The 69,989-nt window shown below is 33.4% G+C and overlaps 16 protein-coding genes across 16 annotated transcripts in view; 7 read left to right on the top strand and 9 right to left on the bottom strand.

Annotated features, from left to right (window-relative positions):
* Positions 1-7,857: 7,857 nt before the first annotated feature.
* Positions 7,858-8,190, bottom strand: MONOS_8439 (uncharacterized protein; the record flags this gene model as incomplete). The annotated part of the gene is made up of 1 exon (XM_067878850.1): positions 7,858-8,190. One exon carries the CDS (start codon positions 8,188-8,190, stop codon positions 7,858-7,860), a length of 333 nt encoding a protein of 110 aa, XP_067727209.1.
* A 1,490-nt stretch (positions 8,191-9,680) lies between these two features.
* On the bottom strand, positions 9,681-12,949 carry MONOS_8438 (uncharacterized protein; the record flags this gene model as incomplete). Its single annotated transcript, XM_067878849.1, has 3 exons — positions 9,681-11,627; positions 12,078-12,344; positions 12,725-12,949. The coding sequence occupies 3 exons, from the start codon at positions 12,947-12,949 to the stop codon at positions 9,681-9,683; spliced, it is 2,439 nt and encodes an 812-aa protein (XP_067727208.1).
* Positions 12,950-14,597: 1,648 nt separating this feature from the next.
* Positions 14,598-15,072, bottom strand: MONOS_8437 (uncharacterized protein; the record flags this gene model as incomplete). Its single annotated transcript, XM_067878848.1, has 1 exon — positions 14,598-15,072. The coding sequence occupies one exon, from the start codon at positions 15,070-15,072 to the stop codon at positions 14,632-14,634; it is 441 nt and encodes a 146-aa protein (XP_067727207.1). The 3' UTR covers positions 14,598-14,631.
* Positions 15,073-18,160: 3,088 nt separating this feature from the next.
* MONOS_13398 (putative Ubiquitin carboxyl-terminal hydrolase) lies at positions 18,161-21,084 on the bottom strand (the record flags this gene model as incomplete). Its single annotated transcript, XM_067866094.1, has 4 exons — positions 18,161-18,215; positions 18,305-20,594; positions 20,645-20,875; positions 20,979-21,084. 4 exons carry the CDS (start codon positions 21,082-21,084, stop codon positions 18,161-18,163), a joined length of 2,682 nt encoding a protein of 893 aa, XP_067727206.1.
* Positions 21,085-22,383: 1,299 nt separating this feature from the next.
* On the bottom strand, positions 22,384-22,719 carry MONOS_13397 (uncharacterized protein; the record flags this gene model as incomplete). The annotated part of the gene is made up of 1 exon (XM_067866093.1): positions 22,384-22,719. The coding sequence occupies one exon, from the start codon at positions 22,717-22,719 to the stop codon at positions 22,384-22,386; it is 336 nt and encodes a 111-aa protein (XP_067727205.1).
* Positions 22,720-22,807: 88 nt separating this feature from the next.
* Positions 22,808-24,352, top strand: MONOS_13396 (uncharacterized protein; the record flags this gene model as incomplete). Its single annotated transcript, XM_067866092.1, has 1 exon — positions 22,808-24,352. The coding sequence occupies one exon, from the start codon at positions 22,808-22,810 to the stop codon at positions 24,350-24,352; it is 1,545 nt and encodes a 514-aa protein (XP_067727204.1).
* A 160-nt stretch (positions 24,353-24,512) lies between these two features.
* Positions 24,513-26,195, top strand: MONOS_13395 (uncharacterized protein; the record flags this gene model as incomplete). The annotated part of the gene is made up of 3 exons (XM_067866091.1): positions 24,513-24,530; positions 24,601-24,985; positions 25,480-26,195. The coding sequence occupies 3 exons, from the start codon at positions 24,513-24,515 to the stop codon at positions 26,193-26,195; spliced, it is 1,119 nt and encodes a 372-aa protein (XP_067727203.1).
* An 841-nt stretch (positions 26,196-27,036) lies between these two features.
* On the top strand, positions 27,037-30,047 carry MONOS_13394 (uncharacterized protein; the record flags this gene model as incomplete). Its single annotated transcript, XM_067866090.1, has 2 exons — positions 27,037-29,993; positions 30,044-30,047. The coding sequence occupies 2 exons, from the start codon at positions 27,037-27,039 to the stop codon at positions 30,045-30,047; spliced, it is 2,961 nt and encodes a 986-aa protein (XP_067727202.1).
* Positions 30,048-32,138: 2,091 nt separating this feature from the next.
* Positions 32,139-33,700, top strand: MONOS_13393 (putative DDE superfamily endonuclease; the record flags this gene model as incomplete). Its single annotated transcript, XM_067866089.1, has 2 exons — positions 32,139-33,243; positions 33,333-33,700. The coding sequence occupies 2 exons, from the start codon at positions 32,139-32,141 to the stop codon at positions 33,698-33,700; spliced, it is 1,473 nt and encodes a 490-aa protein (XP_067727201.1).
* Positions 33,701-36,279: 2,579 nt separating this feature from the next.
* On the bottom strand, positions 36,280-41,831 carry MONOS_13392 (uncharacterized protein; the record flags this gene model as incomplete). The annotated part of the gene is made up of 6 exons (XM_067866088.1): positions 36,280-38,503; positions 38,621-38,749; positions 38,899-39,746; positions 39,804-39,834; positions 39,887-40,187; positions 40,459-41,831. 6 exons carry the CDS (start codon positions 41,829-41,831, stop codon positions 36,698-36,700), a joined length of 4,488 nt encoding a protein of 1,495 aa, XP_067727200.1. The 3' UTR covers positions 36,280-36,697.
* Positions 41,832-53,516: 11,685 nt separating this feature from the next.
* Positions 53,517-54,250, bottom strand: MONOS_4205 (uncharacterized protein; the record flags this gene model as incomplete). Its single annotated transcript, XM_067874261.1, has 2 exons — positions 53,517-53,992; positions 54,046-54,250. 2 exons carry the CDS (start codon positions 54,248-54,250, stop codon positions 53,517-53,519), a joined length of 681 nt encoding a protein of 226 aa, XP_067727199.1.
* Positions 54,251-56,376: 2,126 nt separating this feature from the next.
* MONOS_4204 (uncharacterized protein) lies at positions 56,377-57,033 on the top strand (the record flags this gene model as incomplete). The annotated part of the gene is made up of 1 exon (XM_067874260.1): positions 56,377-57,033. The coding sequence occupies one exon, from the start codon at positions 56,377-56,379 to the stop codon at positions 57,031-57,033; it is 657 nt and encodes a 218-aa protein (XP_067727198.1).
* A 1,385-nt stretch (positions 57,034-58,418) lies between these two features.
* Positions 58,419-61,041, top strand: MONOS_4203 (uncharacterized protein). Its single transcript, XM_067874259.1, has one exon. The coding sequence runs from the start codon at positions 58,474-58,476 to the stop codon at positions 60,844-60,846; it is 2,373 nt and encodes a 790-aa protein (XP_067727197.1). The 5' UTR covers positions 58,419-58,473; the 3' UTR covers positions 60,847-61,041.
* Positions 61,042-61,444: 403 nt separating this feature from the next.
* On the bottom strand, positions 61,445-64,425 carry MONOS_4202 (uncharacterized protein; the record flags this gene model as incomplete). The annotated part of the gene is made up of 3 exons (XM_067874258.1): positions 61,445-62,387; positions 62,613-64,284; positions 64,341-64,425. 3 exons carry the CDS (start codon positions 64,423-64,425, stop codon positions 61,976-61,978), a joined length of 2,169 nt encoding a protein of 722 aa, XP_067727196.1. The 3' UTR covers positions 61,445-61,975.
* A 429-nt stretch (positions 64,426-64,854) lies between these two features.
* MONOS_4201 (uncharacterized protein) lies at positions 64,855-68,283 on the bottom strand (the record flags this gene model as incomplete). The annotated part of the gene is made up of 2 exons (XM_067874257.1): positions 64,855-65,323; positions 65,516-68,283. The coding sequence occupies 2 exons, from the start codon at positions 68,281-68,283 to the stop codon at positions 64,855-64,857; spliced, it is 3,237 nt and encodes a 1,078-aa protein (XP_067727195.1).
* Positions 68,284-69,012: 729 nt separating this feature from the next.
* Positions 69,013-69,989, top strand: part of MONOS_4200 (uncharacterized protein) — a gene marked incomplete at its 5' end in the record, with an annotated part of 7,333 nt that continues 6,356 nt past the window's right edge. Inside the window, 4 exons of the mRNA XM_067874256.1 lie at positions 69,013-69,032; positions 69,092-69,135; positions 69,194-69,288; positions 69,358-69,896. Coding sequence (XP_067727194.1) covers positions 69,013-69,032; positions 69,092-69,135; positions 69,194-69,288; positions 69,358-69,896 — 698 coding nt within the window. The remainder of the gene's footprint in view (positions 69,033-69,091; positions 69,136-69,193; positions 69,289-69,357; positions 69,897-69,989) is intronic.

Here is a 69,989-nt window from a genome sequence, read left to right as displayed (position 1 = left end):
TCTTGAAAGCATTGAAAAAGATAATTATTTTTATAAAATTGAAAAGGATAAGTATATCTTGAATAAAATAACAGATCAATTAATAACGAAACATTTTTCTTTTTTTCAATGAACTGGTTAAACAAATATTTTTTCTACAATCGCAAATTAATAGTCAACTTTTCGAAAGTCTATTAAAATCATTAAATGGAGTATCTTTTTAAAACAATGATTTATTTTTGTTATTTCTATTATTGCTATATTTTTAAAAAATATTCTTTTTCTACAATATATATATATATATATATATATATATTGCAATATGAAAACCCACTGAAACGAACTATCAAAGAGTTGAGCCATATTTTTAATAGCCTCTCCTATGAATTACAAAGTGAAATGCTGTTGATTCAGACAAAAGAATTCTCTCAGCAGACACTAAACCAAGAGTTTGGGTTTAAAATTAAACAAGCGCCTTTTCGAGCATCCTTTTTCGATCAAAAGAAAGAAATTTCAACAGACAGAACACCGCCAATGAAAAGGAAACAACGTTCTTCTCAACGTGATTCTTCCAAATAGTATTTTGGATATCTTGGAGCTGAAAATGAAAAAATTGAAACAATTGAAATGGATATGGAAGATTCAGAAGATTGCATTTCACTCAACGACACTCCAAATTCATCTTCATTATCATCATCAACTTCAACACAAAATATTGAATAAACATAAATGAAAAAAAAAACAATTCACTTTCTGTTTCATGTTTACGAAAAGAAAAAGCAAATATTGTTTCGAGGAATAAAAATACTTATAAATATATATATATATTTTTTTTGAATATTATTATATATACATCGCATCATTAAAATAATGAAGAAGATTTTATAAATATGTCTTAATTTAAATATCAAAACTCTTTTTCATTGGGAAAAGATTTTGAATTCAAATCATCTAATTATCACATCTGTTATTTAAAAACAAAAACTGAAGCACAAACAATGAAGAGGATCTCCTTATTGAGCCTCTTCACTTTTCAGTTGTCAATAATTTATTTATTGGTGATATTTTTTAAACAGAGAATTTTGAATGAAAAAATATGATTTCAAAAATAATCACTCATTCAGCTTATTTAAAAGTTGATAATTCCAGTTTGGAAATTGGTTCACAGCATTTCGATTTATGTGATGGATGGTGATGTTGGTTCAAGATCTTGTGCCTTCAAATGCAAAATTTCGAAAAGAGGATTGAGGAATCTGGGAAAGACTTGTTCATTCAGTTCATTATGTCAATGTTTTGCATCTCTGGATTTGGGAAGGAGCTTTTCAAGCAAAAAGAACTAAACAGATCAACAATCGCTTCAATTGGTCCTGCATTGTTTGAGTGGATGTGATTTTCAGAAATTCTTTTGGGGAACGAAGAGAATGATTCAGATGCATGAGAATAATTTTGGACCATTGATGGAACCTAAAGGTTCTCTTTCAACATATGAAAAATTTCTGGAGTTATTGTTGGAGGAGGATGATGGTGTTATTAAAAAGTTTCAACTTCATAGTCACAAGTTTATGAAATGTCAGTCTTGTAATCAATTGACTTCAAAGCCAAGGGGAATAATGTTGGAGGTGCCAATATCAAACGCTGACATTGTTGAAGGTTTAAATTCTTATTTTTCTGTTGTCAAAGAGGAGGAGGATCAACAGAAACAAATGTGTGGAAAATGTTCAACTGGAAGAATTGAATTGAAATGGATCAGGCTTGATGCTTTTCCAAGTGTTTTGTGTGTGTTTCATAACAATCTGACACATTCATCTGTCATTTCCCCTCCAACTCAACTGTTTGTTGCTGAAAAAGGAAATGGCCCTTTTGATATCTGCTATTTTGATCCTGTGAAAGCGAAAACTGCACTGAAATTCTTCTCTGACAATGATATGATATCAGTTAAATAACAGCTTTGTGGAACTGTGATTCATTCAACATCAAAATTCAAAGATGAACATTTCATTGCAATTGTGAAGGATAAAAAGCATTTAATTGACGAAAAAAGCATTTTCTTTGAATGTGACGATTAGGTTGTGTAACTGCTAGCATTCGATAAATAAAATCAGTATTGGAAATCCTTTTTAATAAAAGGATGGAAATCAGGATTAACACTTTATAAACTTATTAAATAAATTTATCTTTTATTTAAATTCATTTTAATTTATCAATGGAACATTTTGGAAAATTTTCAACAAATTCGAAATAATAAACAACGAATTGCAAAATGAAAAAGACATGGTTTGTAATTAAAATAGAACAATACCTTTTTATCAAAAGGATTGAGCTAATAATAAATGTGTAAACAAATTTTTCGAAAAATGAATTTATTATTAGAACTTTGAAAAGTTTGTAATTTGCATCAAGAAAAAATTTGCTTTTCATCATATCCAGTTCAATTTCAAAATGCAAATTCCACTTTCTGCAAAAACTTAACCATCCACACTGAATTTCACCTCAAATCCCACACTATTTTCATCACAATCATCAATTACCACAAAAACTTTACAAATCACACACAATTCCCCCTCAAATCCCACAAAATTTTTATTTCAACCAATGATTTCATCTCAAGTTGATGTAATTTCTCAACAAAATTCATTCACACATACTTATTCATTGTCTCAGTTAACAACATCGGATAGAGTCAAACTACCTTTTATAACATTGAATTTGAAAATTCTGATATTAAAACTTCTGTTGCATCAAATAACAGTTTTATTCAATCTTCAAATGCATCAAACACTTCACAATCAGAATCTTCAAGATCATTAACTTCTTCTGATTCTTCTCATATATTTGCCTATGCACAGGAAAATTTCAATTTCAGACAGAAATTCTTATTCGAATGCAGAAACAAATATTTAACTTTTCAAAATAAATCTTCTGTCTTCAACACTCTTCAACATTCGAAATCATTCGATGCAGAAGACGATGATATGGAATCATCAAAAACATATGTTTAAAGTGTTATTCATTCAAATAGAAAATTGGAAAATGGAGGAAGTGTTTGTTGTTTTTCTTTCATCTGTCAATGTCTTTCATGTTTGAATGTCACGAAAGAAGGGGCGACAAAAATTAATCGGATGCAAAATTCACTTTTCACATTTTTTTTCGACTAAGAATGGAGGAGGATAACAGTTCAATAAAGAAAAGAACAACTAATAAACTACTTTTCTGATATTTATCTTTGAGGAATAAAATGAGGCGAAAGCATTTTCAGTTGTTTTTGATACTTTGATCACTTTTCTTTCGAATGGAAATACTGTTATCTTCAATCAATTTTTCATTCCAAGTTTGACTGAAAGAAAATGTGTTTATTGTGGGAGAGTTCAACAAAAATAAAGAGATGAAAAGTTCTGTTTGACAATAACAGGAGGAGATGTTGTTTGCAGATTAAATCTTCTTCTTTCTTCGATAAAAACATCTTCTGATCAACGAAATAAAAAATGAAAACTTATGGAGGAGATAAAGAGTATTATTATAAAGTGAATGTTATTTCATTTCCTGACATTTTATGTTTAAAGCACAATGTCACAAATTAAACGATGGTCTCTCCTCCTCCTTTTTCTCTTCAAATAATCCTTTCAAATAAAGATTCAGATGAGTTCACTGCTATTGATCCTTCTTCTGCAAATAAAATGTTTGAAGAAGGTTCATAACATTTTGAGGATTCTCCAATTTTTGATTCGTTTGCTTGCATCATTCATTCTTCAAGATTATTTAGGCATGGTCACTTCATTGCAATCATCAAAAGAAAGCATGATGAGTGTTTTGGTTTTAATGAATTTTGCGAATGCAATGATAAAAGCATATCAATCATTGACCAAGACTAATGGTTTGAAAATTGGAATTCTCTTGCAGCCGAAGAGTGGTGTCCGACTGCCTTTTTTTACGAAAAAGTTTAAGTTTTTGTTTGAGTATTAATTGTTGATTTTGTTCATTTCAAAAAGCAACTTATTTTTCATATCAATTCGTTCATTTTTTTACAAAAGCTTTTCATCTTTTGACAAATCAAACGCATCAATAACAGAAAAATTAATATAGAAGTGAAGATTTCATTAAATCAATAACAAAATAAGAGATCTTCTAAATATGCAACAAACAATTATTTTATCATCAAAATCAAAAATTGAAATAAATAATACAGCAGTGAGTTAATGATGAAAAATTAAGATGCTATCCTCAGTGCGAAGGAAGAATGAAGATGATAAGATTGAGAGTGAGAAGAGTGAGTGGAAAGGACGATGAAATGGATTGGAAAATGGAAAAGTGAGGATGGAGATTGAATTATGAAAAGTGGAAGAACAATGATATTAATGAGATAAATTCTGAGTTTTTTTTTGTGAAGAGAAGTATTTTTAAACAGCCAAATAACAATATGAATATTATTGGGTGTTTATTTTTTTATGTTAAAATTTTTTCAGTGTAATATTTCGATTCGTTACTACTTTTTTATTGTTGATAAATCAACGCTTTTAAGTAAAAATTTCAAATAAAGACAATATTTTGATTAGTTTTATCTCAAATGCTGTCTTTGAAAACAATTTTTATGTGTTGTTCATTCTAATAAAATTATCATCTTCTAATACAAAATTCCTTTTAAAGATCAACACTTCAAAAATAGTTTTGATTTCAAAAACAATCACTCAATTCTGATTAATTTGATCAGCCTTTTTTATTTGATTTTTGAATTAATAGATAAAAATTTATTTATTTACATTTAAATAAATAAGAAAAATAAAATAAAATTAAAATAAAAAGTAAGAAAAAAAATAAAAACAAAGAAAAGAAAAATTGAAATTTAATAAAAAACTCTCCAAACTTTCCTCTCTCAAATCACCCATTTGATATTTTCTTATTATTATCAATTGTTTTATCTTTGTTATTATCGTTTTTTCTGAATGAACTTTTCATTTATTCCTCTGTTCGAAATTTTTTTAACAATTTAATTTTAATGAAACAATTGTAATTAATTTTTTTTTTTTTTTTTTTTTTTAGCGATAATTATTATATTTCGATAATCAATTATTCCATCAGAAATAATGTTTGTAAATCGTTACGTTTGATTGAATTTCTTCAGATTTTTTGTTAAGGATGGAAATAATCACATATGTGATTGATTTTTAATTAATGAATAACTAAATAACTTTTTTGATAATTTCTATTTCATTTTCCATCTATTTATTTTTTTCTGTTATTTTTTTATTCTATGAATTATTCAAAAATTTCCTATTTTTGAAAATTCCTCTTTTTTTAATTTTTTTATTGTAAAAATAACATATTTTGGTCAAATTGATTTTCACATACACCAAATTTTACAAAAATGGATGATAAGACTTGATAATGCTGTGACATTCATTCATGTGAAGTTTCTAAGATAGGAATGGAAATATGATCAAAATGAGAAATATTTAAATAATAATAAATAATAACAATACAAATTTTACAAAAAAATATCCGTCTTGAAATTGATATTGAGTTTTCACATAACTTTGAATTTATTAATTATGCATAGGACGAAAATGTGAATTCAAAAAATTTCGAAATAACATGAAGGAGAAAAATCATAGCCAGCACATTATTTATCACCATCATATGCGATGCGAATAGAATTTGCATTTTCAATTATGAAATAAAAATCTGCAATATGGGAGAAAATACAGACTTTCAAGCTTTTTATGCCGCAAGCATAGAAAATTTGTTTCACTTATTTTTTTTTTTTTTTCTTGCTCAAATTTTAAAAATAAATAAGATTTTCTTGTCTATAAAAAGGAATCGTTGATATCACAGCATTACGTTTTGAAAGTTTTATCGAATATCAAGAAATGAAGCATTTTTCTAATATATTTTCTGATCACAAAAAGCTTATAAAAAGAACATAGTTTTTCATTAAAAATGCCTGCAGTCAAATATTTTGTCACATATGTGTTGTTATTTCTTCAGTGAAGTCTTCTTCATTAATTTTCGTCCACATTAATTGATTAATCATTTCGACTAATTGAATAAAATCAACTTTAAAAACACTTTTAACGATGAAAGTTGACAGATAATCTTGTTGAAACTTATGGCGAAACCCCGATTTTGGAAAAAATGATCTCTAATGGTGCCGCATTCCTTCAACGGTATTAGAACAAGCCACTGTGATGGGATCTCTAAAGTTTCTTTTGTGTGTTACAATTTTGTGTTCAAAACCTAAATCCGGAAAAACTTTATAGGGAGCCCACTCATCACTCAAAATTGTTGATCTTTTAAAAATGCATGCTTGAATTATTGGAAGCATATGTTTTATTTTTCTCGATTTAACTATCAATATCATTTTTTCTGAACTGTTCCATCAATTTTCCTCTCAATGGCACCAAAAACCCATTGTTGTTGTAATGAACTTTCTCTTTTGCACTTTCTACTCCTTTTAATTGCTTCATCGATTTCTACAGAAAATCCAGATCCCCCTAAAATGATTGTATGTTCGGTCAAGAAATACAAACACACAAAGCGACAAATGCTGTTCAAATAACAAACTCTGTATTGTGATAAATCCAATAGATCTTTTGCAGTTTTATTTGTAATACCCATGGAGAAATACAAAATCAACTGCAGAATCTTTCCTAACCTTATTTTGTTGTGCTTGAAAACTGATGTTAAAAACAAAGATTTTTTCGATATTCATTTTTTACATTTCCAATGTGATGCATTTCGGACCTTTTTGATTCACGGAAAAAAATACTCTGTCTTTCTGGCAAAATGGATTTTTCCCTCGTAAAATGTGTTCAAAAAATTAATTCCAAGAATCGCTTTTCGAGAAAAATTGAGACCGAAGCTCAAAAACTGACATAGAAAAATATCAAAGATTTCAATAGCTACGAAAACAATGATCAAAACCAAAAGTTCGAAAGAATTTGTTTTGAATAGGGTCAATAATTTATCGGTGCCCAAAAAATAAATCGGGACCAAAATTTTCTGGCTCTCCAGAGTACTTTTCGAAAAAAAAAATAATAGAAATTTTTGAATATTTAATAATAACACCAGATCTTTTCAATAAAATATTTGTAAGTTTTAAAATTTTAGTGAAAAGATCTGGGTGATTTTTTTTGATATCATAAAAAATTACGAAGTTTGATCAAAAAACTATTTTATTAAGGGTGGGGGTGATAAATGAATTTTCAGTTGAAATTTCATGAAAATAAGGTTTAATATATTATTATTATTAATTATTTGTTGATTTTAATTTGATTTTAATTGTTTTTATTACAAAATTTGAAAAAAACATAAAAAATTATTCAAAAATATAAAGAATTCAATAAAAAGAACAAGATATCTGCCTAATCGTTAATACAACATGATAACAATAATAACTATATGAAATCAATAATTTTTTTTATAAATATTAGTTTTATGATGTTAATGCAAAGTAATTTATAAATTGACAATGAAGATCTTAAAACAATTATTGAAAACGAATAATTTTCATTAACACATATAGAGAAATATGATGGAAACACATAATATTTGTCGAATAAACTATTGTTCATTGTTAATAATTGTATTTAAATTAATAATTCTTGAAATTAGTTATTTAAATTAATTGATCAAAGCTATTGAAAAAAATTCCAAAAGAAACAACATGATATTTAAGAATTTCTCATTCAGACACTTTTTAATCTTCCACAGAACGAAAATCTTCACTTGAACTTTTTCTTTTTCCCCTCTCTCAATCCTTCATCATATTCCTCGTCTTTCATCCTTCATCCTGATACTGCCTCCTCAGTTGCTCGGCTTTTGCAGGCTGCTCTTTTTATATGCAGACTCCACAAACACCTTTTTCACATACAACTGTGGAAGCGGTTAAAGTGCGTGTGTCTTATAACAACTGCGCCCTCTCCTTTTCATGTATATTGTGTCAGTTTCTGCATCCACTTCCTCTGAACTCAAATCCCTCTCAGTCTCGTTTTCTTTGCTCACTGTCGCTGCCCTCGATGTTGTCAGCCCACCCACACTGGCCGGAAAGACTGTCTCGAGGTTGGCCGCCACAGACATAAGAAAAGTCTTCGCTTTGGACTTTGCAAACATCACCAACATCGTGCTGTCATGCAACGGGACAGTTAAAGCGGGAAAGCGGAGAGGAGATGTGCTGAAGACTGTGCTGCCGAGGCGTGAGTGTTCACCAGTTGCGCGCATTGATTTGCATCCTCATCCAGTGCATCATCACTTGCTCAACAAACAGCGACTGCCCCTTTCTCGACTGCTCCCACAAAGCTGTCGCATCTGCCAACCCCATTTCCATCCTCGCTCTCCGCTGAGCCTTGAATAACGCCTTTGCGTGCAAGTGCATCTTTCTCCAGTGCTGCAGCATCCAAGCCTATTCAACGAGTTCCTCTTTTCACTTCACTTTTTCCAACTCTCTCTCGTCACAGAAGCCTCCTTTTACGACGCCATCTCCTCCCGTCCCGGCCTCAACTTCGATGTCGATCACAATCTCATTCTCTTCTTCTTCTACTGGGCCCAACAGATATTCGTCGATAAAGCCACCAGATCATCCGCTTGCCCATTAATCCACTGCATCGATAACACTCGTCAATATCTTCTGGATCTCCTCCTTCTCTTTCGAAACCCATATCTCTCTTTCCATAATCCGATTCTGGTTTATCTCCAGAAGTCTTGATCTTGCTCATTTGAACACCATCAGTTGGCTTCCGTTGTGTTTCTCTATGGCTGCATCATCCTTTAAGCCACCTCTACTTCAATTGTTCCTTCGAATCCTCCCCTTTTTCTCCTTCCAACCAACGTGTCTGCTTCAACTCTAAGCTGCTTTGTGCCGGCAAAAACACCACTCACCTCTCCAACGCACCTGTTCATCACTTTCGCCTCTTTCCTTATGCTTCTTGTACTCTCACTGCTTACTCCCTTAATCTCTTCCACATCAACCTCTCAGTTCTCAAAGTTGCTTCAACTTTGCTTATGCTTGACGATGAATCAATAAGCATCTTCGAACATCTTTTTATAACAGTCCTCGCTAATGTTAGCAAAAGCATAGTTCTTCTTTATCTTTCTGGAATAAAAATGTCAGAAATCTCCTTCATCATGATACATTCCGCCTTCACTACCATCTCCCTTACCTAGCTCAACAGTTTTGAACGTGTTAACAGATATCTGCTCAACATCAACAGCTCAATCATACGGAATTATCCCTCCACCTTCCACAACTGCAACTGCTCTTGCTTTTGTGTACTCCTCATTGCCTAACCCTGGAAAGGCTACTGAATGCTCTTTCATTTATTAACATAGCAACTAAACGGTGGATATTCTTACCTCTGCTTCGCCTCTCAACTCCCTTCCGTGATGATTGTTGCAATGCTCCAAAGAGCAAATGAAAAAGAAGAAACGGACTGAATGATTCAGACATTCAACGAACTCTTCTTGTTCGTTGTCGCGTCCTGTAACTGTTCGTCGACATCTTCTCTTCAAACTTCTCTCCATTTCTATTTAACTTTAACATTTATCAATATCTTCATTTTTTTCTTTCAAATTTCCAATCATCATTTATAGACAAAACAAATTCTTCTTCTCTTTATCTTCATTCTCTTCATTCACTTATCATCTTTTTTTCACTTTTTTAATAAGTTGATTTCTTCATAAATTCCATTCTTTTTAATTTTTGCTATTATCCCTTATGAAGATGCAAAAAATGAAGAAATGCAATAAGAAGAAGAAGAAGAAGAAGAAGGTGAAGAAGAAGGTGAAGAAGAAAAAGAAGAAGAAGAAGAAGAAGTTGAAGTAGAAAAGCTATTTTTGGATGAATTATTCATATTTCTATTATTTTTATTGCCTTTTGAAGAAATCTGTGCAGTTTTCATAGAAACAGTTGCAGATGTCAAAAGAGGTTCAGAAATACTTTTCTGGCTTCCCTCTTCATTATTCCCCTTCAATTCAACATTTTCACAGTTTCCATCATTCGCCCTTTCACTTCCCTTGTTCCCGTCTTCCCTGCCATTTTTCCCTTTTCTTCCGTTTTTGCCTCTCTCCTTCTCTCTTGTCTGCTCATACATCCTGAACAGCTGCATCGCATTCTCTTCTCTCCTCTTCAGCTCTTCCAGCGGCGACCAGCCCTGAACAGCTGACAGAAACGCCCTTTCCATCGCGTCCTTCTGCCAATCTGCCGACGAAATCTCAGGATGAGGAGGGGGAGGAGGAGGTGGTGGAGAATGCTGTGATGATGAAGAATGATGATGTGAATGTGGATGCAGTGATTGCATTTGCGGTGTGCTTGATGACGATGCAAGATCTGAAGAAGAAGCGTAAGAAGAAGAAGAATTATAAGAAGCAGAAAACGAAGGAGCATAGAAAGATGAAGGAGTTGATGATTGCTCGTTACTAAAATATCTCCCTCCACTGCTCAGAACATGTTCTGCTGACGCATCAAATGTGTGGAATGGATGCAGAACAGCCGTCAGTGAAAGAAGTGTTTGAATAATGTTTGCATTGCCAACACTATTAACAACATCGCTTGAAGAATTATCTTCTCTTCTTCCTTCTTTTTCTCCTTTTCCTCTTTCTCTTCCTTCTCTTCCTTCTCTTCCCCACACAAACGCCAAACTTGGATCAGCCATCCGCGACGCAAGCGAAGAACACGGCACATTCCTCACGAGCAGCGGAGGGTGCGACAGGTTTATCGAAGAGAAAGGCGAAGTTGTGTAGAGTGTGTAGCTTCTTCTGTTCCAAAGTGATTCCTCGCTGCGCTGCAAGATCTGCTGTTTGCACAGACCCGCTGTGATGCGGGAGAGATGTACAAGCGGAAGCCCGTGGGAACTTTCGTGTTCGGTCATTGACTGAGAGCGGAAGAGGATGTTTGTGATGATTGAGGATATGCTGTTGGTTTTTTGCTCTCTTTCTTCTCCTCTTTCTCTTTCTCCTTCTTCTTTTCCTTTTCCTTCTTCTTCTCCCTCTTCTTTTCCATCACCTCCATCTCCCTCATCTCTTATGATTCCCCCTGTGAAGAGTGGCTGAAGATAAACATTAGACAAAAGCGTTGGCAGCAAAGGAACACACAAAAAGGCAGCGTCGGCGTGTGCTTCGATGGCAGTGCAGAAAGTGAAGAACATTTGGAAGCTGATAGACGAGATAGACACCCCTATGCTGCAGAGAGGGAAGGAGATGTGGGAGAGAAGAGAAGAAAAAGAAGAGGAGGAGGAGGAGGATGATTGTGATGCATCGTTTTGAGATAATTCTGAACGAAGGTTATTTTCATTTGTTTCTTTTGTTTGCAATGCCTTTTCATCAAATGGATTGGTTTGAATAGCTTCCTTCTTCTCCTTTCCTTCTTCTTCTCCTTCTTCTCCTTCTTTATTTTCTGCCTCATCTTCCCCCATCAACATTTTCACTGCGCCAACCATTGTACTCACCATCTCCTTCGTCTGCACAACAAGATAGATCAGCTCAGCAAGTGTTTCTGCAGTCAAAAACACATCCACTTTGAACAGATGGAGATGAGGAAGAAAAGTGCTGCCGTCAGAAGAGAGACAGCTGCAGTGTGTGGAGGAAGAAGGTGGGTGTGAAGAAGAAGAAGAAGAAGAAGAGAAAGAAGAGAAAGAAGAAAAAGAAGAAGAAGATGATGATGACTATGAATCAGATTGTTGCTGTGAAATAAGCAGAGCAAGGAGAACAGTTGCAGGTGAAGATGAAAGAGCATCCTTTAACAAATGAGAAAAAATTCGAGAAAGTTGACTTCGCATCGTCGAATTCTAAGGAATTGTTCCAGATGGCTGGGAGAAAAGAAAAAGAAGGAGATGTTCGTTTTCGAAGCTGAAGTGGAAATAGCTGAGAATTGGACAATCTTCATCCGACAGGGAAGTTCTCCTCTTCTTCCACTTGCTGTTCCTGTCGCATTCATCTCACTGCCAACAGAAGTTGTATTAGCTCCGTCAACAGCAGCGTTTGAAGATCCATTCATGTGTTTGCGCATTTGTTGTAACATTCAATACCAATGAAGTCGACTGAGGCTCAGATGTTTGCTGAACGGAAGAAAAAGCGGAAGGTGTGGCTTGTTGTTATAATGCAGTGCCAACAACCTCCAATCGCTGGATGAGAGAGGCAGAAAAGAACATTGAAGTTGAAAATGAAGGTTTCTGGGCAAGTTTTGTCTCGAGAATGGCTGATATTAAGTGGAACAGGACCTTCTTCACCATCAGCAAAAGAGTGGCGGTGACAATATCGGTGAGTGCAGTGCGCGTGGCCAGCAGACAAAGCAGCGGGAGATTGGATGACGCGGCAGAAGGGCTGAGTGACTGCGTGGAGAATGAGATGATGGCAGGTGTTGTACTGAAGGATGATGTGGACTGAGAATTATAAAAGAAGTGACACAGGAGGTAAATAGAGAAGGAATTGAGAACACGAAGATGAAGTGAAAGGAGCTGAAAGCAGCTGAGAAGGCAGAGTGCGGACGATTGAAGTGAGTGGATGAAAAAGCATGAGAGAGCACGCATTGACAAAAAGCACTTATGAAAACTTTAGAGAAGAAGGCTGAATCGAATATTGCTCTTCTTTCTGTGTCCGTTCAATGCGCAGCAGAGCAGCCTGAAATGTCGGACTTGTCAGTTTGAACAGAGTTTCTCCGATGGATGGGACGCATGCTGTTATTTAAGGAAGAACAAAAATAGCATTTTTGAAGGCAGACAGCAGAATTTGTTGGTCTTCGAAATAGACAGACGAAGCAAACAAAAGCGGGTCTGCAAATATTCGTGTCGACTGTTAATGTTTCATTGTCAATTGAATCTAAAGAGATGCCATTATCATTCTTTCTATTGATCTTATTCTGCACATCAGACACAGTGCCAAATGTTTTTCTCTCTTCACAGAACAGCTCAACTGTGCCTCTTGCCTCGTCCCCTCCTTCAACAGCTGTCCTTCCTTCTCCTCTCCACACATTCATCTCCTTTCTCATGTTCTCCACCAGTTGTGCATCTCTCACAGTATCTTCTCCTCCCAAGCTGAACAGCCTCGTTCCACACAACAGGGTAACAAACGAGTTCGCAGCATTCTCCGATATTCCCCCCCCCCCCCCCCGTTACCCGAGCGTGAGATGACGGAATCGTAATGGGCTTCAGAAGCCGAGGAGATCCAAGTTGGCTGAAAAGAAGGGACAGCGCCTCTCCGAGATAGTGAAGCAAAGCAGCGACTTCTTTTTGCCCAATCTGCTGCATCAACCGCACAAACAGTGTCTCCAGCCATGTCTTCGTTCTGTATTTTCTCCCAAACACAGAAGGAATTCCATAGTCATCCGCTCCTCCTCCTCCTCCTCCGTCATCTCCATTTGCATTGGTATAGTCAGTCTGGATAGATAAACTCGCTAATAAACAAGCCGTAGCAAACCCGTTCGCCGCAGCTGTTCTGAAGCATGTCTGCGTTGCTCTGCCGAGTGCTGCTCTGATGGCAGACAAGGCAAGATACCTTCGTGACACAGAAACAGCCACCAAGCTGTGGTCGCTGTGTCTTCTGTGCGGGTTCTGCCGGGCTTCTCTGCTGCCGTCTGAGCCAATTGCGTTCTCGTCTTCCTCTTTCTCTCCATTTTCCTTTGCGGGCTTGGCTAAAGGAGGGACAGAGGCAGATGGGTTGGACTGAGCTCTCCGCAGACGATGGTTAAGGTGTGTGAGAAAGTGACATACGACTTCTTCTGATTGCTCTTTTGGGATATCGATGAAAGCGTCTTTCGATGCTTGAGAGGGAAGTGCAGGGCAAGGAGTGTATCTGCGTCTTCTTTTCTTTCTGTTGTCTTGTCTGTTTCATCGGCATTTGATGTTTCAGCAGATCGTGTTATATCGAAATTATCTACATCATTACTATCGTCACTACAATCGCTATCTTCGCTGTCTTTGTCTTCGCTGTCTTCTTTTGCTTCTTCAGTGTCAGCTGCACCTTCTCCTCTTATTCTCCCTCTCCCATCATCATTCTGTTTCAAATAATGCACGTTCTTCCCTTTCCCTCTCGGCCACATCTTTCTTTTTAGCGTCTTTGCCTTGCATCCCTCTTTCTGAACGAGATTTGCATTAGTCTAAAATCGGTTGGATTGATTGTTGGAATGATCCTTCCTCATGTCTGCTTCAGAGCGTTCTTTTTCAACTGCGAGACTGCTTCTCTCCTCTGCCTCTCCTTCATCTTAGCTGTAATAAATATTGCTTCGTCTGAGCCGTTATCTCTCATTTTTACTGAGTTGAATGTGAATGAGGCGTCACATTCAAAAACAAATCTGCTCATTTTCTGTGTCTGCCGATTTGCCCGTGTGCTTGTCATGGATATCTTTGCACTGAGAATCCTGTCTAACTCCACGTCTTCTTCTTCTTCCTTCTCCTCCTCCTCATCAACAACTTCCTCGTCATATTCATTTCCATCAGTGTTTCTTTCACTTCTTCCACTTGTCTCACTCGTGTCAGACACAGAAGAGTCAAATGTGATGCTGCCATCTACCACATGCAGCAGCTCCAGCTCTCTCGAAAGCAGCTCACTCAGCACATCATTCGAACTCATCGTCGGACTTGTCTTTGATCGGAATGCTTTTCTTTTCAATTTTCCTTTCCCTTTCACGCTCGCTTATCCTCTCCGCTTTTCACCTTTTTGCCTGCAATGCTCCTATTCATCTGGAGGAAGCTCATCAAACACAGAAATAATTCTTTCCTTATCTTTCTCCTTTCTCCTTTTCCCCTTCTCATCTTTTTTCACTTTCTTTTTGTTTCCAAGCTTCCTCTTACTCTCCAATGCCGCAGCAGTTGACTCCAAACGCCTCGCATTCTGTACAGACACATTTGCACTTGCTCCTCCTTCGCTCTTCTGCCCCTGCTGACTCAGCCCCATCGCTGTCATCATCTTCTTCCTCCGCATCTTCGGCGGCCTTCCGTGTGGAATACTCAGCGGCACTTGCTTCATCACCACACACAACAGCTTCTTCTTCTTGCTGCTATTATTATTATTATTATTGATGTTATTTCCACTTCCTCCCATCTTGTTTGTCAGCCCCAGCACTTCTGATTTGAACTCTGGTGGAGCAATTCTTGAGCCTGTGTGTGTTTTCATACAGATTGGCCGCTTGAATGCAGCATGCGCTTTTTTTTTCCACTTCTTTTGAGTGTACTACCAAGTGCGGTTGTTGGAACACTCAACAGTAAAACAGAAGAAGAAGAGGATGATGAAGAGGAATTCTTGGTTTGATCACTTGAAATCGGGAAAGATGCAGTTGGAAAGCCAACATTTGACGATGCAGAGGTGGAAGAAGAAGCAGCAGAAGCAGAAGTTGTATTATTCTGTAGCAAATTTGCAGCTTTGAGCAACTTCGATGTGCGTGTTGTTGTTTTTGCACTGCGCGAAAGTTTGATTTGAGGCGAGAATTTATTCGGCGCGTGTGTCGAGGCAGCTGTTCTGACTGATTTTCCAGGAGATTCTGTTTTGATTGCCACAGAAGAAAAAAAAGAAGACAGAAGATTGAGTGAATTTGAGCTTCCTTCTTCCACCTTTGTGTTGGTAAGCTGTTCTTCACTGGCTTTGTTAAGATCATTTAGTGAGTTGTTTCCATAGTTATTTTCATTCCTATTTTATTTCCCTCTTTCTTCTCTTGCCTTTCTCGCTGTCAGAATGGATAAAATAAAATAACTGGCATAGCATTAACAATAAACAGCTCTCCGAAAAGACGAATATTAATTCAAGCATTTCATGATGCAAATGAAGTCTGCTACCTTTCTCATCCTCATTCCCATCACCATTCTCGCATTCAGATTCAGATTCAGAGAGAATTTCCTCTGTTTTTCGCATTCCGCTGTTTCTTCTCATTTCTTTGCCACTCAAACGCCGAGCAGCAAGGCGCATTCTTCAAGTGAAAAGAGATGTGAAATAAAAAAACTTCCCTTCTTTCCAAGCATTACAAAAAGAGCAGAAGATAAAAGATTTCAAAAAATATATAATAAAGTTAATTTTAAATAAAATGCCTTTTAGGACGAAAAACGTTAAACCTGTTTCAACACATTTAGAAACGTGAAACAGCAGAATCAAATTCCGGCTTCAATTGGGGAAGAGCGAAAAAAATGTCGAGTGAGAAAATAGAAAGAAATATTCAAAATATATAATAGAATCATTAGCAAGTCGTGCAAAAAACGAAAATAAAGAATCAAAACAAAATTTCAAACCTTTTTCTTTGTCGAAATCCCATATCAAATTTCTATTTTTTTATTGATCTGCAATTTGCAGAAATGATTTTTTGATGTATCAAGATAATATTTATATGTTGCTGAAGTGTATTATAAGGTTATTAACGATTTCTGCAAATTTCCACGTTATAAAAAAGTTTTCATGATCATTGAGATCATTTTTTATCAAAAAGTTTTTTGTTGATCTGTTAGAAAAAATTCATGATGATTATTTTTTGAGTTTGTTGGCTTTCAATATATGACATTGCAATATGGAAGAAATAAAAATAATTTCTAGCAGAAAAATGTTAGTATATTCGAATTTGAGTTTTTTTTGAAATGGAAAAAATATCAGAGAAATGAAAAAAAAACGTTAAAAAATAACAATTGTTCAACAATCAAAATGACATAAAAAACAAAAAGTACTTCATGATGTTAATCATTAAAAAAATAGAAAACAATCAGAATATTTCTAATCAGATTCAATTACATTCAAAAAAACATAATTCTATTGCATAATCATAAAAACAATCACCAAATATCAACTAAATATCAACAATTTTGAACAATGAAAAATATAAGAAGAAATAGCACTATTTCAACAAATTCGTGGTATCAAAGACAATTCCAAACAAAAAAGAAAACTCATACAAAAAGTTCAAAAACTTACTTGTCTATTTTCCCTCTGTTTTTTATCCACTCTCCCCTTTCTGATATTTCTCTCACTTTGACTCAAAAAGATCAAATCCAACAAAGAAAAAAGACAGACACAATGATAAAACAACATTTCACACTCTCAACAACTCTCTCTTCCAAAAGCCTCACCCAAAGATCTTTGAATTCCCTCACAACTCTCTCTATTAATGAATCTCGATAAATACAAATATAAGCGGGACAATAACCAAATAAATTATAGGGACATTATAAACACAATAACCACTAGAAAACAATCGGATTCTAACTATTGTGTACCTGGGAGGCTGTTCGTCGTATCCAGGTCCGGATAAAGCAGCCCGAAGGCTGCAATATCTAATACGAACAGTCATGTCCAGCACCCTTCCGATAGAGTGCCAGCTAAGCATACACAACAACTAGTTTCTTAATAGGGGACACCAAAAGAACAATTTTGAGATTCATTAAAAGAAGAAGAGTCAAGAAGAAGCTCAAATCTCCTTGAAAGAAGATCTTGAGAAGATTGAGAAAGAAGAGAAGAGTTAGATGATGTGATATCAGAGTGAAATGACTTTCTTGTACGTTGAACTTTTTCTTTCATTGTCGAAGATTCGAGGGCAACCAGAGAGCGTTGAGGAAGATATCCAACAGCTGAAGCACAGACAAATGAGCCCTTGCGCTCAAAGAATAAGTAGTCCTTCATGTGGGGAACTGACAATGACGGCCATGAGATTTGTTGTGATGGTACATATTCTTCAAAGAACCTCTCATGCTCAAAGTTATTGACAGATGTTGAAGATGGTGAAGAGTATGATGATGATGTTGAGAAAATGTTTGATTGAGAAGTTGAAGAAGCTGATGTCGAAGTATTCATATTGTTTTCGAAAAAGTTGATCAAGTCATGAAGTGTAGTGATGTGTTCAGTCGAAAGATTGTTGTCGATTGCATTTACTAACGCACCGAATTCACTATCGCAGATATTTTTTCCGTGGTGCTCAGCGAAGAAGTTGAGTTGAGTATTTTTCTTTTTCAGAAGTTTGGATTGTTTTGAGAGGATGAAGTGAAGTAGGAAGCGATTTCGGTTGTGTGGGCCCGAATCGCAGAAGAACTTAAAAGTGTGAGTGTCTGAGAAGAAGTGTCTTTTGATCACAGATTCCAGACACTCAATAACAAATCTGTGATCATTTGAGAGGCAGTCGGAGAAGAAGTTGAATGTTCTTTTTATTTGTTGATTATTTATTTTTTGAAGAGAGATGATTGTGAACTGAGAAACCTGTTGATAATTGAAGAATTCCTGTTGAAGTTGATTTTTTCTAATAGGGAGTTTCCATTTCTCTTTGAAGTCGAAGACGAAGACTGCTTCTCCGTCTTTCAGATTATCAACAGTTGATTGATAACGTTTTCGTTGCATTTCTGCAACAAGACGATGTTGTCGAAGAAGTTTAAGAGTCTGAAACTCTGCAGAAGAAAGACCATTTTTGTTTTGAGAAGATTTCAACTTATTTTCCAAATAGCTCAGCTTTTCGCACATGCCGCAGAGATCCGTTCGTCTTTTTGCTTTGGAGAAGTTGGTTGTGAGTTTATAAAAGTGAGATAATGAAACTTTGATGTTTGTTTCTTCTGTAAACTCACTCCATAATTTTGTTTTGGGCTTGAAGATTAATCTCTTTTCATTGGGAGAAAAGATGCCCGTTTTCTTTCTTTTTTCTTTCAGTGCTTCCAATCCATATGAAGATGTGATTGAAGAAGTTAATTGAGGAATGGAAGTTGTTCGATGAGGAGGTGTGATGAATGTCGATGATGATGATGATGATGATGATGATGATGATGATGATGATGATGATGATGATGATGATGATGATGATGATGATGATGATGATGATGATGATGATGATGATGATGATGATGATAAGGTGTATGAAGTGTTGATATTTGATGTTTCTGAAGAAGATGATGAACCGCCAAATTGAATAGAAGAAAACGTTGGTTTTGTTTTTTCTTTTGTGTAGAATGAAAGGGAAGAAGTGTATCCTTGAATGTGAAGATTATTCCATGATGAATTCCAACAATCACTCTCCAATTCAGTCACATCAGCATCATTGCAAATGCACCATTTGATTCCATTTCCGCTCTTTCTTTTCACAACTGCTATATAATGCCCGTTTTGTTGATCCATTCGCTTATGGAGTATCTGCCCAATAAGATGATATATGATGATTTCCTTATTGCTCTCTTGAAGATGTTGAATGTTTTCTGCTGAATACCCTTTGCAGAACGAACGCTGGTTTGCACGATCAGTTTCAATCAGAAGCGTTCTCGAAGGTGCAGAACTAGCAGAATCAGTGCATTCATGACAGAGGGCTAGCACCTCTGGAAATGCAGCCATTTCCTCCCATCGAGCAGCACAGCATTTCTCTTTGCATTCATCGCAATAAACATTGTTCTTTCCATCCAAAATTTCTGTTGCATAAAGTGAAGATAAACCTTTGTGAGGAGATGATGTGTTGATGACAATATTGCAACAAGATTCATTAAAATGATTTGAAACTTTTTGACATTTTTGACATTTGAAATGTGTAATGAGCACTGGATTGAAGGTATCCTTTTCAAATATCTTGTTATCTTGAAGAAGTTGATGAAGATTTTCAAACGCCTCAGTAACATTCTGTTGCTGTCTGCTGCTGTATCCGCAAAATGTTTCCCATTTGTTGATCAGTGATGGGACCCACGAACGCACTGATGAACCATCTTTGGCAAGTTGCTGACAAACACTCAAAACACGAAAAGACATAGTTTTTATTGCTGTTTGCTTTTTAAATAAGAATGGTTTTTGAGAGGTTATCGAAGAGAAGCATTGAAGAAGAGATGCAAGATAGCATGTGTTTCCTAAATTGATTAATCCTTTTATTGATGTTGATGAAAAAGAATTTGATGATATTATTTTTGAAGAGGTTGATGAAGAAGGAGAAGAATTTGAATGAGGAAAATCTGTTTGATTGTTATTCATCGTGATCTGCGCAGTATTTTCATGATGCGAAATAACATTCTCATCGGCTTGTGTGTTATGTTGAGACGAATAAATGTTGTTCTCTTTTGAAAATGATGAAAGAAGATTTTGAAATGCTTGTGGAGGAATAAGAGTCGGTGAAGTGGCATATTCAATTAATTGATCGCTAACACACACATCATCGTTGAAAAAGGAAGTTGAAGATTTTTCAATTGAAAAAGAATTTTTATTTTCTTTTTGTTTCTTTTTGAAAGATGTGGAGGATGAGGAAGAAGAGGAAGAAGAGGAAGAAGAGGAAAATGAGGAAGATGAGGAAGTGGATGAGGATTGTTTTGTATTGAAAAATTTGTGAATTGGAATCGGTGAAGGAGATGAATGACGTTTATGCTGTGATTTATTTGTTTTTCTTTTTGTTGAACCCCTTTCTCTCCTAATTGGAGTACTGATTGGAGCATCAACAGCTTGAGACGGAGAAAAATTTTTTGATGAAGGATTTTTTTCTGAAATGGTATCAGATTTTTTGTTTTGTTGAGATGATGTTGAAGAAGAAAAAGATTGCTTTTTCTTTGAAGAAGAGTTTTCTGTTAATATTTCTTCATCCCACGCTGCTTTATCAATAAATCTCGCATAGTCCGGCTCAGCTCGCTGTCTTTTCTTTGCTGACTGAAGCGAAGTTGAGGCTTCAGTTGAATGGGCCAACATCCAGTTGTTGCCCTTTTCCCAATCCTGTTCATTTAAGCCTTAAATAAACAGAGAAAATTATTCAAAAAAAATTCAAATTAAAACAAACCACTTTTGCAAGACGGAAGATGAGGTTTCTGAGGCGGGATGATAAAGCCTTGGTTTTTCTTCAGCGTTTGTTTTGCGTAAATAAATTTGCCTTCTGTGACATCATATCCATATTCCAGTAAATCGGATAATGATGTGTTTCGAGACAGCGCTTGCAGCATTGTTGTCTGAGTGTGCAACGGAGCGTTGTTGTACACCACAGACAGATCTTCCAGCAACTTAATGTGATATTCTGTTTCAAAAAAAATAAATAAAAAACGAATATTAATGTAAAAAAAATAATCGAGAGTCAAAATGACATTTTCTACACAATACAAAAAAATAAAAAACCAAACCATTCAAAGACTTCAATAAATCGTTAATAACAGAAGATGATTGTCTATAGTTGTAAAAGAGATATACGAGCAATGAATCAATATCGTCTCCACCAATTCGTTTCATTTCGTTCCAAATAACTTTGCATCGAGAATTAAGAGTTGATTGAGGTTTTGAAAAAGACATTTTTATTTTGAAAGTGTTTTAATAATGGTTTGATGATATAAGAGATTCATAAGCTGTTGTTTGAATTTATAATACTTATTTTTTAATTCTTTTTATGTTTTTTTGGCTTTGTGTTTATTCAAAGAAAAATTGACAAATTAAATATTCAAAGAGCTTCCAAAAATGTATTTTTATTATTCAAAATTATCCTTCTGAAAATTTCCAAAAGTTCAAAACTGACATGAATTTTATCTCCTTTTCCACATTATCAGGAAAAAAACACACTTCAAACAATAAAATAATAATTCTTTCAAAAAAAAATGATAAAAAATATTTTGTATTAAAAATTCGCATCTCTATCACAATTTAAATATTATTTCAAATGAACAATTTATATGTGAATATTAAATGACACAACAAAAGAAAAAATCGAAATTCAAAAAGCAGCAACATTAAAATTAATGATAAATTCTTTCTAACAGTTCTTTTTTCAATGGTGTCAAATAATGAACAACGAAAATTTTATATCATCCATTGAAATCAAAAAACTAATAATATTTATTAAAAAATGTTTAAAAAAAAAATTCATTCTGAAAATTGTTCAATTTGATCTTTTCGATCAATCAAAGATTTTTATTACTTGGAAATTTGCAGAAATCGTTTTAATGCTTATTAATCACTTCTTTATTACATTTTTACCATTAACAATCAAAAAATAATCATTTCTGCAAATTGCAGATCAACGAAAAATTTGAAATTTGAAATGGGTTTATGGCCAGCAAAATAAAATTTGATTATCTTATGAAAAACTTCTTTTTTTGGAAAAATCAATTTATGCATTACTCTATAATTAATTTAATTTTTCTTAATCTGTAAGATTCTACAAAAGATACACCCAATTCACTTCTCTGTCATTAAACATAAATGATGCTGTTCTCTCCTTCGCAGATACTCGTTAGAAGCAGCAGAAAGCAAATGAGGCAGTGCCTTCATTGACTGCTCAGCGGGAACACATGATTTTGAGCTGGAAATGGTTTCATTCACAGATTGCTCTGCTTTCGTTGGGACGAATCTGTTTGTTTTGTCGTCTGGGTTAAACGGGACGATTACTTCGGCACACTTGAGTTTTGACTTGACGGAATTTTTGAGCCAAATAAACGCTTTTGTTTGCAGCGACACGGAACTTACAGAGAAAAGCCTGCTTTTGTTCATTGTGCTGAGGAAAGAGACTTCTGTTTTTGTTTCTTCTTCTTCTTCTTCTCAGCTCTCAACAACTCTTTGCATTGATTCCTGCGATATAACCTCCTCTTCTTCCACTTCAAGCACAAACGGGGGTGCGTTATTAATTTCTCCTTCTGAAACAGGAGCGCTTGTTGTGAATGGCACCACGACAACATATGGATGCACATGTGAAACAGAATATGAAGGAAAATGAGGATTTTTATAACTGATTTGTCCAACAAACAACGATGATTTTGCACTGAGTGAGTTAACTTTCTTGTCAAACAATGCATTTGTGGGGAAAGACCTGTTTTTGTCGTGTGCTGACTTGACAACAAGAGTCAGCAGCACCTCATTCGCCTTCGCTTTGGACATCGACGAAGACCAAAGAGCAAATTCTCTAATTGGAATCGATCGAGCAGGATTCACAGTAAATACTGACTTGTTTATCTTAATCACTGGGATGAATCTGCATTCACTCGCAATCAACGGGGAAAGCGGGACAAACGGGATTTTCTGGGGAGACACGGTGCAGTGCCTGTCTGTTGATTATGCGCTTTCTCTGTTTGGGAGGAAAGGAGAAAGTACGGTTGTGCTGACGGGCGATTCGCCGCTGGAGGCAGAAGCGGAGATGGATCGGCGTGTGGTGAAGAGCGGGGTGGAAAAGACAGGAGGAGGAAGTGAAGGAGGAGAAGCTGTGATTGTGAAGACAGGTTTAATTCTGAATGATTCGATTTCTTCTTCCACGGGAATTGCAATAGAGACAGTTGGATCACTTAAGTTTGAGCAGATTGCATATACACTTACTGCTTTTTTTGAGAATTATGTGAATGTGCTGATCTTATCCACCACTTCTTCCAGTGAATTAACTCTTTCTCATTGCAGTTTTGCCAAGCAGACTGATTTCGGCACAGCTGTTTCTTTCTCTTTGGTTGCTTCGTCGAGTGGAAAAGTGATTGTGGATGATGTTTCCTTTTGTAACTTTGAGTTTTCTGTTTCTCTTTTTGCTTTGTCACAAACAGCTGAAGTTAGCATAAAGGAGATGATTGTGAATACAATTTCACTCGATCAGATATCCTTCTTTTCTCATCCAACAACAACAGCGTCATCATCTTTATCATCGTCAACTTCTTCTTCTTCTTCTTCTTCTTTTACAAACAATTGTCATTCACTGGCAAATCATCACAACAGATTCCCTTCTTCTTCTTCTCTTCCTCCCCTTGTATATTCTTCTTCTGCTTCTCCTGAGCAAAACCAAGATTATGCTTTTAATTATGTATCATCATCATCATCTTCTTCTTCTTCTTCTTCATTGGAAGAAAATGAAGCATATTCTAATTTTGCGCCTTCTTCATCTTCCACACGAAAACAGTCTTCTTCATTCAATGAACGAGCACTTCAACCACTCACTGAATTGACTGCTTTTTTTAATACTTCTTCCATTTCTTCTTCTTCTCCATCTTTTTCTTCTTCTTCTTCTTCTTCTCGTTTTTCTTCTTGTTTTTCTTCAATTCCGACATCTCATTCAACATCTTCTGATTCTTCTCGTGTTCCATCGTCTTCTCCTTTTTTTTCATCGTCCAACAACAAAACTCAGTTTGCTGGCAGGAAAATGGTATTCCCAACAAAACAAGTTTTATCTTCAACTTCTTCAAACACATCAATTGAAAACAAATCTAATTCTTCTTCTCCTCCTCTTCCTTTCTACTCCTCCTCCTCCTCCTCTTCTTCTTCTTCTTCTTCTTCTTCTTCTTCTCCTTTTTCTTCCACATCTTTGATAACATTGAAAACGACAAACAATTATTTTCTCAGAAAAAGCTTGACTCCATCATATATTATTTCAACAGAGAAGAATTCGATTTTTTACGATGGGAAGAGAGAAAGTGCTGAAGGATCTTCACAAGCAAACGAGGCAGATTCGCAGCAATTGCAATCTGAGCAAACAAAGACAACTTTGTTGGAGGACAAATCTGAACACTTGGTGAAGGAATTTGGAGAAGAACATTAAGCAAAGAGGAAGTGCGATGAAACCACTCAGAAGTTGGCATCTCTTTTGAACCAGTCGTCATCTTCATTATCTACATCTTCGTCTTCTTCGTCTTCAAAGAACACTGATTGTTTGAAGTGTGATGGGGAGAAAAGGGATGAAAGAGCAGATATGGAGCAAGATGGAATGCCAGCTGGAGGTTCATTTGATGATGAGGAGTTGGGCGAAGTGCAAGGGATCCAACTTTTCATTTGAATTTTGTGGAATAGCTGTTCAAAGTGCGGATGGATGAGGAAGAACACAAAGATGGTTGCACTCTGTCTCACCAGCCACAAAGCGATGGCAGCACTGAGCAGATGCGAAGCACGGAAAAATCTTCATCAAACATTACTCCATCAAACTCATCAGCTCAAGAGTCAAATCCTTCTTCAGCTGAGTCTTCGGCAGTCCAAACGTCCATCTCATCTACATCTGATTCCAAATCGCATCAACCGCACACATCTCCAACATCATTATCTGCTTATTCTGCATCATCTTCATGTCCTTCATTTCCTTCGTGTCAGCAATCTCCTTCAAAAATTGAAACAATTTTTCAACCTATAACATCTTTTCCAGCGATAGCTGCATCTTCTTCTCCTTCAGGTTGCACAGAAAGTGTGAAAAGTGCATCGGGAAAAGGATGCAGAAAAGCAAAGCCGACAAAGAAGAAAAAGCAGAAAAAGAAAAGAGGGAAAAAGAAAAGCATGATTAATGATCCAATGATTAATTCATATGCAGTTCGGCAATCATCTAAATTAATAAATGTTTTTGAATCATAGCGTTTCTTTGGTAATAGAAAAGGAAATGATAGCACACAGTCTCCGAATGCTTCAGGCAGCAGAAGTTTCCCAGGATCAGAGAGGCCATCTCCTCAGGGAATACATCAAACAGCCCCAAAAACAACTCAAACATCTCTTCATTCATCTGCGCCAACAACCCCAGCAACACCATCCACTTCGCAAACACATTCGCCAAACTCGACTTTGAGCTTGCTGCCTTTGCGACTACAAAAGAGCCAGTCGAACTCTTCCATTGACAATCTGAGAGCAACAGAAACCGCATTGCCAAAAACATTGTTTCTTCTTTTGCAAATGTCATCGCCTTTGCAGTCGGGCATGTCGTTGCAACCAAACTCCCCCTCTCGAATTATTCTCCTTCAACATCGCTTTGCAATCTTCTTTCGTCTTCGTCTTCTATTTCTTCGAATGTTTTGAGCGAAAAGCGGAGCACACAGAATTTGTGGAATGTACGGGAATCATCGCCGAACCCTTCCATGTCAGCATCTCTGCAGTTGCTGGCATGTTCTCCGTCAATCGCCATTGCGACTCCTTCCTCGCTGCACTCTCTTGCCTCAAACAAAAACTCTCCAACGAACAAAGTTTTGCATCCATCAGGAGAGGTGCATTCGCTGGAAACTCTGTTCAACAGTGATTTTAAATCATTTCCGCCTTCTCGTTTGGAGAGTGATGCCAGAGCACAGGAGTGTGGCTCAAACATTGACGACATAAATTTCTTCCCTTCAGAGTTGTCGAATATTCAGCCAACTTCTGTTGGCTTGAAGAAAGTCTGCACAAAGACAACATCGTCTCCGAATGACAAAAGATTTTCCTCTTCATTGTTGAGTTCTGTTCTTTCGTTTCCTCTGTTTCAGATAGCAGACCCAACAACTTCAACGACTGACAGCTCATCTCCTTCAGTGCCATCAATTTCGAGTGCTATTGAGCCATCTGAAAAGTCTGCTTCATCTGTGCAGTTAAGAGAGCATGAATCAATACTGTTTCCACACTCATCAGAGGAGAAGCAGTCTCCGATTGATATAGGATAGAAGGAGAATGAAAGAGATGGCAAATCTTCCTCTTGTTCCTATTTTTCTTCATCTTCTTCCTCTCTCCTTCCTCTCTTCTCTCTTTCTTTTCTCTTCTTTTTCTTTTATTTTTCTCTCCTTTTCTTCTCTTTCTCTTTTAATTCTTTCCTCTTATTCTTTTTTTATTCCTCATTCAAATTATCATTTAACTTCTCTTTCAACTTCTGAAAATCAATCAAATACTGATTTTCATTCTAAATCTCTTCTTTCTTTCATTCAACAACAAAAAGATGAAACAGATTCAATGAAACAATTAAAGAAACATTATCTTTTTTTATCATAAAAATTATTTTTCGTAAAGATCTTTTGATTTTTGTTTTTGTATTTCTTTATTTGTTTCAACATAAGTTGTTAAAATGATAACGAGTGATTGATTGAATTTTTTTTATTTTTTTGCTTTTCAGAATATTGTTTGCTTTCCATTATAATTTCATTTTCTGGAAATTTTATCTTTTTTTCATGTTTAGTACGACTAAAGAACATCGAAGCACGCGAAAAAGACTGATAAAATCGGAAGCAATATATATTGCTAACATTTTTAAAAAAATGCCTTACGAGCGCGCTGTTTTATTATTAAAAGCTTTTGTGCTTGAAGACGAATTTGGTAAACTTCTTTTCCATGATTTTATTAAATCATGTTACTGTTTGCATATTTCTTTTTGATTTTTTTTTTAATTTATTTCATTTTTATTTTCTATAATTATATATTTAAACTATTCATTTTTTTTTAAATAAAAAATGTAAACTTTATTCATATTCATTAGCTCCAGTTATCAAAATTATTTGTGAAGTGGAAAAAACAATGCAAAAGAAAAATTCAACATTAATATTTCCCTCCTCTTCTCCTAATGTCCTCTCAGCATCCTCTCATTCATTTCAATCAGCTTCTTCTTCTTCTTCTTCTTCTTCTTCTTCTTCTTCTTCTTCTTCTTCTTCTTCTTCTTCTTCTTCTTCTTCACCGTTATCATCATCACCTCCTCCGCTTCTGGTTGCCCCGTCTCCGCAATCTGTTTCATCTTCACAAAAGACACAAAATGTGCCAATTGGTTATTCAATCCGCCATCTGAATTCGTTTGAGCCTACACCTCAGCGCAAGATACCCCCCAAAACCATTTGGAACAGCGAAAAAGAGAGCGATTTAGGAAAAGAAGGGCTGAACAGCTCGAAAGCATCCAGGTTTGGAGCGATGCAGCAGGCGATTGAGATTACAGAGCATCCGAAGTTGAATTTCCGTGCACAAAGATCGTTTGTGACCTTCTCAGGAGGCGACAGATTGGATTCCAGCCAGCCACTTGTTGATTATCAGAATCATTCAACTTCTGCTTCTTTTTATCAGTCAAACGCAGTGAGCAATTCTCCAAAGATGAAAAGCCCCGATTTGCTTCCTCTCCAATTCCGACCTTTGAATCCTTCTGTTTCTCAATCACAACCCCAATTTCAACCTCAATTTCATCTTCAGACTCAGACTCAGCCCAAGCCTCAAAAGCAGGAATTCCCCTTGAAAGAGCAGCCCTTTTCACACTCGTCCATTCAGAAGGCGCCTTGTGCTGCATCTGATGTGATACAGCAAAGTCAACCGATTGTTGTCAGCCAGCCAAATAATGTGAATGCAAAGGCAGCAGATGGCTCAAACTGCACAACAGCAACAGTTCTTTCACATTCGATGGAGAATTTTGCAGGAAGCACGGTATTTCCAGAGAATGAAAGCAGGCCATTCAGTTTTGTGTCTCAGCCTCCTCCAACAGACGGAGAATTCGACGAATCTCCTCCTTCTTCCAACAAGGACGAGAATGAAAATGATAATGGCAATGTCTATGATGATGATTACGATGATGTTCCTCCTCCTCCTCCGCCAGCCGATGCAGCCCCTAAGCCTCCGAAGGTTCTGGCGTGCCTGTCCTTCCCTGTCATTCCCAACGACCAGAAGACCCCGTCGACCAAGCAGTCCACGCAGTCCCCTCCTTCTCCCGTGTGCTCTTCGCTCGTGAAGCCTCCCTCTGTCTCTCCTCCGCCTGTGCCGCAAGTTCACGCGAAGCCGGTGTCTCACTCGCTTCTGTCTCCCTCTCTCTTCAAGTATCTGAATGCGCCGAAAAGGATTGTCTTTGGACAGAATGCTGTGCATGCACAGTTGGCTTCTCCTTCTTCCTCTAATTCTTCCTCTTCCTTTTCCTCTTCTTCCTCATATTCCTCTTCTTCCTCTTCCTCTTTTTCTTCTTCTTCCTCTTCCTCTTCTTCTTTACCTTCTTCTTTACCTTCTTCTTCTTCCTCTTCTTCCTCTTCTCCTTCCACTCCTTCATCATCGTCATCTTTTTCATCTTCCAACATAAATTCATTTCCTTCTCATAATAACTCTAATATCCACAGTTCAGATGATATTTCTTCTTCTTTTCTGAGTTTGTCTCCTTCTTCTCACTCAAAACACACAAATGACAACACAAGCAGAAACAGAAATAAAAGCAAAATAAAAAGAAGCATCAAAACAACAAATTCTTCTTCTTCTTCTCCTCCTCCTTCTCCTTCTTCTTCTTCCTCTTCCTCATCCTCTTCCTCTTTCTCTTCCTCTTTCTCTTCCTCTTCCTCTTCCTCATTCTCTTCCTCTTCTTCTTCTTCTTCCTCATCACCCTCCTCTTTCTCTTCTTCTTCCTCCTATTCTTCCTCTCCCTCTACCTCTCCTTCTTCCTCTTCCACTTCCGCTTCAGCTTCTTCTGAAGATATTCCATCTTCTTCTTCTTCTTCTGAGCAACCGTCATCATTGCCATTACCTTCGCGGGCTGCTTCTGATAAACCTTCCAGTAGCTTGTCCTCATCAACAACAAACTTTCTTCAGACAGCAACAGACTTCACTTTAGTTTTGTCTGCTTCGGTTAATCCTTCAAAAACATCAGCCGCGCCAACTACTGAACATTCAGCTTCTTCTGAATTGCGTGAAATTAGCACTGACGAACCACAAAGTGCAAATATGAGTCGTGAATGCTCTTCATCTTCAAATGATGATGAGCAGTATTGCAAGCCTCAAGAAAAAACAGAAAATAATGTTTCATCAAAATCAGGAAGTGAGGGTTCCTCTATTTCTTCCTCCGCGTCTTCATCTACAGATTTGCCTTCCAAATGTGCTGCAGTCATTTCTGAATCGTCTTGTCTTGTTGAAAGTCTGCCAGAAAAGCCAATATCTAGTTCCTGTGCCAGTTCAATGGATGAATTAAAATCATCAACTTCTTCCTCTTCCTCTTCCTCTTCCTCTTCCTCTTCCTCTTTTTCTTCTTCTTCCTCTTCCTCTTCTTCTTTACCTTCTTCTTTACCTTCTTCTTCTTCCTCTTCTTCCTCTTCTCCTTCCACTCCTTCATCATCGTCATCTTTTTCATCTTCCAACATAAATTCATTTCCTTCTCATAATAACTCTAATATCCACAGTTCAGATGATATTTCTTCTTCTTTTCTGAGTTTGTCTCCTTCTTCTCCCTCAAAACACACAAATGACAACACAAGCAGAAACAGAAATAAAAGCAAAATAAAAAGAAGCATCAAAACAACAAATTCTTCTTCTTCTTCTTCTTCTTCTTCTCTTCGCCCTCACTCCGCATCACACACACGCACACGAAATATCTTCTCTTTCCCCAAAAATAATTCTTCTTCTTCTTCTTCTCCTTCTTCTCCTTCCACTCCTTCTTCTTCTCCTTCTTCTTCTTCTTCTTCTTCTTCTTCTTATTCCTCTTCTTTTTCAAACTTCACAAACATCAAAACAGAAAAGGATGAAAAAATGTCATCCACAAATTCACTTCATTTCGATAATTTTTGTATTTCTTTTAAAGCTAATTCTTCATTTCACATAAATAAAAAAAAAGAAAAGAAATGCAAAAAACATTCGACTTTTTCAACCTTTATTACGGAACAATCAAAAGAGCAAAATACTTCATCATCATCTTTTTCTTCATTATCTTCAAAAGAAAATTCAAGATCCTGCGTTTCAATTCTTCTTTCTTCTCAAAGAGGATTGAAAAATAATGGCAGCGTGTGCTCTCTTTCTGCCATTTGTCAATGCATGGCTTCTATTAATCTTGAATTTATAGACATTTCAAAAATGAACAGCATGCAAAAAACATTCATGCATCTGTTTAATCTTCTTCGAATCTCTTCGTTTAATTTTAATGTGTGGGATGGAGGACAAATAAATAAATTTTACGACATTTATCTTGGAGGAAAGAATCAGCCAAAAGAACTGTCTGTTGTTTTTGAGAGACTTCTTTTAATGCTTTCAAAAAATTGTAGTGATATTTATGATATGTTTTCTATCATTTCACAAAATGTTTTAATGTGTGTTCATTGTAATGATTACTCCATTTCAAGAAGGGATGATCAGTTTTTTGTGACAATTAGAGGATCAGATGTTGTTTCTGGTCTTCAAGATTTATTAACTTGTAATTCTTTTTTTGTTGAGAAGAGAGAAGGAGAGTGTGTATCATGTCACAAAGATAGACAATTTTTGAAATATGTTCGTTTTTTGTATTTTCCAAAAGTGTTAAGTATTTTGTTCAACGTTGGTGATTTTTTCACTGTAACAGCTCCTCCTCTTTCTATTCATTTTGTTAATTCAGGGTTAGGGCCTGAGGATTTAAGAATATTTGATCCAACGGTTTCCTCTGAAGATTCATTCTTATCTTCTTGTTCTGTAGATGATGTTATTATTTATGAATTGGTTGGATGTGTTATTCATTCAAGTGTTCTTTATAAGCAAGGGCATTTTTTGGCCATTGTGAAAGAAGATGTTTCTAAACCTAGTTCCATTTCAAAGTTTATTGAGTGTAATGATCATATTGTTTCAGAAATTATTCCTGAAAAATGGAATGATTATTGGAATCATCTCGCTTTGGAAAATTTTCATCCTTCTATATGTTTTTTCAAAAAAATTGAAAAATCAAAATTCTCATAATTTTGGTTTTTGATTTTTTTTTTTCGAGTATTTAATCAATTATTTTCAAATATTTTAACTTGTCAACTCATTCTTTTTTCTTTTGTTTTTTTCTGAACAATTGTGCAAAATCATTGTTCGTATTTTTTTTTTTTCAAAACTTTTTTTAAAAAAAGAAAGCCATTCCAAAATAATTAATTCCTCTCTGTGAATAACTGTTCAAAATAAATTTCTTTCCTTGATTAATAACAATATAATTCAAGTTGTTCTTCCCAAAAATGTTTTTTTTTTAAAAAGAACATATATGAAAACAAGATTGATATTTAAAGACCAATTATTTAGACACCTTCAAAATCTATATCTCAGAAAGAAGTTAAAATAAATAAATAAATAAATAATGTCATTTTTTATTCATCAATAAACATGGTTTTATTTTCATTTCATGATAAAAGCATTATGAAACCAATTTCTTTAGAAAAAAATATATTTTATTGTTCTTTTTTTTATAAAAAATGAATCATTCAAAAATATACAAAAAAAATATATTTAACTTAAAATAATGCAAAAAGGATATTTTGTTGATATTTTGGTTAATTTTTGAAAAACAATTTATCCTTTTTTAAAAAATTGATTGATCTCAACTGCCCATTATTTTAATTTTTTTTCGATTTTTGATCTTTTTTTATGATGTCAAAAAAAATCACCCATCTGGTGTTTTATGTTTTATTTTTTTCGATCAAAGACTTGCTCATATTTTCACGAGCTTTTTGTTCTGAGATTTTTAAGTGTTGTTACTAGAACTTGTACGAATTTATTCACTCATATAGAATTAGATGTGCAAAGGTTCATAAAGATCGATATCAAACAATTTCGATTTAACAAATGCAATGTGACTGAGTCACATCCGATGATTATGTTACTGGGTGTTGTGATCACATAATTATAATAATAATAAAGGGAAGATCTGTTATTATCATTTTTCTAAATATTTTTTTGAAATGTCTCAATCAACATTTATGAGTATTTTGACTCAAGTCGAAAAAAGAAATCGCATTTCTGAGCCAACACATCTCGAGGAATCTGAAGAGAAAGAATCCTTGATTAAAATTGCCTGTCAAAAATTTGAAGGAGATAAATCAAAGGCATTTTTCAGACTTACAGGTTTTTCTCGCTGTGAATTTGATCTTCTTATGAAACTTCTTCAAAAGGAAATTCCATATCACAGAGGAAAAGAGAGAGCGTTGAGTAATTTTGAGGATCAAGTTTTTTTGCTTCTTTCATTTTTGCACCTTGGATCAACAACATTCACTCATTTTATGGCTTCTTCATTTTACAAAACACAAAATGCTCTTGTTCGACTTCTTCATAGTGTTGTGAATGATTTAAAAATACCTTTGGCTGATTTGCTGTTAACATTTCGGCCAGATAGGTCAGATGACATGAAAGATGTTGGAGTGGTTGTGGATTGTACAGTCATTCCTATCAACAGGCCTGCGGGACGTTTGGAATTTGGAGAGAAGTATTACAGTGGGAAGCACCACATATACTGCGTAAAAATAGAAGTCGGAGTCAACCCTCGCATTGGCACAGCATGCACGCTCAGTTCAGTGAATACAGGCAGTACACATGATTTTAACATCTTTAAGGATCATTACCCTCAATTTCAGGCTCTTCTGGGAGGCTCAAAAGTGCTCGCAGACTCCGCTTTCATTGGTGCAAGAGCTGAAATTGACGCTATTATATCCAAACCAGTCGGAACTCCACACCTCGCTTCTCGCCGCGTCATCGTTGAGCGCTTCTTTGGAAGATTGAAGACTCTTTTCGCTGTTTTTCGCCATCCTTGGCCTTTTGAAGTCTTCAGAGTTGGAAGTTACTTTTCTGTTGCGTGCTGCTTGGCAAATTTTCACATTCTGCACAATCCGCTGACTGAGAAGGATTCTGAAGCAAATCGAAGGTTTGTCAATGACTTGCATATTAACTTTTTAAATCGAATGAGAGCAAGAAAGGTGACCAACGATAAATATAGAGCAAAACTGAAAAACAGACTGAACCCTGACTTACCACTAACTCCCAGTGTTACATCTTTGCTTGCAAAAGAAATTAGTATGATTTTATTTTTTTGCCCATATTAATGTTTATGATGTTAAAAACACTTGATTTTATATGAATAATACCATAACTATGTTTTTTAGGCGATTCTCATGACCCACAGTCAGAAAATGACAAAGAAAAAGAAGAAAAAGAAGAAAAAGAAGAAAAAGAAGAAAAAGAAGAAAAAGAAGAAAAAGAAGAAAAAGAAGAAAAAGAAGAAAAAGATAAGAAAAAGAAAATTTCTGCAGAAGAAAAAGAAAGAAGAGATGAAATTATAATAAATGAAAGAGACGAAATGGAAGAAGAAATGGAAATCAATGATTTTTCTCAAGCTTGGTATCTTCCCAATCAGTGGAGGTCTCTTCGCCTTCAACAATCCTCATCATCGTTTTCCTTTCCTTCTGCTTCTTCCTCTAGTACCTCAAAAAAAGAAAAAAGAGCAAGTGAAACCCCATTGCAGAGCTTGTAAAACCAAAGACAGTGAGTTTTTCTATTGTTTTTTATTTTTTTATTCACCTCACTAACATTTTTTTCCATTAATAATATGATTCTCCTGATGACTTGTTTTTTTATATAAATTTATATAAAACATAAATAAAAATACAAGAAAATTTCATTAATTATCATTGTTGACTTGTTTGTACTCAAAACAAATTATAAAAATATGAAATGAGTGAATTTGTTAAAAAAATATTATTAAAACATTTAGATCTTTCATATAAATACTAAACATATAAAAAATATAGTTAAAAATGGTTAAAAGATATTTATACTCATTAAAATTGCATAAAAACATGATATAAATGCACTGTCCAAAAAATAAACAAAACTCAAAAAACGGATCATAAAAAGTTTTAATAATATATAACAAACATACAAACAAAATGTTAAAACCTAACTCATAATATAGACCAAGTTATTAAAGAAACAAAAAAAGTTTAGATCATAACTTACAAAACAAAAAAATATTGAAATTCCTCGAGTTGCCCACTTTGAGAGCGAAAAAGTTCCGTTTTGATTGAATAACATTCATTTAGATATATATAATACGTTGTGACTCAATCAGTTTGGTGCGGCAGGGAAAATTCGAACGAGTTCTATTGTTATTGAACATAACTGCTTTATAATTTTGGTTATTTTTTGTTATTAAACACATCGTTTTTTTATTATTTTTTTCCATTTCACAATATTTTGAAAAAATAAAGAAATTATTCATGCAAACGAGTTTTTTCGTAAATTCAAAAAAGAAAATTAAAAAATTATTAACAATCGAAGATATGGGTGTTAATTTTTGAAACCATATGGGATAAAATATTTTGCTTCAAGCTTTTTCATTGAAAAATTATGCACTTTTCATTGACTTTTTTTAATCAAAAAATACAATAAAAATGAGTCCATTTTTTGACATTCGTGAAATGTTGGAAAACTTAATGTTTTGTTTTCAACGATGCCTTTTTGCGGATATGAAAATCAAATTCATTTCAAAATCTGAGAAAGCGAAATAAAGTTATGAGTGAAGCAATTTTTTGAGCTTTGTGCAAAAATAGTTTGAAAGTTCGCATTTTCCTCCATATGCAGATAATTGTGGAGTTAAAGATTATTAGTTTCATAATAAAGAATCTTTTTTATCAGAAGGTGAAAACTTGAAATATGGGTCATTATTTTTGAAATCATATATTTTTTCGGGGTGTTGATTTTTAAAGATTGTTGATTATTCGAAAGTGATAATTAATTCAATAGAGTAATTGCATCATAATTGTTTTTAAACACAAATGTTTTTTGTTTAATAAAAAATAAAAATATTTTAAAAAAGCCTTTTCACTCTTCAGTGTTCTATTATTGTTATTCAAGAGATATTTTTGAACCGAAAATTTCGTTAGAAAAAATATGAATTCAAAAATAATTACTCATATACAAAATGAAAAAAATCTTCATATTTTAATGATCGTGATTATTATTCTTAAAAGGCTTGTTTTGTAAATTAATGTTTCATTTGCTTCATTTAACATTCTTTCATTTCAAAATTTTGGTGATGCACCTTTCAATCAGTTTTTCAACAATTATTCAACTTATAAAAACATCGTTTCTCAAATTTCTCTAAATTTTGATTTGTATTTTTTCGAAATATTGTGAAATGGAAAAAAATTATAAAAAAACGATGTGTTTAATAACAAAAAATAACCAAAATTATAAAGCAGTTATGTTCAACAACAATAACAACACTGAAAAATCTCAGAACAAAAAGCTCGTGAAAATATGAGCAAGTCTTTGATCGAAAAAAATAAAACATAAAACACCAGATCTTTTCACTAAAATTTTAAAACTTACAAATATTTTATTGAAAAGATCTGGTGTTATTATTAAATATTCAAAAATTTCTATTATTTTTTTTTTCGAAAAGTACTCTGGAGAGCCAGAAAATTTTGGTCCCGATTTATTTTTTGGGCACCGATAAATTATTGATTCTATTTAAAATAAATCAGAAAAAATGAAGAAATGGAAAATATTTATTGGAAAAAATAAAAAGCATTCAATCAGAAAATAATAAAGGTTCAATTTGTCTGAAAATAACTATTTGGGTGATTTTTTTTTTGAAATCATAACAATTTTCGTGGTGTTGATTTTATAGAAATTTCATTGTTATTTGCTTAATAATTTCTAACAAATTTTGAATGTTTTCATATCGTTTCAAAAGCCAAAGTTTGATTTGAAAAAATAGAAGAGGCGTCACATCACAGCTCTGTCACTTTTCAGGGTTCATTTATGAATTATCATAACAAAAACTCAAACCGAAATTTTTGATAGAAAATATAGGGTTTCAAAAATAATCACCCATTTATATATTTTTTTTCATTCCAACAAAAGAAGTTGCAAACGGAAATTTATTTCTTTCATCAATTTATTTTCATCCATAAGCATTTTTTCAGTTTTGTTACTCTCTCTTTCTCATTCTCTCTCTCTCTCTCTCTCTCTTTTTTTTTTTTTTTTTTTTTTTTTTTTTGGGAAATTTGAATAATAAAAATTCATTTGGAAATATAAAAATGTGGATCAATAAATAAATTTGTTGAACAAATGTCTTGATATAAAAAGAAGGGAAATAAAGAAGCATTAAACCTAAATAACTTGCCATTTTCAAAAGATAAAACGAAAAATATTCTTTCAAAATGAAAAATTTTTTATGAAGAATAAATAACAGCACTTCATTTCCATTCAAACTTTATTCAGTAAAATTTCCAAAAACACTTCAACAAAAATTGAAGAATCATAGATTCCATTATCTTTCTTTCTCTTTTAATTTTCGCGGAACAAATCATTGAAACATTTGTAATTCAAACAGTTACTTCATAAATACAGTTCATTAAAATATTGTCTTTTTTTTCAAAACATTTAAAATTTTCGCATTTGAATAATTTTCACTATCCTTTTTTAAAAATATGGCTTCTTCACTCATGTTTTCTTCGAAGCTCTATTCCTTTTTCTCTTCATTCTCATCATCATCTTCTTCTTCACTTACCTCGCAAGAATCTCCATCATTCAACATTCCACTTTTGCTTAGATTATTTGAGTGAATAATAAATCCATCCACAGAATTTTCATCATCTTTTATTTGAGGAAAAGAATCCGAAAATCCACATGCTGAATAAGAGCCGCATTCCGCATTTATTTGTGCTCTCAATGCCAAAATTGGCATTATCCATTCGTTGTAAATATGATTTGCTCTTGACTTTATAATATCGCTTTGATTTGTCAGCAGTTGTATTATTATATCTGCTCCTCCTTCTGAAACAAGAGATTCAAGCACTTTATTATTCAATAGTAGTTTGTCTGAAGAAGATAAACTGCTGCAATCCAAAGAGTTTGCTTCATCCATTTCTATCCCACTCAGCTCTAACTTTTCCTTTTGAGCTTCTTCATCTTCTTCCTCCTCCTCTTCTTTGGCTATCTTTTGACCCAATCTCAGCAATTTGATAATGCAGTTGAGAAGATACACTTGAACTTCCTTTTTTGAATCTACCAACACTTCACATAAAGTGGTGATAAGTCCGTCGCTCGTAATCAACTTGACAGAAGACAAAAGAGCATGTTCAGATGCAGGCGATGGCTGTATTCTGATGAAAGTGAGGGGAGAAAGTGGCTGTGGAGAGATATCTGATGCGTTGACAGAAGCACTTGAAGGCTGTGAAAACAAAGGCGCAGGCGGAAATGGTTGTGATTGCGAAGTGGATGAATTGAACTGATTCGATGTTGATGAAAAAGATTGATTTGAAGTGACAGACGGTGAAGGAGCAATGTTTGAAAACAAGCAATTTCCTTCATTTATCTGTTGATGTGGAACAGATTGAGAAGCATTCTGAAGTGATTCAGTTGTCGAAGATGGAGATGACAAGACAGAAGGAAATTGAAAAGAAGATATCGAAGTGGATGCGCCGATTGTCGGTTGTGATGTGAATAGAAATAAAGAAGGCGAAGTGGAAGAAGAAGAAAAGGATGTTTCATTTGTAATGCTTGAAGATAACTTCCCTTTCTCTTCTTCAGCTTTTTGCTTTTCAGCAATCATTTTTCTTAATTCTTTTTCCTTTTCAGCTCTGCTTGCAAATTCCCATCGTTCGCATCCATAAAATTCGATAAAATAGCCTGAAAAGTAGTTTGTCAAGAATCCTGAGCAATAAAATCTAAAAAGCTCGTTTTTGGCTTTGATTTGTTCAAATATGATGGACATGATATCTGTCCTGTTGAGAAAGAAGGCAGGACTATGGAAAGCTGGAACGAGCAAAGGAGGATTATCAACAAGATGATTATCAGAAGAAGCACCAAGAACTGTTGGCACATCAGAATTGACTTGAGAAAGCTTCGGAGTCGAAGCGTCGATTGACAATGTGGCTGATGCAGAAACAAGCGATGGAAGCAAAGCAGTTGGTGTCTGAGTGAATACTGTGCAATTTTCTGGTGTGCTGCTTGCAACAGAAAACGAAGAGGATTCAATTCCAGCAGAACAACTTTTGGAGCTTTTCTTTCTTTCATATGGCATTTCTCTTCTTCTCAAATAAGCTTCTTCATCTTCATCCTCTTTATCCATTGCATCTTCTTCATCGTCTTCTTCTTCATCGTCGTCATCTCCTTCAATCCATTCCCAGTTCCAATCGCTGTCCAAAAATCTTTTCTTTTTCTTCGACAAATTAAACAGGCACTTGATTCCTTCCAAAACTAACTTATCAGAAGAAGAGAGAAGAGACGCTTCAACAACATCGAGCACATGATGAGCAAGCAAATGCTGGTTGATAAATGGATAAATAAAGAAACAATACATCCAATTTCAAAAACGAAGAAATATGTTTTATTAAAAAAACATCAGAAAATAATTTCATTTTGTGAACAAAATGAAGCAAACCAAAATAAATGCTTCATCATCAGAATCAATAAACTTTTCAATTAAGCATATTCTCGTGTTTAATCTTTCGGTTCTTTCATTGTTGTCGATATTAGTGATATCATCAATAACTCCAGATATTCGAATCAACTGTTAGAAAATTTTTCAATCAGGAAATAATAATAGTAAAAAATAGAATAAATATGAAATCAAGAAAAAAAAGTAATTAAAGAATAGTGTTCGTATTTATTAGCAATATTATTTTCATTGAAAAAAAAAAAATGAATAATGAGCAATACCTCTGGAAATACATCTTTCTCGTCGTAGAGATTGTACAATATCTGGTATATGTCCATTGCCTCCATATCAGTCAACTCCAAATCGTCTTTCACCACCTCTTTCTGAATCATATCCTCTATCAAATTCATTGGAATCGAAAAGGCTTCCCTTTCTCCTGACAAGGCTTCTTTAAGTGCTTCAGCAGAGGGAAGAGTAAAACCTGAGCCAATTCCATCCATTTTGTTTCTGTTTCCGCTTGTCCCGCTGCCGATCTTTCCCCAGTTCAAAAATGAGGATTGTTGACGACTTGTGGATATAAATTTTTCCCGGAGTTCAGCTTCCTTCTTCATTCGCCTTCTCCTCATCAGCCCATCATATCGTATCAAAAGAAGAAGCTTTGGCACAATCCACACAAAGTACCTCACGTTTCTTTTCGACTCTTTGAGGAGATTTGAAAATAGAAAAAGAAGTTGTTTCAGAACTTCTTTCGAAAAGCTAATAGCAGATAAAAAATATGGGACCTTATTTGGCAAATATCCCGAAGAATCTGAAGAATCGTTGGAAAGATAGCTTGTAAAAGCACCATTTGTATGCTTATCAAAATTTTCAATTGTTTCAATGAGTCGTGAAAGGATATTGAACGGATCACTAATTGGCATTGAATTAAACATAATGATTGCTACAGTATCAACTCCCATATCAAGCAGACTGTCTCTTAATTCTGTCGTCTGCGCAGCAACGTTTGCAAGAAATAATGCGCAGTGACTTCTTATCTCGTTGTTGTCTGATTGGCAAAGCAGTTTAACAACAACGTTTAGCGAATTTGAAAAAATAACATTTCGGACTGCTTCGGAATAATCGTCATTACCTTTAAAAGATTTTCATAAAGATATTAAATCCGATAATAAGAAAAACTATAGCATACATATGTTAATAAGAATTGAAAGTGCTGTTGTCTTTAAAACATACAAAATAAAAGCTCATTTAAAAAAAGTGGATCGCATATACCTGTATTTTGGGGAAAGAATGATATTCTAAGCATGCAATGCACTTATCTATGATGCCATAAGAGTTGATGTAAGAAGAAATGTCGATTGAAATTTTATATTGATCATTAAGCGCTTCTAAAGCTTTTTGTATTTGCAACGGATCTGCACTTTGTAAATTTTCTGCAGACGATTCTATGACTTTTATGATTTCTGGTAAAAGGCGCGTAGCCTTTTCATTTGTTCTTCGAAATGATATCTTTTCATCAGTTTTTGTTTTTCTCAGCGTAACAGCAGATAATTCGGTAGTCTCATATAAATTACTATTTTCAACGTCCCTATTAAACTTTGAAAAGCGACTCTTTTCTCTTGACTTTACAGATGTCTGAGAAATATCCATCCAATAAAAATCAAAATAATAAATAATTTATTAAGGGAATTGTCAGAATGAAAAATCACCTAAAAACAAATTTTTTTCGCATAAAAAATGAATGATTGTAAAAATAAAAATGAGAAATATCTTAGCATTCTTTCTTTTTCAATGATTTTTGTTTCTTGGATTTGTTCTTGTGATTTGGAAATTGACTATAATACCAGTCTTTATAGATCCTTTTGAAGTTTGGTAAAAGCTCATCGAATGTCCATAAAAACTTTCTTTGAGGAGGTGTTTTTGATAATAAGCGCCTTAGTAATGAAGAACGGAACTCTTGTGCTTTCGAAATTCTTATTTCCCTATCTAATATTCCCTTTGCTTTTATTGATTCGTAAGGATCGTTCGAGCTTCTCTTCCATTTGGTTGGTAGATCCAACGGAATGATTACTGGCCTTGTAAAAGTCACAAGTGACGTTGAAAGAAACAAATTCTGAGCATCAGCAATCTCGTTTGACAATGACAACATTGTTAACAAGTTCAAAAATGAGCATCCATTTTTAGCATCTGCATTCACACATTCTCTTTCTTCTTCATCCACCAAGCACACTCCATTGAGAGAATCCTCTAAAAATGATCGTTCTCCTGTTTCTTCGCTTCCACTTGCCTGCTCGTTAACGGAATTGCTTTGAATAACTTCACTTTGCGAACAATTGGAATGTGCCTTTCTTTTTTGTAATTGAGGAAGTGACTGATTGAATGAAAGAACAAATGTTGGATTGCTTGATTCACAATTTTCCATCAAAAAATATGGCGAAGACAAAAAATCTGAACAAAATGAAGAAGAAAATTGGTGGAAATCATCGAAATCGTCTTTTGAAATAGAACAATTTTGAAGAAACTTTGGATTGAAATGTTTCTTTCTATGAATTATATTCTGCCGTTGAGTGAAAACTGAAGATCCACCAAAATCCAAAAGCCTTGAAGCATCAAGTGATCGGCCGTAATCATTTTGCAATGCTCTTGTTAACTGCGAAACTGGCTTATTTGCAGCTAGATTATCTTCATTGCTTGTTGATATAAAATCTTTGGCTGAATACTCTTTGGAGTTCTCTTCCAAATGGCGCAGGTGATCATCTGCATCAAACGCTGCTGTTTGTTGTAAATTCATTGTGAATGTATTTTCGATTTTTTCCGCTTTATCTGATGTAATATCGCTATCTCTGCTGTTCGTCACTTTATTTTCCTCGTTTTCTTCTTCCACTTCTTCTTCCTCTTCTTCCTCTTCCTCTTTGATCATATCTTGTTCTGCTTTTTTCCACATTCTGATTTCCTCCTCATTCACTGCCCAGTCCTTCTCCACCCATTCTCCAAATAATTTCTTAAAGCGAATTGCTTCCATTATTTGGCTCATAACAATTTTTCTCCTTCTTGTTGTCATTTTCATGCTGATATCATGAGATTCGGGTTTATTCATGCTTGATTCTTCCTCATGTTGATAATGATCATCACAATCATCTTTTTCGTTTGAATTGATTGTAAGTAAATCCATTTTTTCCCATCGTTCAATCATTTCCATCTTTCTCAATTTTGGCATTATGCAGTTTTTTGTTTCGTCAATCTCAACTTCAACATCAGGCGAAAATGAAGTGAGTTTACTGTTGAAAAGAGCTTTTTGATTCAATGTTAGTGTACCAATATCACTCTTTGAAAAATGTTGTGTCCATCCTTCTAAATTAATTTGACCATTTGAATCAAATGTATTTTTTCTTTTGTCGCATTTTTGAGAAATGTTCTTATTTGTCGTATTCAAAGGTGATTCAAACGCAGGCTTTTCCAGCTTTGGATAAAACAAACCAAACTGAAAAAAGTCATTTCCAGGCTGTAATTTGCAAGAGGAGTTTATTGAAGAAAGAGCGAAATTATTCTTTTCGAAAAGAATAGATACTTTCGAAGATTCTTGCTCTGTTTCAAAAGATTGATTTGAAATAGAAACACTCGAACATGCAGGGGTATTTTTTGCTTCCACTTTCTCATTTTGATAAATATTCCGCGGAGTTTTGAACTTTTTAAGCGAAAATGGAACAGAAGAAGATGAAGCATTTGTAAACTGTGACATTTCAGTAAATTGCGCAAAACGTTCAAAAGGGGTATGTACATCATAGCATTTTTTACTATTTTTGCTTGCCAATTCCATGAATTTCTGTGAGATAAACTTAATGTTTGGAATGCAAAAAAACAAAAAAAAAAAAAAATTAAAAAATTTCCCATGAAAATCATTGTATTTGTACAAACACTACTCAAAACAGCAACGTTAAATCATTCACACGTAAAATGACAGATTTTTTTGAAAATATTAAATAATTCAATGATCAATTATCTCATTATAAATGATTGTCTAGGTGTATTCAAAAATATTGAATAACTTTCATTCAAAAACAAAAATAACTACTTTATATGTGAACATTTCATTTTTATATATTTTTATTTGTTATTTCAATAAAAATGATGTGAAAAATGAAACACTTTAATCTCAGAAATTGATGACACATAGAACGAAATATTTTGCATTATGATATTTGTACCATTTTTCACCATAAAATATTTTTTTGATTTTTTTTATTTTCTTTGTTTTTTTAACATGGGAATTACACCTCTGTGTCATGATAAGAATTATAGGGTGGTCCATATTTCTTTGCAAAAATAATAAATAATGGGAAATAAAAAATAAAAATATCAAAAAATATTCGATAAAACTGAATTTTGTTCATCAATCGGTTTGTAAGCTGATCAAATACATGATAAGCTTTAATTTGTAAAAGTTTGGAGCTTCCAGATATTCGAACAATTCGTTCCTGGAACACAAAAATTTTTCTAATAATTTCAACAGATATGATTTTTCAATGGTTAGATAGTTGGAAAAGGTGATTGCAATTTGTAACGACTCATAAAGGTGATTATTATTCTGAAAAATGTTTTTTAATAAAATTTTAATACCATATTTAATAATTTTAACAAAATATTTTGGACCACCCTAAAAAATCATTTGTCCGTCATTAAAAAAAAAATTTAAAAAAAAAAAATAAAAATAAAATAAAAATGACATAAAAATGAAATCTTAATAAAAAAAAATAAAATAAAAATGATATTAAATAATTAATAAATTTTAATTAAAATAATACGAAATAATACGAATTATTGCGAAATCTTAAATAAACTTTATTAAGAGCTTTGAAATAATTTGTTGATAGAATTTGAAATATCTGTCTTTTTCTCATTAGTCGGTGACGGTCAATGACAAATTGTGACAAAAAATTCCTCAACTGACATTTCGTGTCAAAAAAATCGTGAGTGGGGAACTTGATCATATTTATTTTTACTTCGACTTTTTCAAAATAATAAGAATTGTTGTATTTCGATTATCAAATGATTTTTAATTGTAATTAAGAATCGTTAAATCGCTGCAAATAACCCTTCAAGACAAATCACAAATATGGTGCAAAATATTTCACTTCAGGCATTTTCATAGAAAAATTATGCACTTTTCATTGACTTTTTGAGATCAAAAAATTTGAAAAAAATGGGCTTATTTTTTGACAATATTGAAATGTTACAACACTTCATGTTATGATTTCAATGATGCATGTTTACGGATATGAAAATCAAATTTTTTTGAAATCTGAGAAAGCCAAACAAAGTTATGAGTGAAGCAATTTTTCAATGACTAGTGCGAAAAAAGCTTGAAAGTCTGTATTTTCCACCATATCTTATCTATCATTTTGTCATTGTTCCAATTTTCTTTTGTCTTGTCACTGAGGTTATATTTTGACAAATGAACTCTGAAAAGTTGTTCCTCCTTTCAAAAATTATTTCAACATGACAAAAACTATAAGTCTGTGACATTACAAAAGAAAATAAAAAAAATGACAAAATGATAGATAAGATATTTGTGATTTGTCAAAAAAATATAGAATAACGATTTCATAATTCTTAATTACTATAATAATTTATTTGAAAATCTTCATAAAATAATTCTTATTATTTTGACAAAATCAAATTTTTAATAAACATGATCAAGTTCCCAATATTTGATTTTTTTGACACGAAATGTCTGTTGAGGAATATTTTTGTCACAATTTTTCATTGACCGTCACTGACAAAAAAGAAAAAACAACCAAATGTTACAAATTCTTTCAACAAATTCTTTTCAAAGAGCTTTTTAAAATCTTAAGAAGTTTTGGCAATCGTCTGTTTTTTAAAAAATTAATTATTATTTAATTTAATTTAGTTTTATTCTTATTTTATTTTGTAACATGTGTGATTATTATTGAAATTATATCTTTTTTCGGGGTATTGATTTTCAAAGATTGTTTGTTTTTTGAAAGAAGTTTTTAACACAAAAGAGAAGAAGCATGATAATTGTTTTCATATTCAAATGTTATTATAAAACAAAAGATAAAAATGATTTGAATAAGCCTTTTCACTTTTCAATGTTCATATGAAAATATTCAAGATAAATTTTTGAACCGAAAATTATGAAAGAAAAAATGTGATTTCAAAAATAATCACCCAAATTTTGTTTTTTCTTTTCTTTTTTTTTTTTCTTTCTTTTTTGTGACAGACGAGGCTTTATGTGATTTGTCAGGACACAGAGGTATAGTCAAAATTCAAAGTAAATTCTCAAATCGAAATTTTTAACTGAAAAAATTTGAATTCAAAAATAATCACCATTTTTCAATAAAATACAAAAAAATTTTTTTATTAAAATAATTTTTTTGAAAAGTTCATTTTGTATAATTTTCATATAAAATATAAATTTAATTTTTCAATCAAATTTATGTTCTCAAACACGAAATTTCAAAAAAAAGAAACAAAATCTTGATAATGATATTATTTCCATTTTAGTGAAGTTTTGTGAGTGAGAATCGATATTTGATCGAAATATGAATTTTTTGTTTTATTTGAAAATAAAACAAAAGGAACTTTTCAAAAAAATATTGAACATAAAAAAAAATATCGCCTTCAATGATTAGAATATTGTTTTTTATTTAATAAAGTTTTCCGGTTTCATTATTGAATATTGGATAACATTCATTTATTTCAAAGTCCATGAAAATAATCGACTCATCTTTTTCATATTTTTCTTCTTTTTCGAAAGAACAATTTCTTTAATGTTGGTCCATTTTTTAATGATGAATATCAACGTTCAATTCATTGTCTTTTTGTTTCGAGTTTTTATCATATTCTTTCCTTCACTTTTTTTTTCTTTATTTCTGATTTTCTCTCTCACAAATCTCACACAAATCTGTCCTTTTCTTTCATTTTTTGAAATATCTTGTTTTCCTGCAAAATGTTGAATGAAACATTTTAATATCTGTTTCTTCTTTCATTACATTGAATAATTCTTTCTTCCTCTTTTCAATAATTCTTTTTCCAATCAATGAAATGACTTTTTATCTTATTCTTTTGCTTTCTGTTTCGAAATTGAAAGTGTTATCTATAATACAATAACTCAATTTTTTTATTTGAATTAAAACCACTTGATTCAATAATTGTTATCGTTACAGAAATCATTGAAAGGTGAGAATCAAAAGATAATTTGAAATAACAAACAATGATCCAAATCCACCATCACGTTCGTTTTTGCCATTGCGTTCGTCAAAAAAACAACTGTGAACAGTGTTTGTTTTTTGATAAAATAGTTTTTAGTATAAATATAATATGCAAAATAAAAGGATTTTTAAAATACGGACCATTGTCGCAAAAAAAATGAAAAAAATCAAAAATATATAAAATATCAAATTTTAATAATTTACAAATTCATTCTCAAACAAAACGATAATCGTGAGATAATATTTCAGAAAAAAAACTAAAACAACATTTTTTTAAAACTCCAACATTATCAACATTAAAAAACAACAAAACAATAATGTGATTATTGTTTATAAGAAATATAATGACTTCCAGTTTCAAAATTAGAAAATGGAAGAGACCAATTTTCCTGAAAATCCATCAGTGCTATAACTTCATTTCTTTTCAATTCATGTTTCAAATCATAAAAAAAACACTCTGTGTGCAGTTGCCATTTTCTTGTGTTCCTTTATCAACTGCATTTCTTCCTTTTCTTTCTCTCTTAATTCTTTCATATTTTTCTTCAATTCTTATTCTTTGTTTATTAATGGATCTCCTCTCACACATAACTCACAAAAGTCATTTCTTTTCTTATCGTTTTTGAAGTTTTTTATTTGTCTTTATGTGAAATTCTTTCAATCCTTCAAAAAGGTTTTATGTTTCACATTTTTATTGGAAATTCTTTTTTTCAAGAAAATCAATTCAATCTTATAATTTGACAGTTATATTTTCTTTCATAAAATTTTTTATTCCTTATCAAATACTTTCAAAACCGAACCAATTTTTGTTAAATTCCTTTTGCATCATTCAAAAATGTTCAGCAAAGATACTTATCTTTACAAATACATGAAACAATAAACTTTTTCGATTTAACTTTGTTTGATAACAAAAGTTCAATCATTGATTTTGGAATTAAGAATTGTTAAAATTCTGTTCAATTCAGAATAGAAACTTAAGAATGATTATTGTTCCATTTTTCCAACAAACCTGAAAAACATTTGATTCAAAAATATATAAAACAAAATTTTTGTTTTATTTTTTAACTATCAATATAATGATGCATTTCATATTATAATTCATTTAATATTTATTAAGCTTTTTTATTAAAACGTTTCAACAAAAATACTCTTTTCAATGACTCATATCTTTGTTTCTTCAACCTCCCCATCATTCTTTGATTTTTGTTTCACTGAAAGATCGTGGAATGTTTTTGAACATATCCACTCGAAACGATCTTCCAGTGAGAATTGTTTCATTTCTTCCGTAATTTCACTTATTACTCCGTTTGAATGCAAGGCAGCTATGAAGTTGATTCCTGTTTTTTCCATTTTTTTAAATAATGTTAAACATTTGAAGCACGCTGACAGATCCCCTTCCTTTGTATTTCTGTAAAGTCTTGAAATTCCTTCAATTAGCCCTGCGTATTCGTCATTCAACTTTTGGACTTTCAAAAAGAAGCGGTCCAATGTTTGAATCCACATTTTTGAAATCATCAATTCATCGACTTCTTTCTTCTTTTCAGCACCCTCACAATTCTCATAAATAATCTTTTCTTCACATTTTGTGCTTTGAGAGAACCTAAAATAATCAAAATTCTCAATCTCACTCAATAAATGATGTCTCTCGATTCTTTCAAGAAATAAAAGAACAACACTTTAATTCTATTTCTTTTCTTCAATAAATTTTAAATCAAAAACAAAATATTCTTTTCCATAATTTGAAAAACTCCCTTTGTTGTTGGATTCTTCGAAAATAATCATTAATCTTTTCAAATTCTTTGATTTTTTTATTGTTATTGCTTTTTTCTATCTTTGTGAATTCTTCTGTTGATGGAATAACTTCTAAAATCTTTCTAAAATAACAAAATGCACATCTGATTTTAATCCTTTCATTGACAAGGTTTGTATTCAATAATATATTCTTGTTTTGTTTTTTTCTGTTCGATAAATATATCAGTAAAAAATTTTTGTTGATGAGCGTTTTTCAAATTTGAACTATTCTTTTCATGAAGTTTTGTTCAAAAAAATTTATTTTAATTTATTTTTTCGTTTTTAAAATTTTCTTGTTCTTTTAATTTTCATTGATTTTCAAAAGAAACAAGCAGCATCACGAGATTGCTTCTTTGCATCTTCTTTTCGTTCCACTTCAATGGTGTCACCTGAAACTGATGTTAAAGGCTTTTCTTCATTGAAAATTATTCACAGTTATTTAATTATCACACTTGTTTTTTTCCTTCTTGAGTTTTCGCAGCTGCAAGAACCATGGCTTAAAAGCCAGCTTTCTAATGTTCGAAACTCTTTTTCATCTGAAAAATAAATAAATTAAATATTATCTAATCAAATTATATTTTTAATTGATAAAACGATTACAAAAATAAAAAAAACTTCTAATTGAAAGATCATCTTTATGACTATTGGATAAAGCTGATGGTGCTGGGGTTTTGTTTTTCTTTAATGAATAGTTATATTCACTAGGAGAAATACCTCAGCCTTCTTGACTCAATTCCACATTTGAAAGCAAGGAAGAAACACATCAAAAAAGTTAAACCCGAAGGTCTTTGGGGTTTCTTTCAAGATAATCTCCTTAATTTCTTTATAAATTTCATTTTTTTGAAATGGATATTTTTAAATTATAATTCCAAAAATTCACATAATGAAAATTTTTGTTTTATGTCATAGGACTAAAAAATATTTATTTCTTTGGGGAAAAAAATCAAACTCAAAAAACTTATTTTTATCTTGTCGTAAAAGTGTTTTCAAATGAAAACCAAATTTTTTTCTTTTGATTATATTTTAATTATGAATAATTTTTTGAAAAAAAACAAAAAGAGTTTCAGTTATCCATTCCTTCAAATTTTTTATATCAGATTCTATTTTATTCTCATATATTTTTTATGGAAAATGATTTTAACTTTCACTGGATAAATTGAAAAAAACTCTAAAAGGGAAGTGCATTAAAAAAATGAAAGAAACAAAACTTCAGCTTTTATCAGAACCATATCTCTGTAAGTTTTTGAAAACTAATTGAAAAAATCAAACATCAGAAAATAAAAAAATATTTGTTATTGTTGTTATCGCTGCTTCCGTTAGGATTTCTTTTCAGCCCCAGTACTTCTCGTTTAAATTCTGGTGGAGCTATCCTTGACCCTATATTTTCTTTTTAAAATATTATCCGCTTAAAGACAGTAACCGCTTTTCATCCTCCGCTTCTTTTGAGTGTTCTGCCAAGAGCGATCGTTGGCATGCTCAGCAGTGAAACAGAACAAGAAGAGGATGATGAAGAGGGATTCTTGGTTTGATCACTTGAAATCGGGAAAGATGCAGCTGGAAAACCAACATTCAATGAGGCAGAAGAAGAAGAAAATAAAAGACTTGGAAATAAAATTAAAATTAAAAAATAAATAAACAAACAAAATGCCTTGAAGGACAAACATAGAATAATTTGCTTCTCTCCATAAGAAACGGGAAACAACAAAATTCAACTATGACTTCAGTCGAGAAAGAGCCATAGAATCTCCACAAAGAAAAGCTAAAGAAATATTCAAAAATGTATAATAGAATCTTTGGCAAATTAAGAAAAATTCCGAAAATTAAGTATCAACACAAAATTTCAAACATTTTTGTTCACCAAAATCCCATGTCAAATTTCATTTTTTCTGTCGATCAGGAATATGCAGAAATGCTTATTTGATATAGCAAGATAATGCCTATATAATGTTGAAGTGTTTCATTAGGTTAATAATGATTCCTGCAAATTCGCAAGTGATGAAAAATTATTTTTTGATCATAGAGATCTTTTTTGAAGTGAAAAATTTTTTGTTGATTTGTCAGAAAAAATGCATGATTAATTTTTTTGTGTGTGTTGGTTTTCAATATATGACATAGCAATATGGAAGAAATAAGAATTGTTTCAATGAGAAAATACTTGAATATTCTAATTTGAGTTTTTACAGAAAAGGTTAAAATATCAGTAAAATGAAAAAAAAAATACTTTAAATAAAAATATTGTTCAACAATCAAAATGATTTAAAAAACAAAAAGTACTTCATGATGTTAATCATAAAAAAAAATAGAAAACAATCAGAATATTTTTAATCAGATTCAATAACATTCAAAAAAACATAATTCTATCACATAATCATAAAAACAATCACCAAATGTCAACAAAACGTCAACAATTTTGAACAATAAAAAATATAAGAAGAAACAGTACTTTAACAACAAATTCGTGGTATCAAAGACAATTCCAAACAAAAAAGAACACTTATATAAAATGTTCAAAAACAAACTTGTCTTCTTTCCCTCTATTTTCCATCCTCTCTCCCCTTTCTGATATTTCTCTAACTTTGACTCAAAAAGATCAAATCCAACAAAGTGAAAAGACAGATACAACGATATAACATCACTTCACACACTCAACAGCTCTCCCTTCACAAAACCTTACCCAAAGATCAATGAATTCCCTCACAACTCTATCTATTAATGAATCTCGACAAATACAAATATAAGCGGGACAATAACAAAATTAATTATAGGGACATTATGGGGACAGAAACAGAAAGAAAACAATGGGATTCTAACTATTGAGCACCTGGGAGGCTGTTCGTAGTATCCAGGTCCGGATAAAGCAGCCCAAAGGCTGCAATATCTAATACGAACAGTCATGTCCAGCACCCTTCCGATAGAGTGCCAGCTAAGCATATACAACAACTAGTTTCTTAAAAAGGGACACCATTAATACAATTTTGAGATTCATTAAAAGAAGAAGAGTCAAGAAGAAGCTCAAATCTCCTTGAAAGAAGATCTTGAGAAAATTGAGAAAGAAGAGAAGAGTTAGATGATGTGATATCAGAGTGAAATAACTTCCTTGTTCGTTGAACTTTTTCTTTCATTGTTGAAGATTCGAGGGCAACCAGAGAGCGTTGAGGAAGATATCCAACAGCTGAAGCACAGACAAATGATCATTTGCGCTCAAAATACAAGTAATCATTCATGTGAGGGACTGACAGAGATGGCCATGAAATTTGCTAAGATGGTACATATTCTTCAAAGGACCTCTCATGCTCAAAGTTATTGATAGATGTTGAAGATGGTGAAGAGTTTGATGAGGATGTTGAGAAGTTGTTCGATTGTGAAGTTGAAGAAGCTGATATCGAAGTGTTCATATTGTTTTTAAAGAAATCGATCAAATCATGAAGTGAAGTGATGTGTTCAGTGGAAAGATTGTTGTCGATTGCATTCACTAACGCACCGAATTCACTATCGCAGATATTTTTTCCGTGGTGCTCAGCGAAGAAGTTGAGTTGAGTATTTTTCTTTTTCAGAAGTTTGGATTGTTTTGAGAGGATGAAGTGAAGTAGGAAGCGATTTCGGTTGTGTGGGCCCGAATCGCAGAAGAACTTAAAAGTGTGAGTGTCTGAGAAGAAGTGTCTTTTGATCACAGATTCAAGACACTCAATAACAAATCTGTGATCATTTGAAAGGCAGTCGGAGAAGAAGTTGAATGTTCGTTTCATTTGTTGATTATTAATTTTTTGAAGAGAGATGATTGTGAATTGAGAAACCTGTTGATAATTAAAGAATTCTTGTTGAAGTTGGTTCTTTCTAATAGGGAGTTTCCATTTCTCTTTGAAGTCGAAGACGAAGACTGCTTCTCCGTCTTTCAGATTATCAACAGTTGATTGATAACGTTTTCGTTGTATTTCTGCAACAAGACGATGTTGTCGAAGAAGTTTGAGTGTATGAAACTCAGCAGAAGAAAGTCCATTTTTGTTTTGTGAAGATTTGAGTTTGTTTTCCAGATAGTTGAGTTTCTCGAACATTCCACAAAGGTCAGTTCGTCTTATTGCTTTGGAGAAGTTGGTGGTGAGTTTGTGTAAGTTGGAAAGAGAAACTTTGATATTTGTTTCTTCTGAAAACCCATTCCACAATTTTGTTTTGGGCTTGGAGATTAATCTCTATTCATTCGGAGAAAACATGTCTATTTTCTTTCTTCTTTCTTTTAGTGCTTCCAATCCATATGAAGATGTGGTTGATGAATGAAGATGTGGAGTGGAAGAAGTATCATGTGGTGGTGTGATAAATGATGATGACGAAGTTGTTGTTGTTGATGATGATGATCTGTCATCTGAAGTGTGCAAATTTGATGTTTCTGAAAAAGATGAAGAAGAGGAACCACCGAACTGAATTGTTGAAAATGTTGGCTTTGTTTTTTCTTTCTGTAAAATGAAAGGGAAAGAGTGAAACCTTGTGAGTGAAGATCATTCCATGAAGAACTCCATTTGTCACTATCGAATTCAGAAACACTTTCATCATTGCAAACTTTCAATTTGATATCATGTCCACTCTTCCTTTTTACGATAGCAATGTCATGTCCATTTCTTTGATCCAGACGCTTAAATGGTATTTGCCCAACAAGATGATATATGATGATTTCATTATTGTTCTTTTGGAGATGTTGAATACTTTCCGCAGAAAAACCTTAGCAGAAAGTGTGCTGGTTAACATGATCTGTTTCTATAAGTTATGTTCTTGAAGGAGTAGAACAAGCAGCATCAGCGCATTCATGACAAAGGGCTAGCACCTCTGGAAATGCAGCCATTTCTTCCCATCTAGCAGCACAGCATTTTTCGTTGCATTTATTGCAATAAACACAATTCTTTCCTTCCAAAACTTCAGTTGCAAAGAGAGAAGATAATCCATAATGAGTCGGGGAAGAATTGATTACCACATTGTTGCTAATTTCATCGAATCGGTTTGATATTTTTTGACATTTTTGGCATTTGAAATGAGTTATTAAAACAGGATTGAAGGTATCCTTGATTATTAACTTATCTTTTCGAAGAAGTTGGCGAAGACTGTATATTGCCTCAGCCACTTTTTGCTGCTGTCTGCAACCAAAGTTGCAGAAATTTTCACATTTGTCAATAAGAGATGGGACCCATGAACGCACTGCAGTTCCATCTTTATCCAGTTGTTGACAAACACTTAAAACACGCAAAGATGTGTTTTTCAAAGCTGTTTGTTTTTTGATTAAAGATGGTTTTTGAATTGCATAGAAGAAAAGATTTGAAGAAGAGAAGTCAAATAGCATGTGTTGCCTAAGTTTGGCAATCCTTTTGTTATTTGCGATATTGTGTTAGAAAAAATTGATGAATCAGAAGAATATTGAGAATGAGAATGATTTTTTATTGAATTTTCTTTGGCATTCTTTTTAGAAATATTATTTGAAGTATTTTTTTGTTGATATATTTCATTATTTGAAGATTGAATGCTTTGTTGTTGAAGTGTTGAAGTGTTATTCTCTTTGGAAAATGAAGAAAAGAGATTATGAAATGCTTGAGGTGGAATTAATGTGGGTGAAGAAAAATAATCTACCAATAATTGGTAGATTATTTTTGAAAAGTCACAAATGTTTAATTATCTAAAACTTCAAAAATTTCATATTTTGCTCAAATTTCTGTTTCTTCTAACGAATCTCGTCAAGAATGTTTGAAATAAAATTATCAACTGATAGATTCCTTTTAAGTGAAGTTTGATATTTGTTAACAAAATAATTAGCAAAATATGAAATTTTTGAAGTATTTGAAAATTTAACATTTGTGACTTCAAAAAGAATCACCCAATTGCTCACTCACAAACACATTATAATTTTAAAATGATGAAGAATTTATTTTTTCTTTCAATTTTTTTGTAATTGAAATTTGTGAAGAAGAAGTTTTTGATTTGAATATTTTGTGAATTGGTATGTGAGATGGAGAAGAATAACGTTTGTAATTTGATGTTTGATTTTGATTTTTTCTTGAGCCCCTTTCTCTCCTAATTGGAGTACTGATTGGAGCATCAACAGCTTGAGACGGAGAAAAATTTTTTGATGAAGGATTTTTTTCTGAAATGGTATCAGATTTTTTGTTTTGTTGAGATGATGTTGAAGAAGAAAAAGATTGCTTTTTCTTTGAAGAAGAGTTTTCTGTTAATATTTCTTCATCCCACGCTGCTTTATCAATAAATCTCGCATAGTCCGGCTCAGCTCGCTGTCTTTTCTTTGCTGACTGAAGCGAAGTTGAGGCTTCAGTTGAATGGGCCAACATCCAGTTGTTGCCCTTTTCCCAATCCTGTTCATTTAAGCCTTAAATAAACAGAGAAAATTATTCAAAAAAATAAAATAAAATAAACACAAACCACTTTTGCAAGACGGAAGATGAGGTTTTTCAGGAGGGATGATAAATCCTTGGTTTTTCTTTAATGTTTGTTTCGCGCAAATAAATTTTCCTTCTGTCACATCATATCCATAGTCCTGTAAATCGGATAATGTTGTGTTTCGGGACAGGGCTTGAAGCATTGTTGTTTGAGTGTGCAACGGAGTGTTGTTGTACGCCACAGACATGTCTTCCAGCAGCTTTATGTGATATTCTGTTTCAAAAAAAAAATAAATAATAAACAAATATAAATGAAAAAAATAATTGAGAGTCAAAATAATATTTTCTAACATAATTCAAAAAAATTAAAAATCAAACCATTTAAAGACTTCAGTAAATCATTAATTACTGAAGATGATTGCCTATAAGTGGAAAACAAATAGGCAAGCAACGAATCCACGTCATCTCCACCAATTCGTTTTATATCATTCCATAGAACATTGAATCAAGAATTCAATGTCGATTCGTGTATTGAAAACGACATTTTTCTCAAATAAATGTTTTCTTATGGTAAATCACAATTATTCTAAAATATTTATTTTTTATTTAAAAAAATATGTATTGTTATTTTTTCTTTATTTGGCTATTTTCAAAATTGTTAAAAAAATTTTTTAACGTGATTGGAATATGTAAATAAATTTTTTGAATATTTCTTTTCAGAAAAAGATATGAAAAATTAAAATTTTCTTCAATTGAAGGTTTATTGAAAATTCGTCGCATTAATGAATATGTCTTTTGACAAATTATATTTGCATTTAAAAAGAATAATAAATAACATATAATATCATTCTTCAATGAAAAAAATATCTGACACATGATCCGAATTTCCAAGGGGTCAAAAAGATCAAAAAAATAAGCGTTAAAGGGCGAAAATTGCAGGTGGAAGAATACAGTTTTTTGGCTATAGATGAAGTTAAAATGGTGAAAACAATCATTTTAAACAAAAAACAGACCCCTGAGGATTCTGTCATTTTGTGATCACCATTGTTTTCTTTAAAGTGTTTTAAATATTTAATTTATTTTTTTCTTTATATGTATCACATTTTTTTATCAAATTTTAAAATTTTGTGAGTTTTTAATAAAGTATATTTTTTTAAATTATTAATAAATATTTTAATAAAAAAATTTCAGTCATAAGCTGATTTAACCCATAAAACTGATTCCTTCGATGTCCTCTCAGAAGTTGTCTTCCTCTGGATCTTCTCGGATTCATTCAAGCTTGCGGAAAAGCAGTATAATGAATGATGTTGATTCACTGTCAAACTTTTTTGGACAAATGTCAGTTGATCATGCAAATAAAGTCCTCTTCGAATTTTTTTGTAAATCTTCCAACGGAAATATTTTTCTGAATAATCGAATGACAAATTTTGGATGTTTGTTTCTTTGTTTTTGTTTTATTTAACATTAAATTTCTTTTTTGTAATCTTTCTTTTGTCTTTAAATATTCATTTTTAATAAAAGCACCATTGCACAAAATCGTCCAGAAGATGAAGCTCCCTTTCAATGAATCGAACCCGCATGTCCAAGAAAAAATGCTGCTGTGCCTGAATGAATGGTTTTCACAACAAGGACTTGAGCAGGATTTTTCTTACAGAATCAAATGCATTGGAGATAATTTGATGGAGTATGAAAAAGAAAAATCGACAAATTTAACATTACGGAAGCCCTCTTCATCTTCATGTTGCAGTGTCATTTCTTCAGACGAAGATGAGGCTGCTGATCAAATGTCTGAAGAAGAAGAAAGTGATGAGGAAGAGACAGAGAGTGAGGAAGATTTTATGAAAAGAAAAGAAATGAAATGCACAGATGAAAAAAGAGGAGGAATGAAAATGGAAATAGAGATTTTTTTTTCAAATTTGCCTGATTCATTTTTCAGGCAAATCAATAATTATTTGTTTATTTTTTTTTTTTTTTTTTTGTTGTTGTATAGAAGCAACAGACTTCAATGGAAGCATTAAGAAATCCTTATTCAATTCTTCTAACAGTTCCACAGATGAGCAATTTCTTTCAATTTTCTCCTTCTTTGCTATTCCCGACTAACCCTTTTTCGAAAGAATCACGTTCATATGTTCAGGTGTTTTGCGAAAGTTGAAGCGAACTTATCAATTTTGGAGCGTTGTGTGCTTTGGCATCAGTTTGTCAGTGTTTGGCTTCATTTGGTGTGACTTGTGATGTCAAAAAGAAACGTGGAGGAGCATTAATTTTTGGAAGGCTTTTCAACGCAATCCGTTCACACAGCATCACTAAAAAGATCTGGGGAACAAAATCATTCAAATCATTCATCGAAAGAAATGGTGGGAGCATTACTGATCCAATGGGAATTACAACAGCGTTCAATTCTGTTTTGAACAGTGCAGCAACTGATGGATGCAATATCAAAAAAGATTTCATTGTGAAGCAGTCTTCATTCAAACTCTGTGGGAGGTGTTGCCATGTTCGCGTCAACAACCAGTTCCCTTCGTTTCATGTTGTTATTCATCATCCATCTGTTGTTGAAGTGTTGAATCAATCGTTGAGAGTGATGGAGCAGATTACTGATCAAGAACTATGTGTTGACTCATACTGTGGGATGAGTACTATGTTTTTTCAGTGGACTCAAATAGATAGATTTCCGAAGATCCTGTCCGTTTATCACAGCTTACAAGATAACATTCCAGTTGTTCCTCCACCAAAAACAACAACATTCTGTGGAAATGGGTCGACTCCGAAATCAATGGTGGTGAAACCTGGCTCAGCGAAACAACAGACATATGATTCGTTCAACTTTCCTCAAACAGAGTTTTCCTTCATTGGTTATATCCTTCATTCTATGAAGCCTTTGCCTATTGGACATTTTATTGCAGTTGTCGTTGATGGAATAGATGAATCAACTGGGGAGCTAAGACTGTTGGAGTGCAACGATGGAGTAGTCTCACGTGTGAATTCGAAGTTCTTCGATGCATATTGGAAAGCGATGGCAAATGAAGGATGAAATGGAACAAAGTGTTTTTGCAAAATCGCTCAAATGAACGATCAAATGGACTTTTTGATAATTTGAGTCGAATTTTATTTTGTTAAGTTTTTTTTATGTGTTCGTTTTAATGCAAGTTAAAAGTGTGTTTTCCAACTCTTTTTTGATCTTTGTTCGTTTTTATTTGTTAATGACACAAAATCAGTTGTATGTAAATCAGCAAATAATAAGTTTTTCATCTTATATCACTGATGATATAATTCTATTTTGGAAAACTCAAATTATCTTCCATGAATATGTTCTTTCACAAATTATTACTAACATTTCATTTGTAAATTGGAATTCTCAATTATAAACAAAAGTATTTCTCAGGAAAGAAAAATAGAAAAAGCTGTTTTGAATGCTTATGATGTGAAAAATGTGAAGTGCTAAATTTGAAAATTATTTGGAAAATAATACAACCCATAATTAAATGTTTGATCGATGATTACCCATTTCATATTTTCGAGTACTATTCCTGAATTCCAATAAAAAATGTGAAATAAACTCAATAAAGAACTCATTATCTATCAATTAATTTATTTAAAAAAAGAAAAAAGTCTTGACCAATTTCTTTTGATATTATTTCATTCAAACTTTTTCACTTTTTATTATTCATTTATGTTTCAAAAATTTGAATAAAAATTCTCATAAATATTTTTTGAAAAGAATAGAATAAATTGTTATTTTTTCAAGTTTTTGGATCGAAAATATTTTGAATTTGTTTGAGAATGTGATTCAAATAATCACATTGTTTTCTTCATAAATACCCTTTACAAATTATTTCAGTAAATAACTTTTTATTGAATTTCATTTTTTTGAAATGGCGGAATCTTATTTCTAACTACAATGAATAATACAATTTATAGAAATGCTTTAAAGGAGTTTGGCTTTCAAACTGTCAGCAAAAATTCCAGTTATCCCTCTTTATTTCACTCGCAGTTATTTGATGCTCAATTTTTGTCTATGGCTCAATATTCTCCAATTTCTACGAATTCAAGCGATACATTTGATGAATGTTTTTTATCTATTGTATCAAATCCTTTCAATTGTTTGGAAAAGCGTGAAAATGATGTTGCAACCAGCAAAAAAGATCAATCCATCGAAAACAGTATCGCAAATTGTGATTTCGTTTTTGGAAATCCTGTTAATAAAAAGGTACTTGAAAAGTGCCAGTGTTCAATTTTATCTTGTTCGCCTTTTTGTATTGATTCAGAATTATCTGATTATTCATTGAGCAATAATTCTAGTAACAACTTTATTTATTCAAAATTTTCCAAGCAATCAAAATCTTTACAGTCTGTATCAGTTGGTGAAAACAGAAAAATTTCTGGTGGAGTGCTAGCAAGCAATTCATACATCCATTTTGATCAAAGCAGAGCATTAAACGATCTTGAAGAGCTTCATGTTTCAGTTATTGAAATGAAAGGAAATGAATCAAAAGAATTTCATAAATTGTTGAGCGAGCTAACTCTTCTTCTCAACAAGAAATGGGAAAATGAGGAGAAAATTTTATTGAAAAAGCTGAAGCATCGAAAAAAGGAAATTACAAAACAGGAAAATTCAGATTCAAATACTGATTCAGATTCAGATTCAGATTCAGACAACAGCTTAGCAGGCAATGACTCTGGAGATTTTACGAATGACGATGGCTATGGATCCCATTTTCAAGACAGAGAAATGAGGCGAATGGAATACGAGCACATCACACGGCAGATCAAAGAAGCGAAGAAAATAGCGAAGAAATTTGGTGTTTGGATACGAAGAGACAATCTTGTGGATGATATTGACAAGAAGATGTGGAGTGAGGCAGAGAGAGAAGTGAAAGAAAGGCTGAAGGAGAGAGAGAGGGAGCTGTTGAGTGAGGGAATTCGAGGAGAAAGAGGTGGAGAGGAGACAGAAGAAGAACTGGAAAGGAAGATTTCTGAGAGCGTTAAAAGAGAAGAGTCAGAAGAAGAAGTGGGGAAACTCATTCAGAAGCTGAAGAAGCAGAGAAAAACGCAGAAAAGAAAGGAAAATCGGACACTTCTCAAAGAAATGGAGGAGTTTGTGGATGAGCTGAGGCACAAGAAGAAGTGGTATTCGGAGAAATTAAAGAAATCGGAGAAATTAGAAATGAATGAGGAAGAAATCCCGTTTTATGCGAAGCAATTGGAATGTAAAGAAAGCGATGGAGAAGCAAACAATATGAAACTTTCATGTTTGGATGAAGAAAAGCAAACAGATTTTTCTTCTTCTGTTGATACAAATTCAGTTTATTCTCTAAAGCATCAAAATAAATATTGCTTTGATGATCCAGTCGCAAATGAATACAGTTTCTCTTCTTCTTCTTCTTCTTCTTCTTCCTTCTCGACTTCTTCTTCAAATTTCTGTGATTTCTCTTCTCAGCCAACACCATTTCAAGTTCTGAAGCCTTCTCAGTTGCCTTTTCCGTCTGCTCCTTCGTTTTCAGAATCTTCTACTCATCATTTTCATTCACCTCCTTTTTCATCTTTTCCTCTTTCTTCTGAATCTTCTGAATCTTCTGCTTCTGCTTCTTCATCATCATCGTTATCATCATCTTCTTCAACCTCTTCTTCTTCTTCTTCTTCTTCTCTCTCAACATCTTCTTCACTTTCTTCTTCTTCTTCCTCTCTTTCTCCTTCATTTCCTTTCTTTTCAATCCATTTTCTTCAACAAATTCCTTCTTTCCCTCTTCAAACAGAAGAACAACCAGATTTATCTTCCTCCTCCTCTCCCTTTACTTCTTCTTCTTCTTCTTCTTCTTCTTCTTCTTCTTCTTCTTCTTCTTCTTCTTCTTCTTCTTCTTCTTCTTCTTCTTCTTCTTCTTCTTCATTTAATTCATTTGAAGATTCTCCTCCTTCTTCTCCTCCTCCTCCCACTCCAATTCAAACTCCAATTCAAACTCCAACTTTAACTTTAACACCTTCTTCAATTCATTCATTAACTGAAGCCCCTCTTCAATCAATTGATCAATCAGAAACACAGTCGTCTATTCAATTTCCTATTCAATTTCAAAATCAATCAGAAATTCAATCAGAAATTCTATCAGAAAATCAATCAGAAAATCAATCTCATATTCAATCAGAAATTCAATCAGAAATACAACCACAAATACAAACTCCAATTCAATCTTCAGTTCACTCAACAATTCAGCCGTCTTTTCGATCTTCTATTCAATCTTCTATTCAATCTTCTATTCAAATTCCAGCTCAATTTCCAATTGACTCACAAATTCATTCACAAATTTTATCTTCATTTCCTTTTCTTCCTCAAAAACAAGAGCAAATTTTGAATTCTGAATCAAATGAAGATGCTATTCAACTGAATGATTTTGAGCATTCTTCTAATTTTCCTGATACTTCAATTTATTGCTCTTCATATTCGAATTCTTCTTCTTCCTCCTCCTCTCCCTTTCCTTCTCCTCCTCCTCCTTCTTCTTCTTCTTCTTCCTGTTCTTCTTCCTCTTCTCCTTCTTCTTCTTCTTCTTCCTTTATTTCCTCTTCTTCTTCCCTCTCAACCTCCAATCACATAGAAGCTCATAAACTTCTCTCTGAAATTGAACAAATGCTGACTGAAGAACAAGAAAATCCTCCTTTCTTTCAACCTCCTCCTTCTCATTCATTCATCAACTACCCTCCGCTCATTCAATCTTCTTCTTCTTATTCTTCTACTTATAATAATAATGAAATTCCAGATGATTCTAATGCTTTGCTCTCTGAAGAAGTTCAGTTGCATCTACGAAACTCAATGCCAGTCGTATTTGATGCTTCTTCTCTCAATAAAATGAGGTAATACCATTGAACTGCTCAGATGAATGTCTTTATTTTTTTGAAATTGAAATTTCCAAAATTTTTCACAAACAATTTCGAAAACTTTTCTGTTTCCACTTTTGATTATTTTGCTTTCTTTTTTCGCTTGCAAATGTTTTTTCATCTTTTTGTTGTTGTTTTATATGAAATCTCAAAGATTATGGTTTTTCAAACCATACTATTCCCGTCTGATCTTTCGTTCGAACAGTTTTTTGAAATTTGGGTTGCAAAAAACAATCCCTTTTTAGAAGAAAAAGATAAAATTTGTTATGGTTCATATTAAATTTTTTGCCATAACAAATTTTTTTCTTTGGTTGAAAAAGATAATGTTGTGAACATATAAAAGAAATAAGTTGCTGGATCAGTTGAATAAACAGCATTCTCATCTTTATGGTTAGTTTTCAAAAACGTTTTCTTCTCTTATTGTTCACTTATAATTTGTGATGATCATGGGCCTTAATCACATTTTAATCTTAATTTCAAAGTTTCAATTTGAGAAAATTTATTTTCGGAAACAATTGTTTTTAAACAAAAATCCAAATTTTCGAACTTGAAAGGAAATATTCGATTTAAAACATCAAAAGCACTTTAATCAAACAAGATGAAGCGGATATCCAAATTAAAGTGTAAGCTCAACTGTTAACACAGAGAAAAGCCAAGCAACAAATAGACACTGAATCAATTGAATGATCCATTTCAAACAAAATGCATCGACATTCTCTTCAGGAAAAGCATCCATTTTGTAATCAAAACAAAAAAAAAAGGAATAAAAATTCAATGAATATAAAAATCACAGTAAATTCAACAAAAAGATCATAAAAAAGGCTGAATAAACTATCTGTTCTCTTATAAACAAACAAAAAAGGATGAAGGAAATTTGTGAATATTCATTTCTTATTAGCAAATGGGACAAAAAAAAATAAAAAAGAAAGAAAGAAAGAAAAGCAATTATTAATAATTCATTCAAAGCAAATAACAGATTTAGACAATTATTCGTAGACTTGTATCAAAAAAATAAATAAATAAAATAAAATAAAATAAAATAAACACAAAATAAACAGAAAATAAACAGAAAATGGTTGAAAATAAACAGAAAAGTTCTAATTTGCGATTCATTCAGAGTGAATTGGAAGAGGTCTATCGAATGGCTTCTCTTTCTGTGTCTTTGATGGATGTGAAGTGGACAAAGAGGAAGAAGCAGAGGAAGAAGAAGAAGGGAATGAAGTGTTAGAAGATGGAGATTTTCGAGAGGAACTAACTGAGGAAGAAGTTGAATGGCGTGATGGAGTGGAAGAAGAAGAAGAAGAAGAAGAAGAAGAAGAAGAAGCAAAAGAAACAGAACGTTCAGCCGAAGAAGAAGAAGAAATTCTTTTCTCTTTCTCTTCCCCATCCGCCAGCACATTTCCAGCCATTTTTGAAGGTGTTGGAGATGCAATCGACTCAGAAGGGGGAGGCAAGGTGAATGAAGGAGGAGGAGTTTTAATCAAAAGCAGATCTTCTTCTTCTCTTTCTCTTTCTCTTTCTCTTTCTCTTTCTCTTTCTCTTTCTCTTTCTCTTTCTCTTTCTCTTTCTCTTTCTTCTTCTTCGGTTCTTCTCTTCTCGTTCTCTATTTGAAGTGAATTCGTTTCATTTCTCCAGTCATTTTCTTCATTCTCTTCGTATTCCTCATTCTTTCTATTTATTTCGTTTAATCTTTGATTGCTCGTCTTCTTCTTCTTCTTCTTCTTCACCCCCAGCAACTCATCCAACCTCACCTCCGTTCTCCCAAACCCTCTCCTTCTTCCTCTTTCAACTGCTTCTCCATCAAAGTAATCATACACATCGTTATCTTCTTCCCCTTCTCCTTCTTCTCCTTCTCCTTCTCCTTCATAATCTTCTTCTCCCTCATCCTCCTCTTCTCTCTCTGCATCATAGAATTTCCTCGTTCTAATCGTAAACTCTGTCGACATCGCCCTCCTCTCTGGCCGCTTCAGATACTTCTTCTCTCTCAAAATCTGCCTCAACTTCAATTTTTCCTCTTCTTCCTTCAGATCTTTCTCTTTCGTCTGCAAAAATTGCTCTTTGAACTCAGAAAGAGAATGTGCAGAAAGCAAGACAGAAACGTTGATGTTGTCTAAATCAGTCAGATCCCACCAATTTAGCTCATTTAATGTACTGTCATCCACAACTGCCTCAGAGAGTGAAGGGGTGGGGGTAATTCGGTTGGAAGAGAAGGAAGAAGAAGAAGAATAAATAGAAGAAGAAGAATTCATTCCCCCAAATGAACTTCTTCCTGTTTTTCCCATCCCTTTTGAGGTATGTGAGCGTCTCGTCGACTGCGACGTCTTTGCTGTTCTCTGTGTGAGTGCAGATGCAGCCGATGAATGGGTCATTCGACTGCTGCTGCTGGCTGAATGGACAGCGCTGTGGTTCATTTGACCAGAAAAGGATGAAGGCAAAGTAGGAATTGTTTCATTGAATGGCCTTCTGTGTGATTTTTCTCTGTTGTTTCGATCTGAAGTGGTTGGAAAATCTCCGTTTTCAGCTTCGCTTTTGAATTCTCTTTCTTTTATTTGTCCTTCTTCTCCTTTCTCTCCTTTGTTTTCATTATCATCATCGTCTTCTCTTTCTCCTTCTCCTTCCCTCTCTTTCTCTTTCTCTTTTTCTTTATCTCTTCCTTTCCCAATCATTTCACTCGTCGGCAGCGTAAATCGTCCAAGTGTCTGCATTTCGCGGGGAGAAGGGAAAACAGACGCCAAAAGCGGACATTTGCATTTTGAGGCATCCAACAGATTGTGGGTGACTATCTGCTTCGCTGCTCTTCTTAGCTTTCCAGAAGTGCCACTCACTCCAAGCAATGCTTCGATTTCTTGGAAATCTGTCGTGTGTGCTGCCGTGTTGAATGAAGGAGATCCAATCATATTCAACAGTTCGGTTTCTATTTCCTTCGTGTGAGTTGTTCCCAAAATTGTGGTGCAAAATATTAGTGTGAAATCTGTAAGATTTTGGAAAAATTCTTCCTGAAGTGTGGAAGAAACTCTTTCCATGTGGCGTCCTCCAAAGCATGTATGAGCTAAAACATTGAAATATGCTTGAGACGTCATTGCGAAATATGTGTTTAATTCTTTCTGAATGGCTTCGTCTGCTTTTTTATCGATTGGTACAGCTGATTGAAGAGCAAGGCTTGTTGGTGACTCTTTAGCAAGTTGCTTTTGTGTCTCCCTCACCAATTGCTTTTTCTTTAAAAAAGCTTGGAAGTACATCAAAACGGATAATAAAAATCTATTAAGCATTGTTCTTTTTTCTGTATCAGTGTTAAATATCCGAAATAGACTGCATGGTGGCCTAACAATCTCTGAAGTGTAGCGCGTCATGGCTCTTTCTTTGTAGGCCATCAGGCTTGTTTTCTCTCTCAATTTTGGAGTAAAATCAACATGATGAACTAAAATGTCAATAAAGCATTAAATTTCATGGATATAAATAGCCATTATTTCTAACCTTTAAAGTTATGCTCTACAGATATATCAAACAAATGGCGAGTTTGCGGAGCATTATGAAATTCTCTTGATGTGTAAATTGACATTATTTACTTTATTAAATTAAAATTTAATAACAACATCAAAAATCGGCATTGCAAAAACCTTTTCTTACACGCGAACAAATAATTTAAGTAAAAAGATTCTCTGATAAGTCGATAAAACAAATTTTTACAATGAACCGGAAAAAGTTTTTATAATGTGCTATGATCAAAGTTATAAATGAGGATTGTACAAAAAAGCTTTTTCAAAGGTATTGATAAGTATTTCGTGATTTATAAAAGACGGTATAACTTCAAATAAACACAAAAAATAAATACGAAATTCTTTCTTCATTATACAACAAAATAAATATTCCAAGGTTAAAATTATTTGATTATGAAAGTATTATCAAGCGTTTTGCAAAAATGACTGCATTTCTTAGGTGCATTATAGTAGAAAAATGTCTTTGAGAAACAACTTGCTTTCAAATATTTTCAAAGCTTCTTCTTCTTCTTCTTCTTCTTCTTTAAAGGATGTCTTAGTAAAGTTAGTTTTTTAGTTTCTTCTTTGATGAAATCCAATTCATTTTTCTTGTTTATTTCTTCACGACGAAGCAGCAACTCAGTTGACAATTCAGTCAATTCATCCGAAAGAACATTCAGTTCAGAAGGAAGAAGCCCAGAAAGTGCAGATTTTGGACGAATATTCTGTGAAATACAAGAATTCACAGAAGATGTTGTCTTTTTTGACTTTTCTGTTCTTTTTGTTGCTGCCTTTTTAGGTGAAGCAGTTCGAGTTTTTGGTTTCATTGCTTCTTTTTCCTTTGAAACAGTCTGTTTTTGTGGCTGAATTTGCTTTGAAGGTTCAAAGGAAGCAAGATTTGCAGCTAAATCCACAAGAACGTTGTTTTCTCTGATGGCTGTCTGAATCAATGATCGCATTTTGGGTGAGAAGGAAGGATATCTGGAAAGAGTGGTGAAATCAATAAGAAGAATGGTTTAGGAATAATTGGTGATTGTCATGAAAAAATAAACATGAAGAAATCAAAAAATAGAATAAAATAAATAAATAAATAAATAAATAAATAAATAAATAAATAAATAAATAAATGAAATTTTACAATGCATTTACATGAAAAGGGAAAACAATGCAAACTTTTCTAAATTGCCAACATTCAGCAAAAAGCTTCTTTGCCACCATTTTGCGAGCTCCTTCGTTTCTTCTATTGAAAAAAGAAGTGGCGAAAAAGAAGAAAGAAGAGAAGACTTATCCTTTGGAATGTGTTCTGTTTGTGTCAAATACTCAGAAATCGAATCTGAAAATGCAGAAGTTGAATCAAATGACGAATTATCTTCAGAAAAAGAGGAAGGAACAGAAGATGATGACGATGAAGAAGAAGAGGAAGAAGAAGAAGAAGAAGAAGAAGGAAATGGAGATTTGTGAGATGATTGCATGCTATCTGCAAACAAAATGCTTGTTTTCTGTTGTTCATTCATTTGAGGATTTTTGTTGCTGGTCTGAGAATTATCAGAAAAATCTGGTTTTTCATCTTTTTGAATACCACTTTCACTGCCAAATTCTTTTTTGTTCTCAAAAGAAACTGTTTTCCCTTCTTCTCTTCCTCTTTTCCATTCTGTTTCGTCATTCAAATCTTCCATTTCGCTGTTCAGCTCATTCCAAGCATCAATTTCATCTTTCTCATCAAGTTCTTTTTCTGATAAAACCATTCCAGATGTGTTTTGTGGATGTTGCTTATCATTTAATTTATCTGAGCTAAATGAATTCTTTCTGATAGATTCTATTTCAGCACGAGGATTTGAAGGGAAAGAAGAAGAAGAAGAAGAAGAAGAAGAGGGAGAAGATGATGATGATGATGAACTTGCAAATTGTGAAGAAGAATGAGATGGCAGAGGAGAACAACTCATCTGTTCTCTTCTCTGTTCAGATGAATCACCAATCGCATTCATTCTGTTCAGAAAATTCTGATCAAAAGAACTTTCTTTCTTTCCTCCTTTTTTTGTTCTTTTTTTCGTTTTCTTTGAAATGCTGTTCATTTTCATCGATCGCAAAGTCAGCTGCTTTGTGGCTGAATCAGCAAATGAATAGGAAGAATGCACAAAAGAATCAGGCTCAATAAACGGCGGAACAACAGAAGTGATCAATGTGTCACTCAATTTTTCCTCTTTTGATTGAAATTCTTCTCTTTCTCTGTTTTGAAAATCAAAATCTTCTGATTCTTGTTCAGTTCCTGTGCAATCTTCGTCTTCATTCTCTTCATCATTCATCGAATCAGAATAACTTGAACTTCTTTCTTTCAAATGCTTTCCACATTTCCCTGTTTCCAGCTGACTTTGCTGTCTTTTAGCTTCCATCCATTCAAGTGCATCCCTCTCAAATTGAGTCACCCTCATCTGACGAAAATGCAAAAGAGGAAGTTTTTTCATTGTTTGCTCATCGAAGTTGTTTGAACTGTGGCCAAAACGAGCAGAAAGCAGAGGGAAATGGCATGGATCAAACGGAAAATGAGGAATGTTTTGATTTAATTGATCTGAAGAAGAGGAAAAAGAAGAAGAAGAAGAAGAAGAAGAAGAAGAAACGGTTGAAGTGGAAACAGGAAGTAATGAAAGTCCATCTGGAATGATTGAAGGAGTACTTGTTTTCATCTTCTCTTCTTCTGCTTCTTCTCCTCTTCCTCCTTTTTCAATCAAATCAAGAAGCGCCATTCCAAAATCGTCTTTTATATTGCTTTTCCTTCCCTCTTCTCCTCTTTCTCCTTCTTCTCCAAACAACTCTTCATCCACATCTCCAGCCAACTCTTCATTCTCTTCCAACACAAGTGAAGTTAGCTGTCTACAGCTTCCGTGCTTCAACAGGCTGATTAGAGACATTCCCAGGTGAGAAGACAAGTGAGTGGCTGAAAGGTCCAATGAAATGAGTGTGTTGTTCAGAGAAAGCATGTGAAGAAGACACAACTCGATTGGGCGAAGCGAAATGTCTGAAAATGAGGTGAGGGAAGGAATGAGTCTTGAGAGTGAAGTGAAAGATGAAGGAGAAGGAGAAGAAGAAGCAGTTTCTTGTGATTGCGGTTGTGATTGTGATTGTGGTGAAGTGGCAGAGGAAGAAGGGGCTAATGAAGAATTGCTCTCAAACACAGGACAATGTGATAGAGAAAGCGACGCAATTCGCGGATTCAGCGAGAGAAGCAGGAAAAGAAGCGAAGCAGACAGCTCGTCGACTGAGGAATAAGACAAGTCGAGATGAGTTATCTGAAAATGCGGAGGCTGAATTAAATTGCGCCTTCTTCGCAGAGGGCTGGTTGATGTGCTTTGAAATGGGCGAAATGAGGAAGAAGTGGAAGGAAGAGCTGATTTTGGGCGTGTTTTGCTTGTGCTTCTTTTGCCGGCACTTGAACTTTTCGATAAAAGACGCCTGTTTCCCGGCTTTGTCATTTGCTCTTCTTCATTTTGTGGCGAAAGGCCAAACGCGATTTCTCTTCCGTTTTGTGTGTTTGTCTGAATAACCTCTAACACATTCAAAACATCTGTGACTTGCACGCCTCGCATGATCCGTTCCCGCTCTTCTGTTATTCGATCTATGCGCTCTTTTTCTTTCTTCTCTGCTATTCTCTTCGCTCTTCTCTCTTTTGCAGTTAATTTTTTTTCTTTCTTTGGAAGTTGAGCCGATGTTGCTCTTTCTCTTGATTGAGCTCGCGAAGTGGGAGAAAAAAAGAGTCTTCCATAAGATTTGGCCTTTGAAGGAGGTAAAATGTCATATGATGGAAGTTTAGGCGGTGTGTGCGTTTCTCTGATTAAACGTGCTGCATCTGACTTTGTTTCAGGAAAACATAGAAGAAAAGATGAAAAATCTTTCGCAGTTATTGAAGAATTATTCCAGGACAACCTATTGATTCCTCCTTTTTTCATTAAAACTGGAAAAAATGGTAAAAGTGGATTGGAATTTACAGTAATATGCAAATCAGAAACGGATGAGCTTGTGACTAATGTGGTAAGCATTAAAACAAAATCTGAGTTGTCACTGAGAAAATGATTCCGCGAAATATCAAGAGTTCTAATATTTTTACAAATGGATAGAATTTTTGCTGCTTCATTAACTGAGTGAACATGAATTTCATTGTTTGAAAAATTCAATTTTCGAAGAGAATGACTTTTTCCAATGGCTTGAAGAAGCTCAGAAAACACATCATCATCTAGATTGCACGCAGATAAGTCTAAAGAAATCAGTGAATGGTTTTGTGATATTAATTCGCACAAAGAAGAGCAGAATGAACGATTTTGTAACAGTTCTTTTCTACATCCAGAAAAGCTGATCGATTTCAAATAAGGATAATGAACAAGAGTTTTCATCGCAACAAAACCATCAGGAGAATGAGTGTTTTGAAAACTCTTAATGAAAGATATGTTAATAAGAGCATTAATCAACTTTTAAAAAAAAGCAAACAGATGGAAGTCCACAAAATGATAAATGAGATGAATGATGTCCTAAAAAATTAAGAAACTCCTCGTTTGGTCGGATCTTGCTTAAGGCACACTCTAAAGTGTACCTTTCCGTAGATTCTGTCATAAAATAAAATCAAATATTTTTGAATGACTTATGGTTCTCCAAATCTTTTTTTTTATGATTTTGAATTAAGAATGATATCTTCCGAAGAAATGTGTGAATATCTGATTAAAACTAATAAGCAAATTTCATTATACTATTTAATATGCTCAGAATGTCTTTTCGAACAAAAAGAAAACAGAAAGCAACCACCAATGGTCTGACATATTAAAAGACATTTCATCGATTTATTTTTATTTTATTCAATGCGCATAGTGATTGTATATGATCCTAATAAGACAACAAGGCAGCTTTTGCTCACCTCATGTTATGATTCGTGCAGACTGAAAAAAGTATTCATTGAATCAAAAGTATGAAAAATATCTGCATTATTATTTTTGTTGCAAATATATGTCTTTTCTTTGATGGTTGTACGCAAGTATTTAACGCCAAGACTTTTCCCAGTTGAAATAAGACAGGTGTTTGGATCTGATCCTTATTCAGACATATCTGATCTTGTTGCATGCCTTGTTCATAAAGGATTCATAAACCCACAGCATCCTTTTCCTTCAGAGTTCGTTGGAGTTATGATAGGAATTATTATTTTGCCACCTCTGAATGAATATCCTTCATCATACAAAAATTATATGGAAACAATGCGAATAAGCAATTTAAAACACTCGCAGTTTTCGTTCTCCATCATTGATATTAAAAATGTTCTTCCGTGTTCCATTGCGCCTCACATGCAATTTGGCATTTCAAACGATCTTTGGTTTGTGTACTCCCAAGCTTACATCAAGAACGGATATTTTGATCCCGTGCCTTCTGTTCGTAAGACACTTCCATTCACCGAAACTACGAGCGTAGAGTCAGACGGCAAAGATACGACTTTTGTGGCTGAGGGATCAACCATGCCGTTTGCTGGTGTTCACGAACGCTTTGCTTATGAAGCCCTGCTGCTTGAAAATGACTACGAGCAGTATGATTGAGTACATGTCTTTTTTTGTACTATTAATAAATGCTTTTATCGTGTTTTATATAATTTTTTGCATTTAATTTTTATTTTCCTTAT

This window comes from Monocercomonoides exilis, assembly GCF_001643675.1.
Source record: "Monocercomonoides exilis strain PA203 chromosome Unknown scaffold23-1346700, whole genome shotgun sequence".
NCBI lineage: Eukaryota > Preaxostyla > Oxymonadida > Polymastigidae > Monocercomonoides > Monocercomonoides exilis.
This window is presented reverse-complemented; position numbering and strand designations above follow the sequence as displayed.

Bases quoted from the DNA above. Each gene is read 5' to 3' on its own strand.
- MONOS_4203 (XM_067874259.1), top strand. From the start codon at position 58,474: ATGAAAGGAAATGAATCAAAAGAATTTCATAAATTGTTGAGCGAGCTA.